Consider the following 72089-nt stretch of genomic DNA (forward strand, 5'->3'; position numbering starts at 1 on the left):
TTGATTTGCTGGTAAGTTACATGGAGGTGGGGAAAGAAGGGAAGTTAACTAGGATGACACCTAAAGAATTTGTAGAGTTAGGTTAATTACTAAGGAAACTGCTTCTTGTATCAAAAAGGAGATAAAATAATTTGGGAAAAAGGGAAAAATTGCTAAGTTTTATGGTTAACTCAGTGTCATATAGGATAGCATTTATTTAATGGAGACTGGAATTGGAAATTGTAGTTGAGAAAATAGTTCAATGGCCCAAATGCGCCTTCTTGCTATTTGACACAGCTGCCAGCCGATTCCTCTCTGATTTCCAGTTGTTTTCCAGAAGTTGTGCATCTCAGACCTGAAAATAGGATTCAGTTTAAGTGTGAGCTTGATCAATCAGTAGTGGTTGGGAAGATTTCAGTCCAGGCACAAGGGGGAAAGATGTAGCATTTGTGAATGAAAGGGAAAGGCAGATGTCACATACTGGCCATCCCCAGTTTCAATCACACCAGATAGACTATTGGTCTGCTTCAGGTAAGCATTTCCCTTTTTTGGAACTCATGAGAAATTCTGAGAATAAACTCCCACATCTTAGGGCTGATCTTCCTAAAGCACAGACCATTGTCCTAGTGAAGTGCTCATCTTGGTTGGCCCAGAGTCTGACCAGGCCACTGCCTTGAGTGTGGGTATGAGGATGGATGAACTGTACCTTTATGCTCATCAGGAAGTGTTCTAAATCAAGACCTTAGGGGCAAATTCCCTCAATATCTGGCTAACTATGAAGCGGCATCCTCTGGGGATCCTGGAAAGGGCATGGAAACCTTGCTATAGCAAGGGTGCACGGAGGCTCCGCTGGATCCTACACAGAGAGTCTGGGCTCCCTTGACTTGCTCCCAGAACACAATCACAGCTCAGGGCATTTCACTCTTGAATCATGAAACACCTTTTATATCCATCCTCATAGCTTTGCCTGTCAGTCAGGTTGATTGTGATGAACACATAAATACTTGCTTTAGAAACTTGGCCAGGCCTGAACTGAACTTCACCCAGCTGTGGCTTCAGTGGGCTTCAAATTCATTCCCCACAGGTAAAACACATTGCACTTATCATATTGGTTGAATCTGTTAATCACAAGAGTTTAAAATGAATCTAAAGACCCGAATAAATTGTTGAAGTTTTCTCATTTCTCCTCTAAGCCCTGATTTGCCATTTGTTCTGGACTTGGTTGGTTTCTCAAAGAATAAATAGATACGTAAGTCAATAAATAAAGCACCTAATTAATTCTAAGAGGATGGCAGTGGAGCCATATTATTGTCAACTTTTAGGTCTCCTTCATTCTTGTAAATATTAGACATAAATAAGAAGTGGCAAAGAAGGCTCGGGTTCTCATAAGCTATTCCAGCGCTGTTTCTTGTCACTGATGAGACCGAGTCCTTGAGTGAGGGACTGCCTCAGTATGTCCTCAGTGACAGGGCTGTGTCCTTTATATAGCATATCTTGTTATTATTTTCCCCTACTTTGTGGGTAGAGAAGCCAAGGCTCACAGAGGTTAAGTAACCTTCCCTAAGATACTAGCCAAGATTTGGTTTCCAGCTTGCTCACTCCAAAGTCCTTCCACCTTCCTGCACAGCATCCACGTCAACTACCCAAGACCCAGCAGTATTTCCATAGTGCATTTCTAACCCTATCTGAGCCTACTGTCAACATCTTATACATGTAGCTAGGTTCACATTCCCCTGCATTTTCCAAGCGTCTCTTTGGAAGTTACTGCTGTATAGTTTTTATTCAAGCTTCTATATTTCTCAGCCAGAGTGCACACTGCACTTTGTAATTCTGTAAAGAATGCCAGACCTATTTGTGTAAGCACAGAACCTCTCCTTACATGACTGACCTTCAAGAGACCCGGCAGTTTGCAGTAGCCTAAAGGGATGATAGCAATTTTAATTACCTTCTTGGCACTTCCCCCACAGAACATTATGAGAAATTCCCATGTCAGTAGGGCTGCTCAAAGATTTATATATAAGTGGGTATGTCCTCCTTGCTTTGTCCTGTGACAGCATCCCTGATGGCAATTTTTAAATTATTAGATGAAAGTAATTAAAAAAAAAAAAGAGGCTATCTAGCCTTACGGTTAGAGGTAGGATAGCAACTCAAAGACTCATGAATTTCCATCCTTGCTCCCTGACTGTCTTGATGTGTGGCCCTGCAAGTCAATCATTTCTCTCAATCTCTCTGGAGACATCCATGAACTAATGTGATTTCCAAGAATGGTGGTAATAACCACACATTTAAGAAGCCTGAAAAATACTTTGAACACCTCTACAAACTTTTATTTCCTTTATCCAAGTTGAATGTGAACTAATTTAAAAGACGTAACATATTAAGTTACACTAACAATAAAATAAAGCCATCTGATGTTGAATCAAAACAAGGAAACCTTCCAAGTTTTTTATTATATCTCAAGGAAAGTACAGTACTTCATTTCGTATTTTCCCTTTGAGACACTGGTCACCGTGCAGTGACTTAGAAAACATCCCATAACCAAACCAAAACAAACCTCAAGACAGCCTTGGAGGCATATGGAAACTATGATGGTCATCCCTCTTTGACAGCAGAGGAACGGAGACTCGGAGCACTAACCCGAGATCTCTCAGCCAGTCTCTGGCAGAAGGTTCACCTCCCCAGCAAAAAAGTCAGGTAGATTTTGAGGTCAGCCTGTCCAAGTAAGTATCTGTATTTCTACAAACACGTCGAGGAGCCTCTACTTTACAGGCCTCTGTGGTGACGATGGTAAATCGCTATCATGCCAACATGTTTCTCAAATAAAATGGACTTGGGAATTGAAACTGAACCAACTGTGAAAGGTAATCTGGGGGAGATAATGCATGTGATTAGTGCAGTATTGACTCAAGAGATGAACCAGTTCTTAAAGAATTCTCCAAATAAAGTAACGGTTTAAAGAGTGTTCACAGGAGTAAGGGAATGGTTTTCAAGAGAAGTGAAATGAAGATGAGGAAAGACCGAGGGTGAGCTAGAGGGAGAGCCTTGCTGGAGCCATGCGGGGTGGGATGGGTGAGTGGCCCTCAGAACCCTATCCAACCCCGCCGCCCCGCCAAAACCAGTTCCTTTGAGGAGCCAGATGAGTAAGAATACAATGAGTTAAGAGGAAATTCAGTACAATTTCATTATTTTTTAAAGCAATCAGCCTGTGGGTCTGTAGGCCCTGTGATATGCCTACATAATCAAGAAAGGTGTCAGAATATGTCAATCTTTTCCTAGTAACGATTGAGGAGCTGCTTCTGTGTTGCACGATTCCATACATTCCAATATCACACAGGAAAAAGAAAATCTTCCCTCAGGGAAAGACAATTTGTTCTTGTTTCCTTTGTGACACTGGAATGCATGGATTTGGCCAATGCGAGGGAAACTTGGTTCAGCATTCTGAACCTTTCTGGCTCTGTTCACTTGGTTGGCAGATGACCACGAAAAGTAACTTGTTTGGGATGTCAGTGGGTGTGGAGGAAATGCCAGTAAATGTGTGCTGAAGGAATGAGGGAATAAATGAATGACACATCACCAAGACGGTGATCCCTGGTCCGTGAAGCCGACTTGCTGCCTCACAGCCTCTATTTCTCAATGTCACTTTTCTTTTGTTGTTCTCAGGCTTTGCTTACTATTGTAGACTCAAACTCTTTGTGGTCTCTTTAGGAGCAGGTCCACAGTGGCAAAATGGTTCTGGGGCCTCAGCGAAAACAGGGACATCTCAATACTGTGGAACAAAGACACATGTGGTCAAATGAATGACCAGTTGTGTTCACTTGCTCATTCACATGTTCTTTCATTTGTCACATCTCTATAGAGGCCCAGTATGTGCCAGAGACTGATTCAAGGGCAGGGAATACATAGTGAATAAATCAAAGCTGCTGCCTTCAAGAAGCTGCCATTGTAAGGTGACAAAGGAAAAAAGAAAAAAACTTCCTTCCAGGAAAGACCATTTGTTCTTTTTTCCTTTGTGTCTGTCTCAGAGAGACAGACAGTAATAAAACATGGCTTGCGCAGTAGGTGGTGGTGATAGGTGCTATGAATGAAAAATGAGGTGGCTAGGAGAATAGAGTGCTAAGGGTGAGGGGATGGCCAGTTTAGGGAAGCCAGCTTCTCTGATAAGAAAACACTTGTGCAGAGAGCCTGAGCAATGCAGGTGACTTGAGGAATGTCCAGGAAGAGTAGACAGCAGGTACAGAGGCCTGGGATGGGAACAAGCTTTGCATGTGGCAGGGTCAGTGAAAGGTAGAATGAAAGGGAGAGTTGAGATGAAGTAAGAGGGAGACAAGGCTACCCGGCACCCTTTGAACACCTTTCCAATAAAACCCAAGACTTCGGGTTTCATTCTGAGTAAAATGAAAAGTCATTGGAGGATTCCAAACATAAGAGTGGTATAATCTGACGTACAGAAAAACAGACAAAAAACCTTTGGCCCAGTGAACAAATTGTCCCATGTTAATTGGTTTGCATGTTAATACCCACAGGCCAGTACTGGGCATTTTGGTCTCTCTGGCAAAATACACGGTTAATGTGTCCACTCGTCCAAGGTGAAGTCAATCTTACATAGTGTAGAGATACCAAGGGCAAGAGTCACAAAAAGGCAGCTAGCAGGGTGACCAAAAAATGGTAGAAATAATGTGTAAGGGTTGGGGGTGGGTACGGAAGGGCCCTGGAGTAATTGCTGTCATTTGTTTCATCTTGAGCAGGCAGTAACTCACTGAAGAAACTTAATGAAAACTGACAATATTAAATGATTGTGGCATTCAGATGGCAAAATTACACTTCAAATCTCCTTTCTGGAACATAATAAATTCATGGAATTTAAGATAAAAAGCTGAGCTCTTCAAGCACGTTTTAAGTTGTTTCTTTACATTTCCAACAATCCATAAATTTCTCTCAAATGTTTTCCTGGACTCAGCTCATTTTTCTCTCTCTGCCGAGGTGTTCCAGAGAGGGGCTTCATCCCTCCATTTCCAAAGGTCAAGGATATTCCTGTATCTCATAAGCCTGGACTTCCGGCTGGCATCCTCTCGCTCCTGCTCACATCCCTTTCAGAGAGCTGTCACAGCAGCCATTCAGGCAGGGCCAGTTTACCAAGGAGCATTTCTAGAACCTGACATGTAGCGAGTACTCACTGCCTGGTAGCTAAGTAAAGAAAGAAGCAAATGAATAAATGAATAAATAAAAGATTTGAGAAGGCTACAAACACTATGGGAAAATATGAGCATGCATTAAAAAAAACTCACCTGGATTTCTTAATTAACAAGATTTTGCTAAGACTGCATCTCACTAATTTTAGTCCAAGGGCTTTCTTGCAAAGCTCTCTGAACAGACATATTTACTTAATATCTAAGTGAGCATTTCTTCTCAAACTTCAGTATATTTTGAATCCCTAATGAGACTTAGCTTTTTGATTTTTTAATGATACTTTAAGTTCAGAGTACATGTGTACAACGTGCAGGTTTGATACATAGGTATACATGTGCCATGTTGGTGTGCTGCACCCATCAACTCATCATTTACATTAGGTATTTCTCCTAATGCTACCCCTCCCCCAGCCCCCTACCCCTCGACAGGCCCCGGTGTGTGATGTTCCCCGCCCTGTGTCCAAGTGATCTAATTGTTCATTTCCCACCTATGAGTGAGAACATGCGGTGTTTGGTTTTCTGGCCTTGTGATAGTTTGCTGAGAAAGATGGTTTTCAGCTTCCTCCATGTCCCTGCAAAGGACATTAACTCATCCTTTTTTATAGCTGCATAGTATTCCATGGTATATATATGCCACATTTTCTTAATCCAGTCTATCATTGATGGACATGTGGGTTGGTTCTAAGTATTTGCTATTGTGAACAGTGCCGCAATAAACATACATGTGCATGTGCTTTCATACTAGCATGATTTGTAATCTTTGGGTATACACCCAGTAATGGAATTGCTGGGTAAAATCGTAATTCTAGTTCTAGATCTTCGAGGAATCGCCACACTGTCTTCCACAGTGGTTGAACCAATTTACACTCCCACCAACAGTGTAAAAGCATTCTTATTTCTCCACATCTTCTCCAGCATCTGTCGTTTCCTGACTTTAATGATCGCCATTCTAACTGGCGTGAGATGGTATCTCATTGTGGTTTTGATTTGCATTTCTCTGAGACTTAGCTTTCTAGGTTATATAGGAAGTTGGTGTCTCCCTGGAGAGCTGTCTGCCTCTTGGATGGTTTCCAAGTGTTCCTTTGATTCACTGTTCTCAGATCTACAGGCATTTATTTATTTCCTCCTACCAGGAGCTAGTTCAATTTAGTTCAAAAAATATTAATTGTTCTTGTCTGGGCCACACCCTGTACCCTATTCTGGAGGAGGAAAAAATGCTATAAAATAGTACTGCATTTATTTGATTTCCTCAAATTTTCATAAATTTTCAAAAAGCTTTATAGTTGTGTGCATTTATTAAAGATATTTTAGCAGAAACTAAAATCATGATTTAATTCTGCAGAGTACACCGAGATCATTAATACCACTACCCCTTATGATCTACATCACTGTCACTCCAAATCAAGAAATGAATTTTTTTTAATCCATCATTTGTTGCATTTCAGTCACACAGTCCACGCCTACATGTTTCTTCTTTTCTCCTAAAGATGTATGTAAGGCTTAGGCAGACGATGACAAAGACTGTATTATTCAAAATCTTTGGGAGGCCAAAACATTAAAAATGATTTTGGGGAGGGAGTGCCAAATACTGATAAAATAGACACCTAGAAAATACGGCAAAAGAAAAAATGCAAAACATTTGGAGGGACTCCACTGAGAATGAGATGTGCAGAGCCTGCAGGGCAGGAGAGTGCTTCAGTAACCTTGGTGTGTGGCACAGGGCCCCCAGTTGCAATCAACAGAATAACTCTAGGTTGTTCAGCAGAAAAGGAATTCATTAAAAAAAAAAATTAGAATGCTCAAGGGGGCCAGAAAATTAATCTAGGGGACTACACAACCAGGAACACCATCCAAACCATACAACAAGATGGTAGTTTCAAAGATCCACTGCCACCCCTGCCGGGGAGCCACACGATAGCTTGCACCATGGATACTGAACCCTGAATGCTGTCCTCTACCCCAGCTAGCCCCTGAGGCCATATGCTTCTGCTGCCTGTCCCCCAGAAAGTGGACTCCATGGTGCCTGGTTCCTCCGCATAGCTCACATCTGAATCCAATGATCATATGTCAGTGTCTGGCCTCCATCCTACCTATAACATAGGTTGGAAAAGCTGTTCTGGTTCCTGCCCTGGAAAGGTGGGACTCAAACATTGGAAAATATCAATAATTTATCACTTTGATGCACCCTTTGGATGCCCAACATCAATATCTGTTCTTAATTTGATATTTAAACTTCCTCCAAATAACGAATATTTGCATGTAAAATATGCAGTTATACTTGACACAAAAATCTGCTCATCTTCTCGCCTTCTGACAAGGGTAACACATCCATGTCAAGAACATGATTTCTGGGTGGCTTCCATTCCTCCTCTAGTTCCATCTGACATTCTGTAAGTTAGGGTTTACACTGTGGGATGGAACTCTTAAATTGGGAGGGAGTTGAAAGTCATCCTACTCTTGACCAGTGGGAGACAGGAGCTGGTGGATATTCTCTCCTTTTGCTCCTTAAGCAGACGATTCTGGGTTGCATCCTACGCAGCTCTTCAGAGGGGTCCTACAGGATCAGATCCCAGCTTCTCACAGTGGTGATCTGCTCAACAGTGCATCCTTGGATTACCTTTTTCCTTATTTCTCTTTTACTCCTTCCAGTCGCCAGCTCCCAGAATAAATTATCTCCAAGAAAACCTTTGTCTCATCTCCGGTCTTGGTAAGAACCTAGGTTAACATTGGGCTCTAGACATACCTCTCTCTGATTACTAGGAGCAAACACTTCAGCCCACATAGTTCAACCTGTTTGTGTGTTTCTGTCCAGTGGAATCAATAACCCAAAATAATTGGGTGGCAGTCTTACCTCTTAATTCAATGGCTTCTTGTTGTGTTTGCTGACAGAAGAAATCCTCTCTTGGGAACGATTTTGAAAGGAGTAGGGTTTCCACGAATGACCCTGGGTGCTCAGAGTGGATTAAATGGACAACGAGCAGCTGGGAATTTGGGGGCACCTCTTTTCTCAGAAAAAGGGGCTGACTACATTCAAGCTCAGATTCCCATACAACTGGTGGTTTTCCCCTCACCTCTCCCTGGCAGGGAGATTATAACATCTCATGTGTCCCTAAGATCACTAGGTCCTTCAAGTTTCCCAGGTGCAGGGCAGCTGTCTTTCTAGACAATTCCTGTAAAGAGCTGATAGATCAAATCCAGACTGCCTGGCATCAAGCAGCTTATGCATTCCCCTAGTGAAAGCTCCTTTCTCATGGTTGCCCTGTAAGAAAGGAGACCCACAGGCTGGTGGCAGTAGCGGTGGTGGTGGTGTGGTCATTTGTTCTAATGTAACTGATCTTTCCAAGAGATGGAGAGACCAGTGGATGGTATGGAGTATGTCTTGACTTTTCATGCAATAGGAGACAGCACTGAAGGTTCCCACCTGGAACAAGAGGCATTGAGACCTCTAAGCCAGGGAGCCCAGATGCTCTAGTGATAAGATGCAAACATTTTAATAGGGTAATTAGGAGTGATATAGTAACAGGTACCACTCTCACTTCCAGCTCTTGGGCTCTTTATTCTGACTACGGGAGAAATAGCACCATCTATTGGCTGTTGGTTCATAGCACACAGAGTATCCTGTATGGAGGCACCTCAGCTTCTTAAGGAGTTATCTTCCTGCTGGCACAATAACTGGGTGTTCAGTAAGCCATTCCATCATGCCATAAGGCCTTGTGCTTCAGGTTATGGAACACATGGTAAGACAAGAAATCCCATGTGCCTCAGTCTCTTGTCTCACTGTCATCCCTGTAAAATGAGCTCTTTAGTGAGAAGCACTGTTACATGGAAATGAATGATAGTGAATAAGGTAATTTGTTAAGTTCATGGGAGGTGTTGTTGGTATTCAAATACAGAGTAAATAGTAAATATTAAATAGTAAATATTCCAGTGAGGACTAATTATTGCCCTCTTCACAAGGGGAGGGTCTTCAATATAATTCCCCTCCTGTTTGTAGTTGTTTTAGTTCATTTAGTGTTGCTATAATAGAATACTTGAGACTGAGTAGCTGATAAAGAAAAGTTGTTTATTGAGCCCATGATTCTGCAGGCTGAAAAATTCAAAAGCATAGTGCCACATCTGGTCAGTTTCTGGTGAGGGCCATGTGCTGGCTCAAAATATGGCAGAGAAGCAGAAAAGTCAGTGGGTAGGTGCAAAGAGAGCAAGAGAATGTCTAGGAAGCAGAACTTGCTTTTAACAAGTCAATCTCTGGTAACTAATCTAGTCCTGGGAGAGTGAGAATGAACTAGCTCCTTCAAGAGGGCATTGATCCATTTGTGAGGGAATCTATTGACATGACCCAAATACCCCTACTAGGTCCAACCTCCCAAAACCATCATGTTGGGGATCAAATTTCAATGTGAGCTTCCAGGAGGACAAACTCAAACCACAGCAGTAGTGTTACATTAAGTCTCAGGGCTGGTCACTGCTGCTGGAAATTAATCAGCAGTGGCAGTAGCCACATCTTGGCGAGAAGTCCTTGTTGGGCCAGTGCATTGTTTCTGTCTGTCTCTGCAACCATTGTCTATGGGGCCACTGAGCAAGCACCAGGATGGCTGTGGAAAAGGTAGGGCACTGGGCAGGCAATCTTCCACCTACATACTTAGAACCTCCTACACATTATGGCCTCTTGAGACCATTCCAATAGGACACATATATTCACCTATATTGGGGTTTAGTATAAGATGTCCATCCACATTCCTCTTCCCAAGACCTTCTTTCATGTCCCTGACCATCCATCTAAACTGACACTCATGAGGATGACATGGTGAGGATCTGCCTCTGAGGCCATCTCTCCTTCCAGGAAAAGTACATAATGTGGACCACTCCAAGTCCTGCTCCCTGGGAGGATCTCCTTTCCCCACTGTCTTTCACTGAGTGGGGCTGCAATTAAATTCCCACAGGTGCCAGCAAAACTTGCAGAGTCATCTGTAAGCCATATTTGACTTTTTTCTCCTTGGTGAACTGCGCACTGGAGATTCCCCATGAGACCATGGCTATGAGGGAAGGGTGAGTGGGGCAGGAGGCACACTGAGAGGAAAAAGCACTGACTGCCCCTGCAGCTCATGAGTGTAGTCAGCCATGTGGAACTCAGTGCTGATATATACCACTCCCATCTGATGAGGATGTGCTGCTGGGTAGGGTCCATGCGACTTTTGGCTTGGTGTGTCATTACTTCAAGATGGGCAGCTTAGGTCACATGGTCACCTAGTGTCCCATCGTCAAGCCCTCAGAAGCAAGTCCCAATAGCAAGTCAAGAGTTATTTCCAAAAGGAGAATAATTACTTGCATAAAAGAGCTTGGCTTTGCTCCAAAAGCTAAGAGGCTGCAGCTGTGCTTCCTCTACTGGGATTTGCTGCAGGCTCCACATACCCTCCAGGTCGGCCCCAGTTGCTCTGAGCACCATCAGATCTCCTGGGTCTCTAAGGGCATTAGGGAGCTGCTTATAGTAGGGCTGGACCAACTGGAGAGCCGTCTCTAGCCCGCGCCACAATTAATAGTAAAAGAGTCAGAGCAGCAAATCCAAAGCTTATGTAGGCTGCCTTCAGATGCCAGAGAGTTCCATCAACATCTGTGCCTTTCTCAGTGGTGGCACTAACATCTGCAGCTCCTACAAATATATGGTATTGCCTTTGCCTATTTTGGTTGGAAGGGGAACCTAAGGAGTGTGAAGCAGCCCTTCCAAAAATCTATACCCTTACTCCATGGCTCAGAAAGCCATTATGGGTATTCCGCAACTGCTGAGGGTAGCTATTCCAGCTACAGACTCAGACACTGGGTAAGTTACTGGATGGTTTTTCACTGAGAAAGTTGAAGCAGTTGAAAGAGAACTTCCACAGTCTACCACCACCACATCCGCCCACCTTCCAGCATCTGCTCCCACTTATAATCTGTTCTCTTACAACACGTGTTTCTGTAATGGGCATTAAATCGACTATTGCTAAGTAAGGAGATGATGTCACTCTGATGTGGAAACTGGGTTGGTTCATATATGATTTTTTCTCTTTAGCATGTTAAAGCTTTGTGTCACCAGACAGGAGCAGCTGAATGCGAAGGATGCCAGTGGAATCAGCTGAACGAACACGGTGCGGAATAAGGCACTTGTTCTGGTTCACAGGCTTTTTCTGGTTCATCTTGGCCGCAGGTTCTGCCTTGGCCAGGCAGACAGTGCCGGTTGTGTAACTCAGCATCTCCTTACCCTTCTTTATGCCTAAGTCTATCAAGGTGACACTGCCCTTTTCTTGAAAAGGTGAAGTTCTTATTTACTTACATATTTCTTAGAAATAAAACGTCTTAACTGTGCCAATATTTTTACTAAGATTGGTGTTTCTGTTAGTGTTCAGGTTGCAAAACTGGATGTTTGCAGTGGTTTGCCCTAACCAGAATTTATGTTTTTTTTCATAAATTCTGTTATTTTTAGTGCATAAATTTGAGAATGAAAAAATTTTTAGGAGCATATTTATACTATAGCTGAAATGTCTGCATGCTGTCTTCCTACCTGTAATCGTGAACAAATTATCATGTTCCTGTCTAAAGTTAACTCCTCCAATTGTGGTCTGCATTTTATCCTCTTATTCAAGAACACTGCTCAGCACTTATCCCTTTTTTCCTATTTCATCATCTTTCCATCTTTTCTGGAATTCTCTGTAACATAAAAAAAAGGTACTTCTCCCAACAAATCTTTCTCTTGCTTCCACAATCCTTACCAATCTACTACTCCTATTTCTTTGCCTACCTGTTCTACAAAACTAGTTGTAAGAACTGTCTATGCTCGCTATCTACAGCTCTTTTCCTATTTTCTCTTAGTATAAGATGTCCATCCACATTCCTCTTCCCAAGGCGTTCTTTCATGTCCCTGACCATCCAACTAAACTGACACTCATGAGGATGACATGGTGAGGACCTGCCTGGTTTTGCAGTCTGGTTTTGCTCCCCTTCCATTCCACTGAAAGCCCCATAGTCAAGGTCATGAAGGACCCCCTCACTGCTAAAGCCAACGGTCAATTTTCAGTTATCTTACTTGGTCAGTCAGCAGCATTTATAGGGTTAAATACTCCTCCTCTATACCCTTTGTTCATGTTTTCCAGGCAACCACACTAGGTTTTCTATTTCACTGGTTGTTCCATCTCAGTTTTCTTTGGAGATTCCTCTTCTCCTCCCAACCTCTCAGTATTGGAGGAATTCAGGGCTCAGCCCTGGTCTTTTTCTCCTATTTCCAATCCTTTGGTGATCCCATCCAGTTTCATGCCACCTAAATACTGGAAATTCCCATAATGTATCTCCAGAGCAGACCTTTTTTCTTAAACTGCAGACTCACATATTCAATTGCCTAATCAACATCTCTACTTTGTTTAATGCATATTTCAAAATTAGCAAGTCTAAAACTGTCTAGCAAGCAAGTCTAAACAAGATCTGCTAGTTTAGACTGTCTAGACTAGTCTAAATTAGGCTGTCTAGCCTAACAAGTCCAAAACAGAACTCTGATATTTCTCACCAAACCTGCACCCTCTGCAGCCTTTCCTCTCTTAGCCGATGAAAACGCTATTGTTCCAAGTTCTTGGCCAAAAGTCTTCTGTCATTCCTGTCTCCTCTCCACTTATCATACCTCACATCTAACACATCAGCAGATCCTTCTGGTTCTACTTTCAAAATACATCCAGAATCCATGTGCCTCCTACCAACACTACTGTTACCATCCTGGGGCAAGCTACCATTTTCTTTTGCCTGAATTATTGCAAAAAACTCCCAACTGATCTCTTTACTTTCACCCTCCTCTTCCTACAATCAATTCGTAATATGGCAGCTACAGTATCATTTAAACATAGTTAGGTGACATCACCTATTCAAAACTCTTTCAGTGGTTTTGAGTAAAAGCTAAAGCCCTTAAAATAGTCTTCAAGGCCCCATCTGATCTAATACACCACTTCTACTTGCCATCCATTACCTTGTTAACCTAATCTCTCATCCTCTATCTGCTGTATCCACTAGATGCCAGGAGTATCTCTCTTCTCTCTCAAGTTGTGGTAATCAAAAATGTCTGCAGACGTTACCGTATGTGACCAAAAGTCGCCCCTGACTGAGACCCTTGCTTTAACCCAAGGAGTAAGGACTGCAGGAATCTTGCTTTTTCTTTGAGTTGTGAAGTTCTACCAAAAGCAGACAGCCCGCCCCATAGTGCTTGTATTCCTCAGGTTTTTGATGTTTCCCAGAGCGTCAGGTAAGCACAGGCATTATGAACTGTTTCACCATCACATGCCATTCACTTTCTGTAACACTAGCTGTATCCTTACTGCCTTTAACCCAACCAAGCCAGATAACGATAACGAATTCACATTGGGGGCCTCTTGCTTGAAACCCCTCAGAGTATCAGTTGCCATTATCAGAATCCCAGCTGTTAACAACACAACCAAATTTACTTAGTTTGAGCACAAATGAAATGCATTCAAGATTAGTAGGTGGCTCTCAGTACTTCCTAGGAAGGCAAGAGAGAGAAGCTGAGTGGTGGCTACCTAGCCAAGGGCAGTGCTGAAACCTCAGGAGAGGAATGTCCTGGTGAAGACCGCTTTGTGCTGCCACTGGGTACAAACACCATAGCTTGTACATGGGCGCACCTGATACCAGGGGCCCAGGTTGCCACACCCTAGCTGGAAAACGGCTTTTATGACTTCTGCTTTGGCGAGGTGATTCACGGGGTGGAAAATTTCCCAAACATAGGAGAGTTGTTCATATACCACTAAAGCTGCCTATAAGCAGAACAATTGTATCAGACTATTGAAAAAAATTAAACCAGAGCATATATTCTCCTCAACTTACTGTTTCCTTTTCTCAGGTAGTGAACATAAGAAACAAACTGAATTTCTACAAATAAGGGTGAGGTGACAATCTATGAATGCTTTTAGAAAAAAAGCAAACTTCATTTTCCATCATGTTTTGAAGGATACTGGCTTAATTCAGTTATTATTCTCACTGTTGGTTTACAGAATAAACATATAAAATGTATTGCAAATACAAATTATTTTCATTCCAATGGAGAAGAAAATTACAGGCTCAAAAATCAAGTTTAATATCAAAAGAAGTTACATATAAAGGTTTTTACATTTCCAAAAATCTGATAGTTAAATATCCCCAGTCTGGTATTGATTGTGATACACTTAGGTGAACCCCTGAAAACTTTTATTTTGAAATTGAAGTTTTTGCTCAGAAACTGGGCAGAACTTTTCACATTCTGACAGAATATAAAACTTAAGTCTAAAAAATATTCGGTAACTTTTTTGTCAAAAACATTAGGCACTTTAGAATATAAAGCAGAAACTCTTACCAAGCACGTGTACCCAACAGCCACACCTCCCGTCTTTGGGGGAATTTGGTTACCTGGAGCTCTGTGGGTACTATATGAATCCTAGAGACAGCAAACTTCTGCTGTACAGCTAACTTACAAGGGCCTGAACCCGGCTGATGGCAGCAAGCCTGCTATAGTCCAGAAGAGTGCGACTTCTCATATTTACATATGAACGCATCTGTCTTTCCAAGGCTAACTTTGTAGCATTCCACTGGTACCAAGGAGCCAAATGGTGACATTCTGTCTAAGAACTCGTGGTTCCTGGCTTCGAATGAAGTTGACACTATCTTGGATGCACCAGTTTTTTCTTCAGGATTCAAGCACTTTTTAATTCCAGGTTCATCTGTGTGACTGTCCTTGGAATTCAAAGGGATGCTGCTCTCTTTACAATCTGTAAGGCGCCTGTGGTGATCTTCACTAAGCAACAATACAATGGTTCCGCCAACATGAAGCACTCTGACAAAAAAAAAAAATGGTAATTGCTATCTTTCTCCCTTTCTAGACAACAAACAATCCCACTGCATTTAAAATATTTCGTGTTTTTAATTTGAAATTTAATTTTATCCATTTAAATACAAGGATTTTTGATAATTAGGTAGTATCTTCTATAATGTATATTCATTATAGTAATTATGAAATCCCTAGTACAAATCTGCTTTAATTATCTATTTTTACTCCACTTAAAAGGCAAGCCTCAAAGTAATTTGTAGTCACAGTCTAATAAATGATTGTACAAAGGAAAAGGCGAATGACAGAATCCTAAAGACTGCATGTATTAAAAGCAGTAGGCTGACAGCAGAAGAAAGTTAACAGGAAAGAGTTAGGACACGAACAAAGAAATGGCAAAGCAGAAATCAGAAAAAGAAGGGCAGATCTTGAAATGTCAGCTTTTTGAGGAGAATGCATTTACTCCATTATCAAAGTCTGTGTAGCACTTATGTGGAAAAAGTGATGACAACACTTGCCTGTGTCCCGCACACAGCCCTGGAAGTTGCTAAGAGATCACTGAACATCTCTTTGGAAGAGAGAGGCAAGTAAAGGGAGTGAAATGCTACAATCAAGGCAGGCATGAGGGGCTTGGGAACATGAGGTGGGTCCCAAACCCGGGCATGGGAGAAAGGGGAGCATTTCCCAGAGGAAGATACCTGTGCTGTGAGTTAAAAGATAAGCAGGAATGAGCCAGGCAAAGCGACGGCAAGCGGCTGCAGCAAGGGAGGATGCTGGAAGCAGAAAAAGCAGCAAAGATGGGAGGAAGTAGAGGGGAGGCAGCTCTGAAAGCAGCTCAGTGGGTGGGTGAGTCAGAGCGGGTGGGAGGTGGAGGGAGGAGGGGAGTAAGGAGTTCAGCTTGGAATTTGCTGATGTACCTAAGGAACACGTAAGTGTGGATTCCACCAGACTGCTGGATACACAGCCTGGAGTAATGGAAAAGACCAGGCCTTGAGGTAAAGATATAGTAAATGGTAGCTAAAGCCATAATGGTGGATGGGATCATCTGGGGTGGCAGTACAGGTTGAGAAGAGAAAATGGGACAAGGAGCCAGAGATTTCACGTTTTAAAAGTGACAGAGGAGAAGACCCATGAAATAGACATCCTCAGAGAAAATCTGGACAACAGTGATGTCAAGGAAGCCAAAGAAGTACAGTTTCAAGAAGGAAACAGTTTCAACAGTGTTAAATGCTATAGGGCCAGCATGGTGGCTCATGCCTGTAATCCCAACATTTTGGGAGGCTGAGGCAGGAGGATCACTTGAGCCCAGGAGTTTGAGACCAGTCTGGGCAACATGGCAAAACATGTCTCTACTAAAAAAACACAAAAATCAGCCAGGTGTGGCAGCGTGTGCCTGTAGTCCCAGCTACTTGGGAGGCTGGGATGGGAGGACTGCTTGAGCCCAGGGGGCAGAGGTTGCAGTGAGCTGAGATTGCACCAGTGCACTCTAGTCTGGGCAACAGAGAGAAACTCTGTCTTTAAAATAAAATAAAAAATATATAAATACAATAAAATAACAAATGCTATAGGACTAATAGGTGATCAGGATTATGAGAAATCATCAGTGACCCCAGGGACAGCAATCCTAGCTGAAGGCAGGAGCAGATGCTCGTCTGCCAGGGTGGAGTGGGACTGGAAAGTGAGGAAGCAGAGGTGTCAAGTGTAGACTATTATTTCAAGAAGTTCAGCTGTACAGGCGAAGAAACAGAGTGGCAGCTAAAGGACCAAGAGTTAAGTGGAATCTGCCTCATGCCCAGCAAAAATCTGAGAAGCTTAGGTAGCATTCCCTAGTCTAATCCATCAGCAAAGCTACACAATTCTGTCTCTAAATTGTATCACATATTTGTCTACTTCATTCATAGTTTGCCGGGACCACAGCAACAATCTGGTAGACAGGTCTTGTTTCCATTCTTGTCACCCCTCCCACTCTGTCTTCCATTTCCACACAGAAGACAAATGTAAATTCTCTGCTAACTCCTCAGTTGCTCGCACTGTACTTCAAATACATTCTAACTCCCTTACTCTGGCAACCAAGGTTCCTACACAATCTGACCCTCACCTACCTTTCTGATGTCACAGCCTGCTTTCTTTGCTTACTGACCTCCTTCAGCTGCTCAAACTCACCAAGCTGCTTCTCACCGTAGGACATTTGGACTTGCTGTTCACCCCGCATTTATCACTCACGCTCATCATTCACGTCCCACAGTCAAATACCACTTTCCCAGAGAGGCCTTTCCTGACTACCTAGCTAGGGTAACCACTACTTTTCTCTCACTCTAAAGCAAAACATTTTGTTTTATGTCCATCACAGTACCAGTCATGATCTGATATTATCCAGTTTGTTTACTGATTAACCATCTGTCTTCTCACAATGAATGGGCAGAGACCTTGCCTGTCCTATTCACTGCAGTAATCCCCAGGGCCAAGTACATGGAAGTGCATAGGAGATGCAAAGACTTCCAAACGTGTCTGGGGAAGGGATAAATGAATCTCCTGGAAAGAACCAGCAGATGAGTAGGCAGAAGATAAAAATGAGAAGTGGGCAGAGTGTGATCCTTGAGGAGGAAGGAACTGAGAGGATAAACCCTCACAGGAAGAGGGAAACCTCTTCTACTGAGCGAGGAGGAAGTGGATGGGAAAATGAGTACTCCTGCAGACATCAACTGAAATAACTTTTTGGGGCAACTTTTTGGGGCAAAAATATGAAATGTGCATAACCTTTGACCCAGCAATATCACTTCTAGGAAATTATCCTAAGAAAACGTAATAGTAGAAGTGGTAGTAGAATAATAGCGATAATAATGGTGATATAGCTAATATTTATTGAGGATTTAATATGTGCCAGTCAGTTGGAAATGCTCTGTATTATATATCATTTAACCTTCAGAATTATCTTTCTAAGTATGTTCTATAGCATTGTCATTTTGCAGATGAAGAAACTGGTACTGTGGTGCTTGGTCGTACAGTTAAGTTTGAAAAACCATGCAAGGATGTTCAAAGAATAGTTTTTTATTAAAATAAAAAATTGAGGATTATCTAAATATTAATCCATAAGCACTAGTTGCATAATGGTACATACATATAATGTGGCAACCCCTGAAAATTATAATGTATATTATAACAACTGATCAGAAAGGAGATTCATGACACTGCTGAGTAGAAAAAAAGCAATGTTACAGTATAGTAAGTTAAGGATAATCCCATTTATGTAGAGTAGAAAACATGTATCTTTTTGTACATATATACATGGCAAGATGCCTAGAATTTTCTCTATCTAAAACACACGGCTCATATTTTAAATTGGTGACCCATTATTTACACAGCAGGCTCTTGACATTTATGTTATCAAATGCCCACCTAAACAATTTAATATCAACTGAACTCTTATATTCATGTCCATTCATAACTATATGCATTCTAGGTTCTCTTCTTTACCAATTTAGACGATCAGAAAAATGCATATCCATGCCTCATTGTTTCAACCTCTCAAAGAAATGCTTCCATTGAATTATATTCCCTTACGTCATTAGAAACCATAAGATGAATACTTTCACATTTTCATTTCACAGCTGCTATAGTTTGGATGTTTGTCCCACTATACCTCATGTTGAAATATGATCTCCAGTGTTGGAGATGGGGCCTAATGGGAAGTGTTTGGGTTACGTCGGCAGATATCTCATGAATAGATTAATGCCGTCCCTGTGAGGGGCGATGAGTGAGTTCTCACTCTATTAGTTCTAGGGAAAGCTGGTTGTTAAAAAGAGCCTGGCACCTCCCCCTTCTCCCTCTTGCTTCCTCTCTTGCCATGTGATCTCTGCACACTGGGTTTGCCTTCTGACATGAGTGGAAGCACCCTCGGGCCCTCATCACAAACTGAGCAGATGCTGGCACTGTGCTTCTTTTACAGACTGCGGAATCACAAGCCAAGTAAACCTGTTTTCTTTACAAGCTGTCCAGCCTCCAGTACTCCTTCATAGCAACAGAAAATGGACAAAGACAACAACAAATAATAAAGGTGTTGCTCATTCTATGTTATGGAAGGTTCTTTATGTAACAGAATTTTGTTCTGTTGTTTAGCAGCTGAGTGATCATAAGAAAGTTAATCTTTCCGTGCCCCGGATTCTCATCTGTTACGTGTGGTGGATTAACACACAGAAGGCAGGTTTTTTTTTTTTTTGTGAGGGATAGAAGCAAATATGTAAAATTTTGCTTCAGACCACTGAAATATAGGTCCCTATTTCATACATTCAAATCTCAGTACATAATAGAAAATTAGTATTTTTTCTGAATAAAATTTATAAGATAATATGGATAACATTTATTTCAATTATAAACTTCTGACTTAAAAACCTTAGAAAATTAAGCTACAAAAACTCTGGGAAATTACTATAAGGCAATCAGACCTTAACTGAAGAGCTATGATGTATTTCGGTTAAATGCCCAGTAGCTAAAAAAATTATGAAAATAAATTCAGCAACTTACCTTTCCATTTCTTGTAGAATGCTTTTGATGTCTTTTCCTAACTTAAACTTTTTCCCAAATGGAATGTCAGAAATAATAATATCAACACTTTCTGAAGGCAATGGCAATTCTGAAATACAGAAATCAGAGAATCCTATTACAGTAAGGTCAAATATTTACAACCTAAATAATGAGAAAACTGAAGTACACAGGATTATTTTTGCATAATAGATAAAATTTAGGGTTGCTAATATTGTTTTAAAGTAATTACAAGATCCCAAAATGCTTTCACAATCACTAATGATAAATGATATAGCTATTGTAGTCTGTTCGTCGAAAATTGGTTTTTCAGATACAATAAAATGTAAGTTAAGCAGAATTTTAAATTAACCAGAAAACTCAATTCTCTAAATATACAGCTTGTATAGAAAGCTGCTAGCTCCACTAAGTTGCCTAGAAAAATCTTCTACAAAATTATATTCTACAACTTTCATTTCCTATTTTAAAACTGTACATTTAGATCTACTTGTTTTTGAGGGAGACGATCCATAGCTATGATTGTATTTTTAAAGGAGAACCTGGAAGGTTAAGAATATCTATTAAGTCCTAAGACTAGAGAAAAGGCTATATAATCAATAATCAACACAATGATTATCACTAAAAATTATAGTGTCTGATTATTCTAAATTGCTTTATTATCTTAATGTTTTCTTCTCAGAAGTTACATTATCAGAAGGTAACAAAGACTCTACCCTAACATCCACATCTTCCGGATGTACTTTCCACTTTTTACCTACTTTACTTCTCATCCATCTCCTAAATTAAGTTAAATACTCATAAGACGGATGTCCCAGTTTTCATTTTGAATAGTACCTAATTTTGCAGAAATGTAATGAAATTTAAATAATCTTCACTAAATATCAAAAGTTTCTGTTGGTAGGAAATTTAATAAAAAATGCTTTGTAATCTGGGAAAGTCTAATGACTACTTGGCTAGATCTCTCCTAGTTCTAACCCTTATGTGGGGTTAACAGAAGAAGAGATTGTTCAAAAAAAAAAAAAAAAAAAAGAGGATAATATTCTTTTAAGCTGAGACAGGAATTCCTTTTTTCCAAGTTATGTTTTAACCTCATGGTTTTAGGGTGTTGATATAGTACACATCCATTTACAAAATGACTAAAGACAATATATGAACAATGAAGGCAACCATAGTTCTCAAATGTTTTATTTATGAGGAAGCATGTAGTAATTTACTTTTGAATTTAATCCCAAGTCTGTCTTTTGCCTTACACTACACAGAAATACAGTACCTACATATGAGTTAGCTGCCCATTATGTCCAGGTTTAGTAACACTAATTTTTTTCTTCTGGGTCTCCATTTTTATTGGGAACTTTGCTGCTCTATATTATATAATATGCTAAACTGCTTTAAATAATTTTAGAAGTTGAATACATAAACTTCATATAGATAGAAGAGAATAATTTTTAAAAAAAAATCTCCAGAACTAAGTTGTGTCATCTTCCAATAGAGCATAAAATAAAGCTTTTGTTGATGTGGCTGAGAGCATAAGCTCTGGTGTAAGACAGCTTGCATTTGGCTCTGCTGCTCACGAGCTGTGGGACTTTGGGAAATTACTGCTTCAATTTCTTCATCTGTAAAATGGAATAAGAATATGTACCTCAGAAGTCAATAAAAGAGGTAATATATGGAAGACATGTAACAGGGCCTGGCACAAAGTGAGCACTCAGTAACTGTTAGCTGCTTTGTGGTCATTATTTATAATGTCCCTCTCTGATGTCAATGGGAGATGACAGCCAGGTGGAAACCAGTGTGCCATCCTTCAAAAAAGCTTTGCAGAACACAGTATCCCCTTCTCTCTCATTCTTGGACATCCAAGGTTGAGGTAAGGCAACTACTTCCAGGTGGGCCTCTCTCCTACTCTCCTTTCCTCTATCAGTGGTTCTCAAAGTGTGGTCCCCACAGCAGCAGCATCAGTATCATCTGGAAAGTACAACTTAGTGCGTATTAGAATCAACTGAAAGGTCTTTATAAAAACAGATTGTTGTCCCCACCTCCATAGGTTTAGATGCAGATACTCCTAGAACCGTGAGCACCTGACCCATACAACTCAACATACAGTAAAATCTTTTAAATTATTAGATGCTCTGAATACTGCTCGTGAACAAAAAATTTGCTTGTAACTAATGAGCTAAGATTCTGAAATAGAAACATAGCTCAAAACAAGTAAAAATCATCTCTTTTTTATATCTCTGCAGGATGATTCAAGAACATGAAAAAAATTTAGTTTTAAAATACCAGTTGTTTTGAAGAAAGAAAAACTGCCCTATTTTTCCTACTTCCAGGAGAAAAACGGGTAAAAATTTCCTAAACCTCAGGATTATGGCCCCAAGATACTTTCTTCCAAAGGGATTTATGGGCCTTCAAGATGTCTTTTCATGCATATATTTAAACTAAAGACCAGGTTCATTGCGCACTTTTATAAAATTGAGCATATCCTTCTTCCTATTTTTGTTCCTTGTTCTTTCTGCTGTTTATTCTTTCTATTGTCCAGGTTTATAATATTCAGATTCTGTCTCCTAACAGTAATTCCCATAATTATTCAAACTTACTTCTATAGTTAATTTCATCCTTATCACTAATCATTTTGCTTTTATTTTCTCCATTTCTCAGCTGATTAATCTCTCAATCCCTGGAATTAAATAGTTTTCCCCATAAGGGCTTAGTTGTGAAATGTTGTCTGAACTTTTTCATATTTCAAAATGTTTGGCTTTAAGATGATGTTTTGGTTAGGCATAATATTTTTGGGTCACACTTTGCTTCGGTAACTTTGTAAATAACCACTCTTCTATTGTCAAATGCTCTGTAACATTTTCTTTCCATTGTGGCCAAAATATATTTTGAGGTTTATTGCATTAGATTATGACCTTCTCTTGTTTGGTTGCTGAATTTGTTTTTTTGATGATTACTATTCTTTTTCTCATTTCAGTAAATACAAGAAGGGGGTAAAGCTTTCAATGAAATTTCAATCTGCCGTCTTAATCAAGAAGTCCATAAACATTAGTCTTAAACATGCAAAATGTAGTCTGGCATCTGGATTGGGTCACCATACAATTTACAGACCAAATGAACATTTCTGAGAAGCGAATGCTAGAAATAACTATGCTAGTTATTTTATATGAAAATCATATGCTTGAAATATTTGAAATATTTATTATCCAATAAACTGGCTTATTATGGTGGCCCTAAAAACATCTGTGCAAAATGAAATTTTTAAGTTTAACAAAAGACCATTTTTTTTTTGAGAAAAAATAATTTGCCTACAGTGCTAATATCTGAACAAGTTCTGGTAAATGAAGTATACTTTCAGTTCAATTTTTTCATATGGGAAGGGTAAATATTTCAGCCCTCCAGTTCAGTCCCTCCACTGACAGTGCCTTTGACAAATATGTTCACAATACAAAACGCAAATTACCTCTATCATTCTTTTAATTGTTTTACCAAATTTAGATGATACAAAGTTAAGGCCTTCACAAATTCATTCCATTCCATTCCATTCTAGACTACAAATTTACCCAATTACAATAAGGAAAGTCATCAGGAGATTCTTTCCATACCATATCCAAAGTAAATTTACAGAATTTCATAATTAAGTCTTGTGCATTGTTGAGCTTTCAATAATTTGTTCATTTCTTCCTTCGGGTTTTTAGGAAAAGATGATCAATGTCTTCCTGCTGCCAGCTTTGTTTTTAACAACTGTAATTCACCAAAAAATTCAAACCTCATGTATTTTGACACTTCATGTGTTGAATCCTTTGATTACAGATTTCTAGTATATTCTGAATAAAATGCCATCAAAATTAGGCAACTTTTTTTGGTAAAGTTTACAGCACTATCCTAGGACACTTTGGCTGATTTACAGAGCAATTCTTTGAAGGCTTACACTTTAAAATCCAACTGATGGACAAGCAGAGAAAGTGTACTGCTATGTGGAAGTATTTTTTTGCATTCAGTCATCTTCATCACAAATAGTTTGCAGTTCAGCTATTCTGTGTATATTTTAAAAAGAAGGACAGGTGCAGTGGTTCACGCCTGTAATCCCAGCACTTTGGGAGGCCAAGGCAGGTGGATCATGAGGTCAAGAGATCAAGACCATCCTGGCCAACATGGTGAAACCCTGTCTCTACTAAAAATACAAAAATTAGTTGGGCGTGATGGCATGCACCTGTAGTCTCAGCTACTCGGGTGGCTGAGGTGGGAGAACTGCTTGAAGCCAGGAGGCGGAGGTTGCAGTGATCTGAGATCGCACCACTGTACTCCAGTCTGGCGATAGTGAGAGTCCGTTCTCAATGAAAAAAAAAAAAAAAAAGTGGCCAGGTATGGGGTGGCTCACACCTGTAATCCCAGCACTCTGGGAGGCTGAGCTGGGAGGATCAATTAAGACCAACCTGGGCAATACAGTGAGACCCCACCTCTATTTTTTTTAAAAAAGAACATTAGCCAGGCATGGTGGTGAGCGCCTCCTACAATCCCAGCTACTTGGGAAGCTGAGATGGGAGGACTGCCTGAGCCCAAGAGTTCGTTCAAGGCTGCAGTAAGCTATAATCAGACCACTGCACTCTAGTGGGTGACAGAGCAAGTCCCTGTCTTAAAAAAAAACAAAATTCAATTATTTTGACAAATGTCTATTTCAATGGACACTGCAGCCTGTTGGGAGATAATTATGATTTATACAGGTGTAACAATGAATTTCAAGTGCCTTTCTGCTCCATAGGTTTTAGTAAGAATATTAATTTTTAGCATGATGTTGTGGCCCACCACAGTAATGCATAAGCACACAGATGGGCAATGCCGAACTGAATTTACAGTAGCATTCACAAAGAAGTTACATCTTTGACCAAAAAAAAAACCCGACGAAATTTCTAAGAATTAGGGTAAAAAGGAAACAAAGCTACTACTGGAATTGACTTAACTGATTATCTTTCTAAATCATGTAATGATAATGATACAAAACTGGCAACACTTAACTGTCTGCAAAGGTCTGCTAATGAAGCGAGCACACTAACAGTACCAGCTTCATTTTGCTTAGGTACGTAACAAAACTCACAATTGAATGTGAGCAAAATAAGTTTAGAAGAATAGCCATTTGATCTAAAAGGAAAGTCATACTTCACAGAGTGATATTTTAAATGTATTTTCTTCAGTTGCATGTGATAAATAGTTGGCTTTGGGCCTAGCATTCTTAGAATTACTAAGTTTTTATTTTTTTCCTTCAACTTTTAAGTTCCAAGGTATATGTGCAGGATGCATGGGTTTGCTACAGATCAACCCATCACCTTGGTAATAAGTCCAGCATCCATTAGCTATTCTTCCTAATGCTCTCCCCTCCCCTCTGGCCTCCCTCGACAGACCCTTGTGTGTGTTGTCCCCCACCCATGTGTCCATGTGTTCTCATCGTTTAGCTCCCACTTATAAGTGAGAATATGCAGTGTTTGGTTTTCTGTTCCTTTTTATGTTTACATAGTATTTTATGGTATATATGTACTACATTTTCTTTATCCAGTCTATCATTGATGGGCATTTGGGTTGATTCCATGTCTTTGCTATCGTGAATAGTGCTCAAGTGAACATACGTGTGCATGTATCTTTATAACAGAATGATTTATATTCCTTTGGATATATACACTGTAATGGAACTGCTGGGTCAAATGGTATTTCTGCCTCCGGATCTTTGAGGAATCACCACACTGTCTTCCCAACAGTTGAACTCATTTATACTCCCACCAACAGTGTAAAGGCATTCCCTTTTATCCACAACCTCACCACCATCTGTTGTTTCTGGACTTTTTAATAACTGCCATTCTGATTGGCATGAGATGGTATCTCATTGTGGTTTTGATTCGCATTTCTCTAATGATCAGTGATGTTGAGCTTTTCTTTGTATGTTAGTTGGCGGCATGAATGTCTTCTTTTGAGAAGTGTCTGCTCATGTCTTTTGCTCACTTTTTAATGGGGTTGCTTTTTTCTTGTAAATTTGTTAGGCCAAGGTGGGTGGATTGCCTGAGCTCAGGAGTTTGAGACCAGCCTGGGTAACAAGGTGAAACCCTGTCTTTACTAAAAATACAAAAATTAGCTGGGGGTGATGGCGTGTGCCTGTAATCCCAGCTACCTGGGAGGCTGAGGCAGGAGAATTGCTTGAACCTGGGAGGTGGAGGTTACAGTGAGCCAAGATTGCACACTGCACTCCAGCCTGGGCAACAGGGCAAGACTGTCTCAAAAAACAACAAAAAAAAATTTGTTTAAGAGCTACTGAGTTTTAAGGTAAATGCTTGATGCCTCTATAAACAGACTTGTTTCATTTGGTCAGTGATATCGCCATGGTCTTCACAGTAGGACTGTAAATATCAACAAATATTGACTCAATTATATGTTCATCAGCTGTCTTAAGAAATAGAAACTCAACACTTACTTTTTCATTAAAAATGCATTTTTAAAACCTTATTGCTTCTGAGTTTGTTACAAAATAGAAGTGTTACCAAACAATAAAAAAGGACTTATACCATATAATAAATGATAAAGCTTTTGCAGCAAGAACATGTGAACTACTCTCTATGTTGAACTTATCCCCTATTTTCTACGCAAATTTCATATACACCTACCCCATCACTTTCCACATTTCCCTCTGATTTCCCAAATGGGCAGCCTGGCAGCTTCATGAATCTTGCAGTATACGGCATGGGCCATAAGACACCTGCCCAGAACACCAAGGCCAAGCCAGCAGAGGCAGGACAGGCAGCAGAGGAGAAAACACACCAGTATGAGAGAAAATGCAAACACCACATTATGGGGTGCTTATGGGTGTCCTGAAAAAAGCACGCCATCTTATACAAGAATGGAAACACTTGAGAACAAAGCACAACTGTTGCCAATAATCTTGTTATAAATCTACACTTAAGTGATGTGTGATAGGCTACAGAATGCCTAACTGGAAGGAAAGAAAATATTTCCTTTTAGCTATAATTTTGCCATTTTAATTAAACCATAAATGTGTTTCTTTTGCTCAAATATGTTTATGTTATAGTTTCCATCTTATACTGAGAATGTATACATATCTGCAGATTTAAAAAAGCCTAATGACTAATTGCTATTTCCTAAGATAACTTGTAACATAATATTCATTTGATTCCAAATTTTCATAATGATTAAAACTTAGGAATAAATACATATGATTTCTTCATGTTGAAAGATTGTCTCAAAAAAAAAAAAAAAAAACAGAGTCTCACCATGTCACCTAGGCTGAAGTGCAGTGGCACAATCTAGGGTCACTGCAACCTTCACCTCTTGGGTTCAAGCGATTCTTCTGCCTCACCCTCCCGAGTAGGTGGGACTACAGCCACCAAGCCTGGCTAATTTTTTTTGTTTCTGTATTTTTAGTAGAGACAGGGTTTCACCATGTTGGCCAGGCTGGTCTCAAACTCCTGAGCTCAACTGATCCACCTGCCTCAGTCTTCCAAAGTGTTGGGATTACAGGCATAAAGCCACTGCACCCGGCTAAGATCATTTCTTTTTATATTAGTTGAGGGTTATAAAACAAAGTGAATGCTTATTAAAAAGGTAGAAAAAATAAAAGTCATTAAAGCACACAGAAGCTGAAGATTGTGATTTTGCAGAAATGTAAGTCATAATGGGAATGAATATTACTAACTTCCTAGATATACCAACATACCAATGCTTACAGATGTCTTACTAATTCATGCTGTGCGTTAGACACTGTACTCTGTGTGTTTATGTAATAAATCCTCATCACAGCTTTATGCAGTGGCATTATAATCTTCACATTATAGATGAGAAAATAAAGAGAGGTCCAGTTTTTCTGCTGAAGGCCACACAGTGGAAAAATGATGGTGGAGCTAGGATTTATACTTGGTGTGACTCTTAAAGTCACTAAGTGTTCTTAATTCCTACAGTAAAAAGGCATGAGATCCCTTAAGGGATTCGTAGATCTCAACATTCTAAATTGTATTTATAATTAGAGCTCTTAAAAACCAAATTAATGAAGAAAATAAATGCTTTTATCTAGCCTGAATGTCTACCTCTAAAGTAGGTGCCATAAAGGGCTAATTATTAGTTAAAATTGGCCCCTGTATTAGCAAGACATATAGTTCCTCCTAGACCGAAACTTAAAGAGGTTGTGATGCTGAAATAACCTGAAACAGATGTTTTATTCTTTCCTTCAGAAAGTTATCCTAAAAACAATTCACAGAAGAATCATCTACAAATGACATAACATGAAAAAGTTTCTCTCAGTAGTAAAGAAAGGTAAATTTAAGCAAACCTATCAAATGCGTAGAGTTGAAAAAACTGTAATAAACATTATAACATGTGACCTGTTTTAAGGTCCATTCTCCTCCCTCTGCCTTCCCCTGCTCCTAGAAGTGCATGCTCAGCCGCTCAGGCACTGGATCCCATCCTTTCTTAGGGCCTGGATACAGCAGACAAGCGGTTCTCCTCTCTCCTCCGTCATGCCAAATTCCTCCTTTTCATTTGATTTTTCTTGTTAGTGAGATCAAACATTCTAGATACAAAAAAATTCTAATTTCTATCTTAAAAAAATTCCTTGCTTGATCCCCGATATCCTTTCTTTCAGTTACCGCCCCATTTCTATGCTCTCCTTATTAGCCAAACTGCTCGACAGAATGCTCTCAACTAGTTGTTTTCAAGTTATCTCCTCCCATTCTCTCAAGAGCCCCTCCAGGGAAGCTGCTGTTGACTTCTGCAGTCACCAGGCCTCATCGTACTTCACCAATGAGAAGCAGCTGACACAGCTGATCTATCTATCTTCCCTGGATTCTTACACTCTTACATCACTGGCTGTTCCTTTACCAGATGCTCACCTTCCCGAAGTCCAAGCATCTGAGTATTCTAAAGTTCAGTCCCCTTTCCCCTCTCTACTTAAACTCACTCCCTAGGAGATTTCATGAAACTAAATGTTCTCTATACCAGTGATGCTCAACCTCTCCCCTAAACTCCAGATTTGGATACTGAGGTACTAACTTGATATCTTCACTTAGAGTCTAATAATCGTGTGAAATTTAACAGGTCCTAAACTCTAACTTGATCCACCATCCATCTTCCCCACCTCAGTAATGACAACTCCATCCTCTAGCTGCTTAAGCCAGAAAGCCTAGAATGTTCTCTCTCATACTCCACATCCAATCCGACAACAAATCCTGTTGGCTCTGTCTGCCAAATATATATCTGACCTTCTCTCAACACCTCCTTGAATACCACCTTGGACCAGGCCACTGTCATTTCTTACCTGGATTATAACTGGAGTTGCCACAGTATCCTAATTAGTCTCTTTGTTTCCATCCTGCCCTCACTAAAGTCTAAGAGGAATCCTTTCAAAAACGAAGATTTATGCAGTTACCTGGTGCCACAGAGAACCTTTAAAACACACACACACACAGTGGAGCACTTCCATTTTTTAAATGAAATCTTATAGAAAATGCCCTCTAAAGTGAAATACATAAAAGTGGAGCTGGGAGTGCAACAGCGGTCCAATGGCCAACTCAGTACTCCCTCCCTCATGCCTACAAGGTGCTTTGGAGAATGTAAAGGGATTGAAAACTCACTGCTCTGGAACAACTTACGAAGCAATTTCAGTTTTCTTAAAGGTTTCAGAGAAATAGCATTCTCAAAGAAATTAGGGATTATGAAAGCCTGCAGTCTAGTCATCCCTTAGTTTGCTCTAGAAACTTGTGTCTCCCGCACAGAGTCCTATTAAAAACCTTGGCAGAACAGCAAACAACTATGAGATCTCAATCAACAAAACAATTTCTTCTTTGGGGATGCTTTACTATGCTTTTATGCAAGTTATCCTAGTATTTTCTTCTGTTGATACTCATCTTTACTACTTTTCCACTACAACAAAATTTTTAAAATAATACTACGTTCCTCCTGATTATAGGTTTGATATTGGGAACTATCTACTACCTATCACTGTCAACAGAATACAATGTTCTTAACTGGGAATTAAATGCACTCATGATTTAAGGGAGAGATATATATTTGGGGAACAGGGAATAAAACAAGGAATAGTTTTTAAAAATAGTCTAAATACCATGGACCTCAGGAAGACATTATTATTATTATTATTTTTTGAGATGGAGTCTTGCTCTGTTGCCCAGGCTGGAATATGGTGGCACGATCTCAGCTCACTGCAAGCTCTGCCTCCCGGGTTCACGTCATTCTCCTGCCTCAGCCTCCCGAGTAGCTGGGACTACAGGCGCCCGCCACCACGCCCAGCTAATTTTTTGTATTTTTAGTACAGACAGGGTTTCACCATGTTAGCCAGGATGGTCTAGATTTCCTGACCTTGTGATTCGCCCGCCTTGGCCTCCCAAAGTGCTGGGATTCCAGGTGTGAGCCACTGCACCTGGCTGAAAATACTATTTTGATTGGTCTCAGTAGACTTGATTCCTAGTCACGTGTGTCACTGCTGACTCCCCTTCATTAAACAGGGGTTAATACTTTCCCTCTACCTCACAGGGTGACCAACTGTCCTGGTTTACTCCAGATTTGCTGATTTTAGCACTGCAAGTCCTGGTTTAGCAAATTGGGATGGATAGTTAGCTTACTCCTATGTATCTCAGGGATACTATCTAATGTGAGGCCATAATATTTCATATAGTTTATTAAAAAGAAATTCAAAGAATTATTACACTGCTTATTTTATGGCTATATTAATTGATCACTGGTTCTGATATGAGAAATGGTTCAGATGCAACAAATACTTTTTTTTTCTCTTTTTAACACACACATTTTAAGTCATACTTTACATGCTTATTGTTTCACTTCCCAATTATGAACCCTTTGAAAATAAAACGGTTACACTATCAGAAGTAAACTCAGTATTAGTCCCACAGATATATTACAGTGTAAAACCAACCTTTACATACTGAGTCTTGTTTTGTATGATTCTAAATATATTTACATTGTTCATTTCCTCAATTGTTTTGCATTTTTAGTAGCTTACCTATAACAGAGACTTTAAGTAATTCGATTTTATCCTCAAGGCCTGCAGCTTTCAGATTGTCCCAAGTACCTAGTAACTGTGAGTCGCTGACATCAGCACCTACATAATACACATCCTATGGGGAAAGAAAGAATATTTTAAGCATAAATAAAATTATTACACATTTTATGTAGTTAAGAAAATCAACTTGCATTTTCTCAAATGATGGAAGTGAAATTAGTAGATTTTAAATTAAGGCCAAAACACATTTAGGGTATTCTTTTAAAATGATAGTATCAAAAAATGTAAAGTTTATGTTAAAATTTTAAAAATCTGTGAATATTTTACAATGACAAATGTGTAAAGAATTTGAGGATTAGTATAATCTAGGTCATGACTAATGATTAGAATTCTGTCATATTTTCCTAAATTCATAGTATTTAAATAAATAACATAGCAATTTAATCCTTCACAATCTATTTTGAGTATAGTGAATAACTCACATAATTAAAAAGAATAATCCCAAAATAGACACTCTACTTGTAAATAATTGGTGATTATACTATATATACTGATTAAAGTAGATAAATTGCTTGCTTTACCAAACTTCAGAACTTACTGGCCATTCTTTAGCAGCTTCCAAAAGTATTGTTCCAAGTCCGCACATTGGATCTAAAACAAATGCACCAGCCTGCAGACAGAAATATTAATTTGGTATTATTAAGACTACTATAGTAGGTATTATAAAAGAAACCTAAACTTGAGGAATCAATATTTCAAGAGAAAAGGTTACTTTTTACACTTTATTAAGAATTTCAGGTACTTAAAGCCCTAATGCAGGAGTGTGTTCGGCAGGTTTATAAATTAGGAAGAAGGCCATTCTGGCCAAAGCCCAGGAAAAGGTAGTGAAAGCCCCAGAGAGGGAACAAGGGGATTCTGTGAAGATGGGTTGGGTTATGCTGCATGTTGTAACAACCCCCAAATCCTAGAGGTTTAAAACAAGTAGCTCACACTGTATGCCCACATTAGGGCACCTGGGGCCTGTGCTCCTCACTCTGGAACCGACGAGCAATCATCATCTTGAGTGCTGCCATCACTGTGGCAGAGGGAAAGAGAGCATGACAAATTGTCCACTGGCTCAGAAAGGTGCCACCTGAAAGCGATGCATATCACTTCCACCAGTATTAACTGTTAGTCACATGGCACACAGTGTCAAGGGGCCAGGAAAGTATAATCCTATCTGTACCTGGGAGAAAAACAGGAAATTGGGAGAAAAAATGACTTACTCCCACTCTGAAAATCACAGCATGCCAGATCTCATAGGTGGTGTAAGGATTCTGGTTCTATTCTGAAGGATGGGAAACTATTGGAGGGTTTGAGGACAGGAGTCCTATGACATTACATTTCAAAGGGATCATTTTGGCTATTCTGCAGAGGACAGACCATAGAAGGGTAAGAGCGCTAGAGAGTCCAGTCAAGAGATGATGGTGGCTTGAGTTAAGAGTGGAATTGGTGGATGTGCTAAGAAATGGTTGGATTCTAGACATATTTTAAAAGGTGGAGCCAAAAATGGATGGGATGTGGAATGTTAATGAAAGACAACAGTCTGGAATGCCTAAAATTTTTGAGCTGAGCAACTGGAAGAACAGAGTTGCCTGTTACTGACATGGGAAGAGTTGGGGAGAAGACACTTTGGGGGAGACAAGAGTATAGTTCTGGCCTTGTTAATTTTGAGATACCTCTTAGACCTCTAAGTGTGAATGTCAAGTGAGTCACTGGACATGAGTCTACAGTTCAAGGGAGAGGTTCAGGCTACAGATAGGAATTTGGGAACAGTCAGTGCCAGTCAGCTTATAAATGATATTTAAAGCATCAGAACTGGATGTGATCATCTAGAAAGCAAGAGAAGTTTAACAAGAGAAGTCTATGAATTGGCCCCTGGTGATCTCTCAAGTTCAGATGTTTGGAAGAGGAAGATCAGCCACACACACTGAGAAGCAGCTCATTCTGATAATAGGAGCAGAACCTAGAGTAGTGGTCCTGAAACAAAGTGAAGAAACTGCTTCAAGAAGGAGAGTGATCAGTGTCGAAGTGACAGGCGGGTAAGTGAGACGAGCAGTTTCAGTGGAGTGTTGGTGATGAATGCCCCATGGAGGCTGCTATATGAGAGAATGGGAAGAAAGGAGGTAGAGACAGCCAATGTAGATAATTATTTTAAAGACTTTTTCTGTAAAGGGAAGCAGAAAAGGGGGTGGTGGCTGAAGGGATGTATGGCTTCAGCGGGGGGGTTTTCATTTTTTTAAGTTGAAAGATATTTCGGCAGGTGTACATGCTGATGGGGATGACCCAGTAGAAGGAAAAATTCCTAAGTCTATAAGAGGGAATGGAATCCGGCACACAAGCATCAGCATGGAACAAGGACAGTTCCCTTATTGTAACAACAATAAGGCAGAGTATGTAGGCATAGATTCTGGTATGTTGGTAGACTTGGTGAGGAGAACATGTAGAAGTTCTCTTCTGATTCTATTATTTAAGTTACTTAAGAAGGAAGGGAGCTTGAGACTGGCATGAACCTGGGAGGCGGAGCTTGCAGTGAGCAGAGATCGCACCACTGCAGTCCAGCTTGGGCGATAGAGCAAGACTCCGTCTGAAAAAAAAAAAAAAAGGGGAAAAAAAGGGATAAAAAGAAGGAAGAGAGTTAAAAGTATGGGCAAGGAAATGACTATTTTTAAAATCCAAGCTGTGAAGGAGGGATGAGCACAGGTGGTAAGAACAGGGGTTGGGTCAAATGACTAGAGGGCCCTGTGGGGTTAAAGATTTGTGTTCGGGTAGCAGAGGAAGTAAATAGGAAAGAGGAGGTGGTTAAGAACAAGATTCCTGAAACTGAGATTTCTGGAAGAGATCTAGGTCTAGGATGTGACTATAACAGATGAATAGGGAAGCCAAGAAATGAAGAGTAAGATTACTGAATGGTTACAGAGACCAAAGAATCATGATGCAATAATGGCCTGTACTCTTACAGGAATGAGAGGGAGAGAGCTCTGATTGGGGTGATCTGATGGCATGTGCTTCAAAGGCACTGTGAGGTTCTGGGCAGAAGGAAGAAAATAATTCTCTAGAAGGGGCAAGAAGGAGCAAGCAGGAACGTACCCCACTGTCAGGCCCAGTGGTGCTTGAGATAGGGGAGAAAAAACATCCACCACTTGATATGTCTACAGAGGAAGCAGAGTCCTCAGGGGACAGCCAGGTTTCAGCCACAGCCATATGGTACCTAATGGAAAGAAACAAAATGTTCTTCAGGAGACAGAAGCCTTCCCTGGTACTAAATTTTAAAGAGAGTATCATATAAATCCCCCATGAAGGGGCAGTAAGGAGCAGAAGGAAAAATTTAAATGGAAATTTTGTTGTTAAATTGTTAACAGTATGAGAACCCATTTTTATTAGGATCTCAAATGTGCCATACACTGTGCTCCTTCTCTCCCATGATCTGTGTTCAATGATATAATCTGACCTAAAGTATTTTTAAACGGCTTTATTTTACCTTAGGACCTTTTCTTGCCATGACACTTGTAGACACAGACTGAGGTAGAGAAGTATTTCTGCATACTTATAACAACATTTAAGATTTATAGAACTTGATTTCCCTTGTTATGATATGCAGGAAGGAGAACAGTTATAGTACACATGATAAATAATGAACATCCCATTTTTAAATTTCATTTTTAGTGGCACTGGCCTACCCAAGACTGAGCTGTCTGTGTACTGCTCTGGGTACTAAGCTCCAAAGAGGGAAATGGATCAGGTTGGATACTGGGGTCACTTAGACTGTGGGTCACTACCACATTCCCTCCAAAAGAACTCTACCATGCCATTTCCCAGGTTCTTTAACAGACCTCCTTGGCCTGTGGTCACATTGAGAGACACATTTCTTACTTTTTGTAGTCTCAGGGAAAATTCACAGTAAGGAAAAGTTTTATCAAGCACTATCTTTGGATATTTTTGATCATTTACTTTTGACTTTTCTGAAAAACATGTTTATATTAAAACAAAGGTAACATTTCAAATGTGTAGGTGATTATGTAAATTTATACTTAAATACAAACTGGTGAAACCACTGGCAGTTTGGGAAAAAATTAACCATACCTCTTTCTTTATACTAAAAAAATCTGAACTAAAGATTTAAACCAAACAAACAAATAAAATCATGGGTTCTGGGTACCTGGTAATCTGAAAGAGGCTCCCTCCTCCACTCTCAACTCTAAGCTTTCTGCTTCTGCTGAGCCAAGTGATGCTCAGACCTAGAGGCAACTGGTGCTAAGAGAAGCCCAAGGCTCCGTCACAGTCCCAGAAAAAGGAACGTGTGTGATGGGACCTCCCTGCTGTGGGTTGGGTAGTGATTAGAGAACAGCAGTGGAACCCAGAGGGGAGAATCAATGGAACTAGGGAAGAGCTTGGTCTTCAGAGATCTATGGACCCAAAGAGAGGTCAGTGACTAGAGAAGTTTCCTCCAGGTATCTCAGCAGGACTGACAGATTCTCCTTACACTGCTGAGCCTGGGGTGCCAGAGATCCATTTGCCTTTTACCATTTATAGGATTCTGGCCGTTTAAAATACTTAACAGTCACATTTTAGCCCCAGCAAGCTAAAACAAAACACACGAACAAACAAAAACCAACGGCACATCTGAAAAAAAAGGAAGAGGTCCCTCAGTAGTTTTAGAGTAAATACGCAGAATAATCAGAAGACACACCTAGTAAAATAGAATTACTAATTACTGGAGGACACGGATCAATATTTGAATAAAAGAAGAGCTTTCAGAGATATTCAAATGTGACACACATACCTCTATGAAGCTAAAAAGCCGTATTTTTAATCTAAAAATATAAATAAAATACAGCATGTCTCTGTGACTCTTGTTGTAATTTGGAAGATAATGTTCAAGAATAACTCAAAATGCAAATATAAAGAGATGGAAATCATGTCAAAAGGGTAGGAGACTTGGAGGATAGAACCAGGAAGCTTAACACGTTCCTAATAGGAATTTCAGAAGTAGGAAAGAGAGACTAGTTTAAAGTTAAATTCGTTAAATAGTCGAGGCAATAATTAAATAATGGAAGAAAAAGTGCTCAGGCCGGAGAAGTAAAAATAAATAATAATTTTTATAATTATTATATATTCCAAATAGTAATTATAGTTCTAGTTATTAACTATAATTTTGGTATTAATAATTATAGTTATATTTATTATTATTACCAAAATGGCAGCTAATACTTAGAAACTTTCTGAATGTTAGGCACTGTTCTAATCACTTTATTAATGCTAATTCATTTAATCTTATCATGATCCCATGAGATATTACTACTCTTTTCATCTTGCAAATGAGAAACTGAGGCACAAAGATGTTAAGTATCCTGCCCAAAGCTTCCCAGCCAGTAAGTGGTGGCCAGAATCTAAGACTCACCAAGGTCTGGGCTAAATAGAAAAGACATATACATAAGCATGTTCTGGTGACATTCCTGGGCTTTAAGATTAAAGACAAACACCTTACAAGTTTCCAAAAACAAGGAATCACGTAGTTATAAATGAAAATAAAAGAAAAATCCAACTGGCATGGCCTGCTCATCTGTGCCACCAGAAGCTAAATGACAATGGAATAGCATCTACAGACCTTTGAGAGAAAAGAACTGCAATTCAGGAATCCTATACCCAGCCAAGATAGGTATACCCAGATAACAGGAAGAAATTTGAAGATACAAAGAAATTCTGACAGTATATCATTAAATACCACATTTGAGAAAAATACCTAAGATAAGACTTTACCCAAGCAACAAGTAAACCAGAGCAGAAGCCTCAAACAGGGCAAGACAAATGATTAGCAAGTAACTTGATCAAACTAGCAAAAATAAGAGAAGGAAACAAAGTGTGAGAAGTTAGGAATAGAATAAAAATAGGAAGAATATAATCAAGTCTATCTGTCACAACATTTACTGAATTCTCTCACTGAAAGACCATCAGAGTGGGGTAAAAATAGCTGTGTGTTTGTAAGAAAATATGTAAAGTTGAAAAAAAAAAGCAGTGGCAAAGAAATATTAGGCTGATGCAAACAAAAAGGAGTGAAAATATTAGTAAGACAGTGAGACTTAAATTTAAACTTAACCAAGATAAACAGGACTTAAGTAACAAAAGGCACACTTCACAATGATGTATTGACAGTCACGAACATGTATATACCAAGTCACATGGCAGCTGAATAATTCAACAACTCATAAAAACGCAAAAACTTAAAAAAATACAATATAATGAGATTTCAAAAACTTCTTTGAAAATGGAGCAGAGAAACACACGGTAAGTAAAAATAATGGAGAACATTTCTTCACTAGAAGATAAAATCATCTTACGTCCATAGAACATTTACAAAAATTGACCAAGATCTTGGTCACAGAAAAAAACTTAAAATTTAAGAATCAGAGGTTTTACAGGCCACATTTTCTAACTGTGACACAAAACATTAGAAATAATGAAATGTAGCTAACTTCTGACTCAGCCTTTTCATAGCCAAAATACTCTCAGAAGTTCAACAACATATAAAAGCATTACTGCAGCAGTTTGTAAGTATAATGGCAAAAAGAAAAGAAGTTAAATAAAAAGCGTTAAGAAAAGAAAAAGCAAGTAATACAAATATCCATCAGTAAGAGACCGTATAAGTTAATTATGAAAATAACTTTGCTATTAACAGGAAGGAAAACCTTTTTCTTACCTTAATGTCAGCGAGAGATGCCATTGCCCACGCTATGGTAGATCGCAGTCCAGCTGTCTTGATGTAAGCTCTGCTGGCTAAAGGAACCCTACAAAGAAAAGAATCTGATTATATATTATTACACATTGAACAACAAGATATAAAAATGATTTATCTGTCCAAATCTGAGAATCATTTAAACATATTCATCCAACATACACTAAAGTATTCCCTAAGTTAGAGAATGTTTCAATCTTATTACAAAAATTCCTTCTCTAATGGGCACCTTGTCTACCCAGCCAGTGTGGAATTTCAGAAAGTTAAATTTTTAGACAACTGAAATTTACACTCTCATGTATTTAATGTATAAAAATGTAATTACACATGAGGAAAATCTTTCTTATACTTCCCTGTCTTCCCAGAGTAGACCTTTTTTTGCTGTCTGAAGTCATGAAGGGGAATATACTATTTTGTGATATAAATGTAGTATGGGAAGTAGAACTGAAGGGATGCTAACACTTAAAATCTATTTTCTATAAAAAAGTCCCTTTTGTAGGTCTGTTTTTTGGTTATTTGCATCTTCCCCAAAAGATGAAATGAAACATGACATTGCACTGTCTAAAATAATTTACTGGATGATGGGCCAAACCAGACATCTCCCAAATCAGTTCACTGGTCTCCAACAAGCATCGCTTCACACTTTATCCTCCACCTCATCAATGCCACCATCACATCAATGTTTCCAGATTTGATAGAAATTTTCAAAATGTCATCTATCATTTATATCTTTCCAATGCAATGAACAAGCAGAATCTCCTTGGAAATTTCAACTTTCCAGGCTTTTCTAGTTCACTTCTACAATTTGTTGGTAAGGTATGAAGACGTGATGTCAAGAACGTGTGCTGGTTTGTTTTGAGGTAGGCTTGTTCCAAAACCACCAAGAGGTCTTCTACAAACTTTACGGAAAGCCACGATGTTCTTCAAACCCTCCTTCAAGTTGTTCAACAGAATTCTAGGTATATGAATGTTAAACATTTATTTCTTTCAGAATTTTGTCTCTCATTTTTCTTTGACTTTAACTTATCCTGTTTTTGTATTTGTTGCAAGCCTCTTAAAATCTGAGAACTAAATGACACATCCCTTTAAAATAAAAGTGTAATTGTATACCTACTATTATAATGAGGAAATTCTACATGGCAAACCCATGGGAGTTTGGCTTTTTAATAAGGTTTTTTCAAGAAATAATTCACATTGTAAACAGTACTGTATACATACATTTGGAATCAGGGATGTAAACTGGCAGGTAGAAACACTATAAAATATTTTGGCCAGTGAATTTTGCTTCTGCAGGGTAAGCTTAGCAATTATCTTGCTATAAAACACAGTTTGCATTCTAGATACCAAAGCTATAATACACAGTTTACATTCTAGATGCCAAAACTATAAAACAGAGTTGCATTCTAGATACCAAAAAGGGAGATGCAGTATGGAAAACCAGCTTTGTCCATATATATGAAAAAAATGCTCTTCTAAGCAGCAGGAATTTATATGGAACCTTTCAAAGTTTCAACAACTATGTATATATTTTTGCTAATAGAAGTTTTTATGGGACATAATTCTGTCAATATTTGACAAAAGTGAATGTTCACATTTTGCTTAAACCTGGGCAAAATTATCTCATTACTTCAACAAAAGGGCCCCATTATATCAGCATAATACAATTATTCAGAAGAAGGCATGTTCAGAAATAAACTCCTAGAAAATAAAAATAATGCTCTACTTTCACAGAATCTAGCTAACGTACACGGTTCAAAAATAAATGTGGTTTTTGATCTTCTTCTCTGCATGTGTGCATTTCTTTTTTATTCTCTTGTACACCTTGTACCACCAAGACAAAGATGTCCTAATCTATATCTATAGCCTAGACTTGTTACCTGAACCCCCCCAGATCTTTATCTTCAAATATGTACTTCAACATTTTTATGTGGAAGATAAGTAGTACAAAGTCAACAGGTATAAACTGAATACACTCTCCTGGATTTCACATATTGATATGTTTCTTCATTTTCTTGTGCCACCTTACTACCCATATATTGGGTACCATAATCTAACTCTTCAGTCTAGACTTGTCACCTGAACTCTAGATCTGTAACTTCAAATATCTACTGGGACATTTTTCACTGAATACACTGTTTTCTTTTGCTACATTTTGTATCTCAGTGACTAATACCAGTATTTACTAATTGTTCAAATCAGAAATCTGAAATTATTCTAGACCCCTTAACTACTTTTTGATTTCATGGCCTTTTTGCTACCTCCAAGAGTTTAAATCCTCTCATTCTCTCTTTTTATTTCTCTTTCATTTAAAAATATTTTTTTCTTGGTAATTTTTTTGAAATCAGAAATCTGATCACTTCACTCTTCTGCTTCAAATTCTTATTGCTTTTAGGATAAAATCCAAGCTGTTTAACATACTTACAAGGCACTTCATGGCTTATTTCTAATTTTCTACCACTTTATGTCCCATCTACACTGAAACTACCTGCCATGCCCCATGTAAATCCAGCTTCCTTATACCTTGTGCCTTTGCACAGATTCCTTGCCGTAATATCCTTTCCTTCTCTTGTCCGCATGACATACCCTTTCTTATTGCTGTCAAGTCTCCTCTTAGGGACAATCTTTTATCTTTTTGCTCACAGGTCCTCAATTAGAGTTAGGTTCTCTTTCCTAACTCTAGTCAAGCATTTATCACAGATCTGTGCTACCACTGGATTGAATTCCTTGAAATTAATACTCATCTTTTTTGTCTTTGAACTTTGGGCGTCTAGCACAATTTTTTTGCATACAGTAAGTGTACAACTGATGCTTCAACTAAAATTAATTGAACTCATCTTACTCCAGTAAATGTCTCTGCCCTCCCCTCCTACTTGCTGAACTGTTTCAAAAATAAAGTTGAAATTTATTCAATGATTACTGTATTCTAGAAACAGTAGCAAAGATTTTCATGTGGGTTATCTCATTTAATTCCAAGGATGAAGCTATAAAGTAGGTACTATTATTTTCTTGATTTTATAGCAGAGAAATATGATAATTTGTCTAAACTTGCAGAGTTATAAGAATTTGTGAAGACAGAATTCAAGTCCACAGTTCTTATCTGCTATGCTATACTGTAGTAGGTGATGCGTATAGTGTGGCGCCAGCTATAAAACAGTTAATGCTTCATGGGGCTATTGATATCCAAATGGTTTTTTTCTTTAAAGAAAGTAAAGCTCAAAATATGAACAATGTCTTTAGGAACTTGGGACAAATTTTTATGTGATCCTCTAACTTCATGGCTGCTCTCTACTTTGTTTCATCATTTCTGACTTTCTTCTGTTGTTAGGTCACCAGGTTGCAGTTTCTGATATCCACTGTCACTTCTCTTGTCCAGTGCTATGTGTTGTGCAAGTCTTCATGTCTCCCCTTTTCATGTCCCAGCAAATTGTTCTTTTTAGTCAACTCATCACTGAGACTGCTTCCTTCTTACACTGAGGTAGTCAAACTGACTAAACACAGAGCATCTATTGTAACCTCATTTTCAACCAGTGCTCACTCAAGGTCTGAGTCTGAATTTTCAGATACATTATCTTTTATTTGTAAACTTTAAGGTACATTATCAATTATTATTTGAAATGCCATGGCATGACATCTTGAATGTTTCTAGCAAGCATTAAAATAATTTTAAATAATCAAATACCTTTTAAAAACATTAAGGTTATACTAGTTAAAGAGCACAAAATTTAGCATTTTTATATATAATGATTTAAAAATGAGTTATTTTATTTGGTGGTAAGAATCTAATTAATACCACCTCAGCACTGCTAGGGGTAAGATACTCTTCCTAAATTTTTTTGTTTTCTGGAGATGGAGTCTTGCTGTCACCTAGGCTGGAGTACAGTGGTGCAATTTTGGCTCACGGCCACCTCTGCCTCCCAGGTTCAAGTGATTCTCCTGCCTCAGCATCCTGAGTAACTGGGATTATAGGCACCCACCACCACACCCAGCTAATTTTTGTATTTTTAGTAGAGACAGGATTTCACCATGTTGGTCAGGCTGGTCTCAAACTTCTGACCTCGTGATCTGCTTGCCTCAGCCTCCCAAAGAGCTGGGATTACAGGCATGAGCCACTGCGCCTGGTATCTAAGTAAATTTTTTAGATGCTTAGGCTCACTTTTTGGGGGTCAAAATATTTTTAAAAATTAACTACTTTATAAATTTAAAAATGCATATATTTTATATTTTGCTTGTTTTGCTAGTGTTTCCTACTTTTGTCTTGGTGACCATCAATAATTATACTTATTATTATAATTGCTGAAATATGTCCATCTTTTAGTTTTCCCCACCCTGTCTGTCTTTAAAATTGTCATAGAATTTTAAAAAGCCAGATAGGCAAAATTGTTCAATTAAAGGCACTGGAGTAGGGCAGCCTAGAAGCATTTTAGGTGTAGTTATAGGGCTGTGAAAATCATTTAATAATAGAACTAGATATAATTTTCAGTATTAATCATGTAATCAGTAGATTACCATGACCAAATATTTCCCAGCTCTAACTGGTCAGTTCAAATTACATCCACTAAGTTCCATGAAAATATTTTATTGTCTTAAGCAAAGAATTCAAATGCTTTGCCTTTAGCCTTCTCTGTTATATCAATGCTTCATTCATGCTATAAATAAAAAACATAAATTCTGAATTTAACAATCCGTCCTATGGGACAAACTTGAAGCTTAGAATATATACCTGAACACAGGAATCCCCACCACAGAGTAAACGTCATTTAGATGTATAAAGATCTGAAAGAATAAACACAGAAGTTAGAATGGAACAAGAAACATCATTACCAAAGTACCGACAATTTGAAATTTCCATTTTAAACTTACATGACCTATGTTTTAAAAAGAAACTCCAAGGCCTTATTCATCATATCTAGAAAAAAAATGTTCTATAATCTTTTTTTTTCTTAAGCAGAAGGAAACTAAATTTTAAGTACATTTCATAGAAAAATGCTGAGGTCAATTTGTTATACAGGAGAGTCATGTTACAAAGAACTCAAAACCAACTTTCTTCCTAGAGATTCTCAGAATTATCACAACTGGACCAGACTTCAGTATTTTGCGTTAGAGAAGATTTTCTAAATCCACCCTAATTCTAACCTCAAATAGGATGCGAGGCCACACAGGGCTATCAGAGGCTGCAAATACTTTCAGGGTAACAGAAAACTTTGTTTAGGTCAAATATATGGCAGCAAGGGTCCTCTTTTCTCTATAGGTAAGTTTCTGTCTCTCTTTTTCTTTCTTCTGTTATGTCAAGAAGAGTATTTAGGTGCCCCACATTATAATTAGTAGCCAACACAAATTTTAAAAGCTAGAATCTTTCTTTTGTAGCCTGATAAGGTTTACAGAATATTTTAAATGCTGTTTTGAATCTCAAGAATATCTGGTCCCTGACAATTTCATTCCAAGATAACTTTAAATATTAGCAGCTTAATCAGAATTATTCCAAAATTGATTACTTTCATCAAGAAAAGACTTACCTGGAGTGATTCCATTTGGTCAATTTAATTACTTAACTGATACATCACAGCTAAACTTCCCAATTTTATACATTATGCATTTTAGCAAAATTATTAGAATTATTTTCTATTGACAATTTATTCTAAAGATATGACATGTTTACATATTGAATGTTATTAAGAAGAGCCTCTCCCACTATAAATGTTTTCTTATCAATTTTGCAGAAGGAAATTTGTTGAGATTTCATTCTTCTGTCAATTTTTTAGTCAAAAATTTTACTACGTGTGATTTTTGTGTTTCCAATTTTGTGTTAATTATTTCTATCCATAATAGCTATTAATTGCATTAAATGGCTGATAGGAATTGAATTTGCTATATTTATTCATGAGATAATCTATGAGAAAAACAATTCTGAGACAACGAGAGACTCAGGGAGATGGGGACGAGAAAGCCACAGAGAAGAGATGATTAAGAATTGGAAAGGGGCAGGTAAGAGAAAGATACTTGTATGTCAAAACATTCTTGGGATCAAAATATTTAGTATGACAAACAATAAAAAATATATACCAGGCATTTTTTTTAAAGTGAAAAATGTCAGACAAAAGCAAATCTAAAAATAAAACAACACACAATGTTCTGATTTGTCCAGTTATTACTCCATTTAAACCTACATAATAAGTGATAAATAAATTTATGAATTAATCATGAAAATTATTGGTTATATGTCAACTTTATAAGATGGCTTTCAAAAAATAGCAAAGAATATTTTTTGTTTCCCCATACAAATAGTTGTTCCAATTAAAAATAGTGTAACCTTATTAAATTAATTTTGGAAAATAAAAACATAATCCCATATCCATAACAAAGCCACTATTAACACATACTATTGAATTTTGTGCAGGATTTTTGTTGTTATCCATTTTTTAACATTAGCTAAAGTTTTTTAAATCATAGATTGTGTGTATTATAGAGACTAGAGAGAACATCGCTGTAACCTCATAATAATAAATGTTTTTTCTTCAATTGTGACCAGATAACTTCATTCCAAAAAATCTTTTCTTGGAGTTGGGTAAGATATTTTCACAGTGAAAACTGCTGGCAAAACTATCTGTACTATTGTAATACTAAAGATAAAATGGACTGCTGGATCCCTGTCGATATACTTTTTACAACTGTAAAATAAAACGGAAAGGTATGATAAGAATACAGAACACGGTCTTTAAAGAATTAGGTTACAAGTATATAAAATAAAATAAATACTCATTACCTCTAATTTTGGATTCCTCAAATCTGCTTTCCATCCAAAGTGTTTAATAATAGCAATTCCAATTACTCTTCCTACCTCCTGGAAAAGTAGCAAGTTAAAGAAAAGAATACTAAAAATGAAAATTTTAAGTTTAAATGTAAGCAAAACTAACAGAGAAGCCTATAAGAAAATCAAGTCAGGCTATCCGACAGTAATTTAGAGTTCTGATATTAAAATCGTACATGAAAGCATTTTCTATTTCAGGCAGTAAGGCTGTATTTTATCTGCCCTAGCCCCCAATACACTCCATGGCATTAACGTCTACTCATGCATAATCTCTATTCTTGTAATTTTAGGCATATGAAATAACTAGATTATGACCTGATAAATATGATCATTCTGGGTTTCAGGAAACAGATGCAAGCTGAAAGATAACTATTTCAGCTACTATAAGCCTATGTGTTTAAAAATTACCAGATTAGTATCATTAGACTCACCCTTTAGGGTCTGACTGATTTTAAGGTTGATAAAGTATTCAGACCAATGGCCTTTAACATCACTGAACTTTGTAAGGGCCAACTGATGAGGTTTGGTGATGGCCAATTTGTGGTGTTCACTCTTCTCTATATTGCTGAGACTTCACATGCATTTGCAGTCTAGGTCCTGGTGACAATCCCATGTACAGGACCTGTGCAGAGTAGCCACTGAATAAGCACAAAGCTGAACTGAAGAGAAACCCCAAAAGCTGAGGACTATGGTATCAGGATTTCCAAATACAAAGGACATCTGTAGATTTAAGGAAATTTTTAGGCACAAAGTATAAGAAAGGAATTACTTGGAATGGCATACCATTCCTCTTAAACATCTGAGGGAAAATTAAAAGGAAAATGTAGTTTTAAAGATATTTAATTCCATAAGAACTAATTGTCTGGGCCTAGTTATTCGTTCTGTGAGAGGTTTGCATCTCATTTTCAATCTAAAGAGTAAGTAATTCTTTTAAAAAAAATGGGACCCACAGGCCAGGTGCAGTGGCTCCTGCCTGTAATCCCAGCACTTTGGGAGGCTGAGGTGGGTGGATCACTTGAGGTCAGGAGTTCAAGACCAGCCTGACCAATGTGAAACCCTGTCTCTACTAAAAATACAAAAATTAGCTGGGTGTGGTGGCGCACACCTGTGATCCCAGCTACTCAGGAGGCTGAGGCAAGGGAATCACCTGAACCTGGGAGGCGGAGGTTGCAGTGAGCCAGATCGTGCCACTGTATTCCAGCCTGGGCGACAGACTCCACTTTGGGATGCAAGCATACCTGTGCAGTGAAGGCCTTTCCAATAGTTCCACTGCAGCGACAAGATACTCTGAAAGTCAAGTCCTTCTGATTATGAGTATCAATTGCTTTCTCTATGTCATTCCGAAATTCTTCTTCTTGAAAGTTTTCACTTTTAGTGGTAAAATCTCTTTGCTCCAGAGTTTCTTCTTCTATTTGTTTTTCCAGCTGGCAGTCCCTATTCTCTTCTATCTTTTGCATTTGTTCTATTTTTAATTTCTTTGCAATGATGATTTCATTTTCTCCCACTTTTCTTTTTAGTTGGTTATCATCTCTCTGAGAAAGTTTTTCCTTTTTTGCATCAAGTTCAAGAAGATTTTTCCAGATTGAAATGGCATTCAACCAACTTCCTGGATCTTCATTTATAAGTCTTTGCATTTCGTTAAGTAGTTTTCCTAAATAAGAAAAATCTTGTTGATCCTATATTGAAGCTTTAAAGACTATCTATTACAATCATCACCCCCAAATTCCATTACCTTTATTTCTTTGAATTTTTATTAAATTGCTACATGAATAACTTCACTTCCATTTGGAGTTTATATTCCATTTACCGTAAGAATATTGTGCAGAATAAAGTTCATTCTTATATTGCATATACAGCATCCACACTGTGTTAAAATTTCTATAGAATTACCATATAATAACCTAGAAAGATTATTTGTGCTATGGTAATATATGTATCTCTTCAACATATACATAGACCTAGAGTGTATATCAACCCTTAAATAATGGTGATCTTGCCTATAAAAATTAAGTTTTTATAAGAAAAGAATAAATTGAAAAACTCAGCTCAGAAACAGAGGAGCTGAATCTTGGGCCTGTTACATTTTAGCCCACACCATATTAATAAGTATATTATAGTGCGTTTCCATAAAGTAACTCACAAGCCATTCATAGCTTAGCATACTGCCAGTATGCTCAGCAAAGTTTAATCTTCTCTTGATGAACCAGGGTCATCAAGATGATCCAAAAATTACTGTAGTTCCTTAAAGATGAATGTGTGTAGAGTACTGGGAGGAATTATATTTACCCCACAGTATAATACTTTGGGATTTGCTTTAAAACAATTTTTTCTGCTTGGTCTTGATTTCTTGCCATTTGCATCTTTCTTAAAATAGTTTATTATAGGCTATAAATACATGATCTCTTATGTAATTCAAATTGAAGTTTAAGGCAGCGTTTAAACCTGCAGTGTCTGACCATGTTTTGTTGTTTTTATCAAGATCCATATGTTGTTTTAGTAGCATATTTATAAAATTTAGAGAGTGGACAAGAAATCTCTTATGCCCCCTTTACCTCTAATGCTTGATAAGCGGGCATAAGTTTATCAAAAACATTTAAGGTCCCAGAAATAAAAATATTTACTATGCAGTATTTTTCCAATTATATCACACAGTTAAAATGTACAATATGACGATTTTCACTGATTTACTATTAAAATAACGCATTTTGGATTACTGCATGTTTCTAAATCCAAATGCAACTGACCATATATATCTCTAAAGAAGGTACCTGATCAGGCCGGGCGCGGTGGCTCAAGCCTGTAATCCCAGCACTTTGGGAGGCCGAGATGGGCGGATCACGACGTCAGGAGATCGAGACCATCCTGGCTAACACGGTGAAACCCCGTCTCTACTAAAAAATACAAAAAACTAGCCGGGCGCAGTGGCGCCTGTAGTCCCAGCTACTCAGGAGGCTGAGGCAGGAGAATGGCGTGAACCCGGGAGGCGGAGCTTGCAGTGAGCTGAGATCCGGCCACTGCACTCCAGCCTGGGCGGCAGAGCGAGACTCCGTCTCAAAAAAAAAAAAAAAAAAAAAAAAAAAAGAAGGTACCTGATCATAATTCTCGAAGAAATGTGGCTTAAGACATTAAACTCTCATAAAAAAGGCAGCACACAGTTTGCAAAGAGAAGAAATATTCTACTACAATCAGGTGATAATATTCAGGAAATACAGAAAAATACACAATTAATGATCCCACACATGTCAATGAATATTAAAGTGTAAAATGGCTACATATTAATTATCAAGCAGAAAATGTTGGAGTACAATGTGTCATGTGGGTAAAAGCAACACACATATGGATATGCCATACCTTTACTTACAGAAGAAATAAGTGGAAACTGCTTTTTAATCAGCAAAAATAATCTTTCGGCAGATTTTAATTTCTTCAACATATTCAAATCAGAACAGGTGGTGAAAAAAACCTTTCCTGAAATATATTCAACCTAGAAATAAAAAAAACAGCTTTCAATGTAGTCCAGTGTCAGTGTAAAAATGGTATTTTTTCCCTCTTAAGGTACAGCATTTAAATTAAAAATAAAAATAACCATTTCTGAAGTATCTACTATTTGTCAGGCTCTGTACTAGGAACTCTGAATAAGTACTTTCCTCCTCACCCTTATAACAACCCTCTAAGGTAGATCCTATCACCACCAAAAGTAGACAAAGGTATAATGTACTAGACAATTAGGTGTCTAGCCCAAGGTGGATATTTATTGAAGACTTACCTGTAGGCTACCAGGAAGCATAAAACATATATTCTGAATAATAGACACACACTGACATACACATTAAAACATAAGATTTCTAAGACAATAACTTGAATTAAACCCAGAAGAAAACTAAAAGTTTTAACATTATAATGCATTGACAAGCTGTAAGTACACTAAGTAGAAATGAATATGAAAGCCGACATTACAAAGAGTCTTCGGAAGGAATCCTGTAAGGTTTGGGAAGAAGGATTCTAATAAAAGAACAAGGGGCAGATGCAGAAGTGGGAATGAAAACCTGGCTGAAGTAAACTGTAAGCAACATTTGCTGTATTATGCTGATTGATAGTGTCAGGTGGATGGATGATGTAGTTTAGGCCAGCCTGACAAATGGTCATGAAATTTTGAGTACCACGAATGGTAATGGTCAACCATTATAGACTTTTGATGAAAACTGTGACAGCACTGAATTAGCTGACAGAAAAAATTACTTCACAAGAGGCATAAAGGACTGAGTGTAGAATATGATGCTAGAGGGAGAAGGAGGTTACTGAGGTAGAAATGACGAGATACTTGGCTGCAGAAACTGGATAACGAGTAGAAGCAAGACATATGCATCAAACAGAAACAGGTTTTGGAGAAAGGATGGATACGTGGCAAGAGAAGGAAAATGAAAAGAGCACTGACTCACAGGAAGCCTAATATGCTGTGACAAAGGGTGCTCAATACCAACGGAATCTTAACTCTTTTAGGGTCAACCCAACCCTTTTAAGTCCAGGATGGATGTGGGCTCTCTTTTTAGCAGTGGCCAACAATTGAACAGGATGGTTCTAAATAATCTCCTAGAACTCGGACACCAGGGACTGTGGGGTTTCTTGTGTTATGGCAGCTACCATCCATGGGTACTTGAACTCCAAGGGTTTTTGCTTGTTTTGGATCTGACAAGATCTAATTAAACTCTTGGAATGGTAATTTCTGGGGTTGCTACTCCAGGCTGATGAAAGAGAATCTCTCCTGAAGAAGCCCTAGATTGGCACCAATTAAAACTCAAATAGCTTACAGCAATGCAGCTGACCAAAATAGATGGAGGAACAGACAATGACACTATGGGAGGAAGCAGGGAATGAAAAGAACATTTAGGAATCAATATATAAGGGGATAGTGAAGTAACCAAAACCAGAACTTCTGGTTTCTAGAATTTACTTCTTTCTTATTACATAGGTGACATTTCCCCAAAACTAAAGTATATACTTCAAAATGCTAAGAAACTTGAAAACAAAGTTTTAAAAAGTAAATTATCAAAAATTCATAAGTTAGCTGACGTAAGAATACAGTTGATACTAAAGCCATCGCAGAACAATTTAACTGACGAAATACTTTGCCAAGATTCTGGGGGAACAGGACTAAATACTTTACTGAAAATGTTTGGTTTTAAGTTTCAAATTCTGTAAACAAGTAAAATGATGCGCAAAGATCTAGACCAGTGACTTTAACCTAGGCAGTCAGTGATCTAGATATTATAGTTACTTAATTGTACGAAGATCTTCTTTTCTTATTCAAATATCAAGGGAAGCATTTTATCTGATCAGCTTTCTCTAACATATATATACATAAAATATATTTATATTTTAAAAATGTATATTTACATTTAAATATATATATATTTCCCCCCGGGGCCAGTGGTTTCCAAAAAGAATATGACTATCAAGTTAATTAAGAGGACCCAAAAAGTTTATTTAGAACATCAGATCATAAGAATAGTATGTTAGTGCAGTAAAATGCCAAATACATTCTCGAAACCCAAAACTGCAACATTATTCTAAGAATTATACATTCTCAAAACCAAAAGCAGCAACATTATTCTATGAATTATCATAAGGCCTACATTTCTTTTAGAATAAGCATGTTATCAGAAGTAGAGCAGGTCCTTGAATAACACTGTTTTGTTCAACATTGTTTCATCATGATATTGATAAGAAAAAATACCAATTCCCAGCCAGGGCTACTGTCCAGGTGAACCATGTCTGCATGGGTTTTCCCTGAGTGCCCCAGTTTCCTCTGACATCTCAGAGTGTGCCTGTTATGTCACTGGTATGTTTACATGGTCCCAGTGCAAGTAAATGTGTGGGCGTGTGAGTGCGCTGGGGAATGGGATGGCATCCTATGCAGGGCTGGTTCCCACCTTGTCCCCTGAGCTGCCAGGATAGGCCCTGGCCAGTGACAACCATGGAATAACTGAACTGGAATAGATGGATAAACAATTATCCTACTTGTTTTTATCAATCTTTCTTAAATGTATGTATAGCTTACATTTATTTCAATGTTTAATATTAGAAGAGTTATTTCAGCATTTACTATTAGAAGTGTTCTAAATAACCTCTTTATTTAGAAGTCTGTGAAATTTTTGCGACTAGAAATATACTGTAGGAACTCTTGTTTATTTCAATTAGCCTATGGTAAAAATGATTTAATTATACATCCTTTTGCTTGAAGTCAAAGTTTCCAGGAACCTACTGATGACATTAAATGAAGACTTACTGTAGTTTAATAAATTGTAAAATAGTACTAACTGTGAGAATCAAATAATCCTATCTGTGAATGCACTTAAACAGTTCACTCTTTGTGAAGATAGGTATTATATCTTAAAACAGTAGGGAGAATTAATTTTAGTGCTTATGATTTCAAGAACTGCTGAAGCTACTAATTCTCTTTTTCTTTAGTTTATTTCTTGTAACTATTCATATTTAATTACAACACTCAGGGAGAAATAAGGCATTTGGAATATTTTGTTCTCAAGTTTCTCACCTGAAAATTTATTTATATATACAATCTAGTTTTTTCTATCTAGAATTAAATCATAACCAAGTGTCTAAAAACACCTGGTTTTATGTATAACACTTCCGAAGATGAAATAACAGCCTTTATTAAGTAATAACAGCTCTTTTTCTACTAGATTATCTAAACATTATTTTTCCTTTCTTTTAAAATTCATGGATTCAAATTTAACACCAAGATTAAAAGTTTAAATCTAGGGTGAAAGTGGTAGCTCACGCCTATAATTCCAGTGCTTTGGGAGGCCCAAGTGGGAGGACTGCTTGAGCCCAGGAGTTTGAGACCAGCCTGGACAACACAGTGAGACCCTGTCTGTACAAAAAGTAAATGAGTTGGGCATGGTGGCATGTGCTTGTAGTCCAAGAGGCTACTTGGAAGGGTAAGGTGGGAGGATTGCTTGAGCTGGGGAAATAAGGTTGCAGTGATCTGTGATCACGCCACTGTTCTTTAGCCTGAGTGATAGAGCCTGATCCTGTGATAATTTTTTTAAAAAAGTCTAAATCTACGCAAAAACATATCATGATATAGGGAGGTACCAAAGGTCTCCTAATTCTAAAGAGGCCAGTTTCAGAACTAATTTGAAAGTGCTAAGTGATGGGTTAATGTGGTGTTTGAGTTTGTTTTGGTTTATTTTAGAAGAAGGAATTCAAAAATATGTTTCACTTAATTTGTAAAAAGGACATTCAGCTGGGCATGGTAGCTAATGCCTGTAATCCCAGCACTTTGGGAGGCCAAGGTGGGCGGATCACTTGAAGTCCAGAGTTCAAGACCAGCCTGGCCAATATGTTTAGTAGAAACCCTGTCTCTACTAAAGATACAAAAATTAGCTAGGCACCTGTAATCCCAGCTACTTGGGAGGCTGAGGCAGGAGAATTGCTTGAATCTGGGAGGTGGAGGTTGCAGTGAGCCAAGATCACGCCACTGCACTCCAGCCTGGGTGACAGAGTAAGACTCTGTCAAAAAAAAAAAAAAAAAAAAAAGGCATTCAATTTAAAGTGAATGCAGAGAATCTTTAAGGCAACCTTATGCAATTATTCCATTAAATGAAAATAACTATGAAATAATCTGACTTTCTGCTTAACTCAACCCCACTACCCTCGACTGTGATGACACCATTAAAAAAACAAAAATTTACGTGGCCTATTCAGGACCTGTGTTAATAGTGTTTGATATGTGAGTTTACAAAGACCAATGAATCAACTGACAGGACTTTTCTGGTGAACTGACATTAGAGACATCTCTACAACATTCAATTTTATCTTAAAATAACTGTTCCTACTATTAGTCTTACACTAAATAGCAGTACTTAATACATTAAACATCATTATAAAGCTTAATTTTTCTCAATATATTAATTTCTTCAAAGTAGTCTAAGTGATCCGTGTTTGTAGATACGTAAATTAAATATTTAACATCATTCCAGGGACTTATGAAGAAATTTGCCATACAACCAGAAGGGAGAAAAAACATCAAACTTGAATCTGACCAAGTTCTAGATACAACTTACAGGATTTCAACTTGTAGGAAATACAGAGGATAGAGGAACATGTTAAACTACACCATGCAGACTCAGCATACTATTTTTTTTCTTTTTTTTTTTTTTGAGATGGAGTCTTGCTCTGTTGCCCAGGCTGGACTGCAGTGGCGTGATCTTGGCTCACTGCAACCTCCGCCTCCAGGGTTCAAGCAATTCTCCTGCCTCAGCCTCTTGAATAGCCGGGACTACAGGTGTGCACCACCACACCTGGCTAACTTTTTGTATTTTTAGTAGAGACGGGGTTTCACCATGTTGGCCAGGCTGGTCTTGAACTCCTGACCTCAGGTAATCCGCCCACCTTGGCCTCCCAAAGTGCTGGGATTACAGGCGTGAGTCACCGCACCAGGCTAGATTCAGCATACTATTTTGTTTACTTTTGTGTATTTCTGAAATTCTCCATGATAGAAAGCTAAAAAGAATACACAGGAAATTTTCCACTGCAAGCTGTGTGTTGGAGTTACCTGGGAGGGCAGCATGTTTTCATGTTAAAATGGTATCACCTGGGCTTACCAGCCGCCCTGTTAAAAGAAAACCTTTTGGGGCTGGCACCCAGAAATACTCATTTTCAACTAGCTTCCCCAGTGATTCTTATGTTCATCAAAATTGGAAAAACACTGATTAAAATGAGGTGATTACTTTCTTAAACAATCATTCTTGAATTAATCTGTTTTGTAAATTTAGATTTTAGAATATTAACTTCCTTGATGTGATCCAAAGTTTCTAACATTCTCTTGTCACTAAAAGAATGTTTTAAGTATTACTATACAACTCATGTATGGGAACTAAAATTTATTGAGCACCAACTATTTGCTAGGCATCATGCTACCTGTGCTATCTTTGTTTCAGTGATTACATTAATCCTTTAAAGTAGCTATCATCTCTATTTTACATTCAAGACAATTGAGGCTCAGAAATTTGAGTAATTTGCCCAAAGTTACATATCTACTACAGAAATATATAAGATCTGCACACAGGTCTTTTGATTCTAAAGCCCATACATACTCTACCACGGTGTTACAGAAATAAACTACATCCAACGTTCCAGGGCAGATTCCCACAGTAACTTAGCCTAGTGGTAAAGCACACAGGCTTTAAAACTAGAAAGGCTCCAGATACAAGTCCCAATCTTCTCTTTTTTTGTAAAATATGGAGGTAAAAGTCTATTACATAGGAGTCTTTTGAGGATTAAATCATAACATGCACATAACTTGTCTAACATTTTAAGTGCTTAATAAATGTTAGTTGTCATCACTGTTATTTCAGGATTGCCTTAACTTTGAGAGTTCACTTTGTATCAGAGCAACTGAGGTGGAATTTCAGAGATTATTTGTTCAGATCCCATTTCCGGACCTATCTGTCCTTCAAACATACAAGAGCAGAATATGGAAATTCCCAAATCTACTGGCATTTAATTACTCTCACTGTCACAAAGTTTTCCCTATAGGTAATTGAATTTTCTTCCTGGTAATAAAGTTTTCCCAATTTCATTTGTCTTTAGAGAAGATGGAGAACAAGCAGAGAGTCTTTCTTTTTTCTAATAAACCTACATATTCAACTGGGCCAAGCCATCTCTCTTTCACACCAAGCACTCTAAGTCAGCGTTTGAAAAAACAAACCAGCGCAGCCCTATGTCATGGGCCTGGTTTGAACGTGATTATATACTCATGCTTGATTTCCCAGCTCAGGTTTGAATCCCATCTTTGCGATTTTCTAGTTGCATGATTTGAATAAATTATTGGACTTACCTGTGCTTCATTTTTCTCATCTGTTAAATGTGGAACACCTACCTTATAGGGCTGTTGTGAAAAGTATGCAAATAAATGTAGGGTAAAGATCTAAGAACACATGCCTGACACATATTAAATGTTCAATAAATGTCAGTAGTTACTATATATTGTTGCTTTTTTAGATTAGCTACATTCAATACTCTATTAAATTCTGTGACCCAAAACACCGGTGGCAGGCAGTCTAATAAAACTGACATAATTCTTCATGACTCCAACTCTTCACTGCAGAAACTCCTTTTGTGGGCTTCCCACACTGTAGAAGCTGCCAGGGTGGAGGGGTTAATTTCATTTAGCAAGCTCTCCTTTTCTAAGAGCACACCACTCACACTGTCCCATGTACCCCCCCCATCAAGATACCTTTTCTATTATACCTTCATCCTCTACTTTCAAGAAACCAGTTTTCAACGTTCTAAAACCTAAACCAATGCTTAAAAACTTTGTTCATTTCACGGAAATCAACAACAGATAACCATGAGGCCCGCAAGAGTATATTGTTTTTCTGGCTGCTATTTACTGCGCGTTTAAAGTGTACTTTGCATACGCTATGTCATTTAATCCTCACAACAATCCTATGAAGTAAAATACTATCACTGTCAAGAAACTAACAAAAAGTCAGGTAACTGAACTTGGAGATCATCTTTGCATTTAAAGAACGAAGGGTTCTAACTCTGACAAGCCAGATTCTAATTACAGGCACTACTAAGTACTTTAAAGAATGCAGGAAATAACTTGCCTCAACACCTCTCTTAAAAACTTGAGCCCTGAGAAATGAGGAACTGGATTTGCTATGCAAGGAAAGAAAGGAATGGTGGCTTCCCTCGGCCATAGCGGAAGCGCCTGCCAGTCAACCTCGGGGGGCGGCGACCGTCGGGTGGAACAGAGAGGGGCGCCGGCGTCGCTTTCCCGCATGCACGACTGGCCTCGGGTGGGCAACGGGGCAGGGGCAGGGCCGCCCACCTTCCCAGGCGCGCAGCGAGGCCCACTCACCTCCGTGGCCGCCAGCCGCGCCCGCACCTCGCGCATCAGGAACGGCTCCAGGCCGCGACCCGCGGTGCAGAAGAATCGGGCGCCGGCCTCAGTTCCGGACCCCGGCTCTCCACGCACCTCCGACATGGCGGCTGGGGCGCGCCCCCGCGGCTTCAGGTCACGTGGCCTCGGGCGCGCGCGGCTCGCTCCCGGAGGCGGCGCGCAGGGGCGGGTGGTGCCAAAGGCGGGGTGGGGAGGGAGAGCCCGGGAGGGTCGTATCAGCCCGCCGTGGCCCCTATGGGTCTTCTTGGTTGACCATATGTCCCCTCCTTCATTAGGCGCACCGAAATGGGTTAGAATCATAGGTGGAAGGGCTAGAATGGATAATTCAGTCCTGTTGCCTTATTTTGTAGATTGAGGAAATTAATGCCCAGAGAGGTCAAGAGACAGCGAGTTAGCAGCACAGCTGAGGCTGGAGCCTAGATTTCTCCCTATGTAACATAATGCCTTTTCTGTTCCTCCCAACTCCGTCCTCTTCCTGTCCTTCATTCCTCTCTTCCACTCTTCTCATAGAAGGAGCCCTGGTCTGTTTTCACAAAGAATTGGGCCAAACCTGTGAATCTCCAGGACGGAGAGCAGAAGTTCCTGTTCTCTAACAAATGTCTGCGTTCTGAAACAGCTCATTTCTTGCACTGCTTATTAACCATCCAACCATAGATGAATGAATGTGCCATCTAGTTTTGGGCACCTGATTTGAATGGTTCTCCTAACAGTATTTGAGGGCCTTTTTCTAAACTCTGAATTTTAAAATGGAAATGAAAATATTACTTGGGAAGCATAGATAAAATCCATGTTACAAGATAAACAGCGTGAAATTAGCTCCATAGCTGTGCATTGAGTCAGTTATACAGAAATGATAAATGCGTGTCTGTCTCTGACAAGGGGCTCTCCTGTGCTTCAGAATGGGATGCTAAGGTGAAGAACTGATACTCCCTCACCTCCCCCGACACTCCCACCCCCCGCACCCACCCCCAACTCATGCTCTACTGGGCCCTACAGTACAAATTCTTCATGGAGTCACATCACATGAGCTTTTCCAAGGTTCAATCTTAGGACTTCTCAGATGCTTCTTTTTAGTTTTTATTTTTTGAGACAGGTCTCCCTCTGTCGCCCAGGCTGGAGTGCAGTGACGTGATCTTGGCTCATTGCAACCTCCACCTCCTGAGCTCAAGCGATCCTCCCACCTCAGCCTCTCCAGTAGGTGGGACCACAGGCGAGCCCCATCACACCGGGCTAATTTTTGTGTTTTTTGTAGAGACGGGGTTTCACCATGTTGGCCAGGCTGGTCTCGAACTCCTGAGCTTAAGCGATCCACCTGCCTCGGCCTCCCAAAGTGCTGGGATTACAAGCACCTGGCCCTCACACACTACCGTTTTGATGAATTCTTTTCTTGCCTTCAGACGTATGTTCTCCTTTTCTGGGCTACTGCCGTAGCTCATTCCAACTTCTGTATACTTTGGGGTTCTGTCAAGTCTGTCTGGGGAGGACAGGAACCCTCTTTAGTTCTCTCTACATTCTGTGCCCAAGATGTTAAGTATGCAGATAGGATGCATTCCATTCAGTTCAACAAATACTGAACACCTACTCTCTGCCAGTTACCACCCTGTCTTGAGGATTCAAAGATGGGTAAGCAAGGGTTTGGACTTCAAAGGCTTAGAGGATGGTGAAGTTGAATGACTTACTGAGGACATACCCAGGAAGATATGACGGCACTAACAAAGAGGAGGCAGAGAGGGCTTCCTGGACAAAATCGTTCTTGAGTCCAGCATTGAACGATATGTAAGAGGGAGAAGCAGCAGATGAAAATGTCTGAGACAGTGTGTGGGGGGTGGGGAACAGGAAGGCCACGATAGCGGTTAGGTGTTATTAGAGCATAAAGTATATGAGTAGAGTTGATAGAGATGTGGTAGAGCCGTGGGTGGGGGCCCAGTTATGTCAGTACAACCAAAGGCAGTTGAAAAAATAAAATGACCTATTTAGCCCGGCTCCAACCAGCAGTGTGCTCACCTGGGTGAAACCACAGCTGAGCTGAGGCTGCAGTCTTGCAGAGCCAATCAATCTTCCCCTTACATTCCGCTCTTTCTTCTGATGACTTTTCCCCTCCAGGAGCCTTTGGTTAGCAAGGTCAGGGGCTACTCTTGTTTCAGATGTGGGGGTCATGTGCATTTGTTCCTTTTGAACTGTGCTGCAGCACGTCAGCTGTACCAATGCCCTTCACAAAATGCTTGCGATGTGATGGAATAGGGGGAGTTCTGCCTCTTTAGTAAGAAATTAATTCACTTTCTGCTAAGAGAGTTGCCTGGAATTCTCTCCCCCATTACTCAGATACTCTTTTCTCCATCATCTCTTATCATTTAAAAAAGTATCTTCTGAAAACTATGGATCCCTGTAGACAAATTTAGCATATCCAGCTGCAATTTGCTGTTTGAATATTACATATTTCAACATGTAGGAAATTGGAAGTCGGCAGGAACAATTTTAGAATGGACAGACTTTTAAGTGGAGGTGTTTTAAGAATTTAGGACAAGACTATTTGCTTCGAGATAGCTCCCTATTTTGGTGCCATTGACAATTCTTTTATTCTTAAAGGTGTATGATATATATTCTTATATATTAAAATGAAAGTGCTATAGATTGTGAAATCGTTGAGGGTGGGGTGACTTTATCTGGGCATCTGTAGCGAGAACACTGGCTTGCCAGTGGTGGCCTCTCAAATGTATGCCAATAAAAAGTAACTACATGGAAGGGCAACTAAGGAGTTCCCTCTCAGGAGAATTGCAGTAACTGCCCTATCAGCAGGGGCCTTTGCAAGCAGGATACTGGAATAAAGGCAAGGTAGTGAGGCCAATGAAGTAGAGAAGTGAGGGCATGAAGGGGATAGGAGGACCCGCAAAATAAACTTCTTCACAACTTTGCTTGCTACTTCCTCTCTTCCTCATTATCTCCTCTTCCTCCCTCTACACTTTATAAATAATGTTTCTTATCCAGGAATACTCCTCAGAATTACCTGAGAAGTCATCAGTGTCAAGCTTGCCACCTCGCTCTCCTGTATTCTGGTACAGTTGAGTAGGGTTGGTGACAAGCCTTGGCCTCTTCTCTCCATGAGATAAAGAACTGTTGCTAGATGCCAAGCAATTCAAGTGCTGACTTCTTCAAAATGCCCACTACTTCCCTTCTCCCAGGCCATTGCTTACACAGTTCCCTTTGGCTAGAGCGCTCTTCTCTTCCTTTCTTTATTTTTCTTTAAGGATAGGCTAGAATGCCACATCTTCTATGGTGCGCTTTCCTGCCTTTCTTGTACGCTTTCACTTATGCAATATTTTATACTTTTATCATTTGTTTATCCATTCATAAATACTTGTTGAGTTTGTGACAAATGTGCTAGTTAAATGTTCCAGCCTTTGAGAAACTTTCAAATCAATGGGAGGTAATGGTGACAGGGCTGAATTGCTGAGAGGGGCACAAAAAGGATGACAACACGGTGTCATATATAGGAATAAAAGGAAAGCAACTGGCCTCAGCAATGGTAGCCACTTAGTGAGGTTGAATAAATGAGCTTATTCTGAAACTGAGTAAGCCTTTGTCATGTATTTGGGTTCTTATCTCCCTTTGAACACCATATTAGTCCATTCTTGTACTGCTATAAAGAAACGCCTGAGACTGGGTACTTTATAAAGAAAAGAGGTTTAATTGGCCCACTGTTCTGCAGGCTCAACAGGAAGCATGGCTGGGGAGGCCTCAGGAAACTTACATTCATGGGGGCAGAGGAAGCAGGATTCTCTTAGATGGCTGGAGCAGGAGGAAGAGAGAGGATAGGGAAGTGCTCCACACTTTTAAATAACCAGATCTCGTGGGAGCAGGAGGAAGAGAGAGGATAGGGAAGTGCTCCACACTTTTAAATAACCAGATCTCGTGAGATCTCACTCACTGTCATGACAACAGCAAGGGGTAACTCCACCCCCATGATCCAGTCACCTCCCACCAGGCCCCTCCTCCAACATTGGGGATTACAATTCGACATGAGATTTGGGTGGGGACACAAATCCAAACCATATCTCTGCCAAGTCTGGGGCATCATCCTTCTGATGAGCCCCACCCAATTCCTGCTGGTGGAGCCTCTTTGCTAACCAGGGCATAGTCATGTGATCTAGATATTACCGATCAACCTCACATGACTCAGAAATGAGCCATGTAGGGGAAAAGGCTCTTTCCACAATTCCTTTTACTTTCCTGGGGATACTGTTGGGGTGTCTGACCTTCAGCAACAGCCTCATGAATAGGATTGAGTTCCCGAGGCAGAAGAGGAACTGCTGGGGTGGTGGTAGTAGTGGCAGCAGTTAGTTTTCTGGTTAGGCCAGTTTCTGAAAGCTTAGCTTCCAGATTGGTTTTCCAGACTGCCCAGCAAATGAGTCACAGACACACACACACGTACGCATGCACACACGCACGCACGCACGCACACACGCTTTACTTTGCTTAATCAGTTAAAGTTAGCATCCATTTCTTGCAACAAGGAATCTTGATTGATACGGGCACCCACTCTTCCTAGGTAGGAGCAGCTAACTTGGTTTGCTTCTCTCCCTGTGATTTGTATTAGCCTAGTCTCTTCCCCCATTCATTTGTGAGCATTGCACTGTGACGGTATGATGAACTTCTGCCACACAGCCTCATAGAGTAATTTGGAAAGAGTAGGATTTTATACATTTTATGGAATTCAATTGTATTATGGCATTGTGGTAAAACCACAGATACAGACACACGAATCTGTCAGACAGACACATTCCAACCGAGTCAGTATAAGTTGTGAAAAAGAGAATCTACATATTTTTATGGCAAATGCAAACCATTTAGGAAAAAACTATTGGTCACATACTGATCCTTTAAACCACTTAAGTACACAAAATAATCATCTTGAATGGTGCTTCTTTGAACATACAATCAAAAAGGAGAAAATTCAGCAGAACATTGCATGGTATATGTAAATACTGTCCTTAAAACAGTATTTGCTAATTAGTGTTTACAGCACTAGTTTTAATGTAGAATCAAAATTCAAAAGATACAATCTTTACACTCTGATCTAGAGAGATAATTCTTTTTTTATATGTTATCTTTGCTTTAGATCTATAGTGCATGAAATTACTTTGATATACAAATACAGTTGACTATTTCCAATGTCTTTTCTGAAAAGTGTGGCATGTATTTAATGCATATTTCAAGACATGAGGCTGTTTGATGTGATTTTGTTTAAACATATTTTGAGCTCATAAAATTCAAAATATAGACCTTATGATACCCCAGTTGGAAGAGAGTATAGACATTATTTCTTGGATATATATGTTGAATGAATGAATGACTAAATCTGCAATTTTCTTCAATTTACTTGAATCAGCTCTAGTGACTAAATAAAGCCATTTTCTTTTTGCAGTTATGTTCACCTCCCTCAGACTATTGTTTTAATATTCCTTTTCTCTTGCTGCATTTATGACAATATTGACTATGAATTATTTTCCTTAGAGGTTTGCTATTACCTAACTTTTTCTTAGTGCAAAGAAAGCCCCAGAAATGTCCAACACTAGCTAGGATACCTATGTTTTGATATTTATCCTTTTCATTTTCCTCTGTGTCTTATTCCATTTTAGTAGATGGTCATTTATTTTGTGTGTTTTCTTAGTGGTAATGGAAAAAAATAATTACCTCAAAACTCAAGCAGATGTGATCTGCAAATAAAAATAACCGAGGGTTAGCTTTTATTTTCTCAAAAACACAAATAGAGAACCTTACTTTATTATGACCATTATTTGGCAGAATAGAATCTGAAGAGTTTATTAGAACATTAGCTTTATTCAGTCAACATTGCTACTGTCATTGGCATGAAGGGAAAGTAGACTATGGAACAAGCAGACTTACTTATTACGTATTTGTTTGTTTTTTTATCTTTTTGTTGAAGAGTGATAATTACTTGCTGCCCATGGATATCTTGCACTATTTTGAAAAATGGATTTTAGCACCATTGAAAAAGTGTTCTCTTTCGTATCCACACATAATCAGGCTTATCCTCTAATGATTTTCTTTTAAAAAGTCTGAAATCTAGTAATTAAAAATTACTATTTATATTCATATTTAATGTTACAATTTTTGTATTAGGTATGAACTACTTGGCTAAACAGAAAAATAATATAGATACAAAAAAAGCATACAACCTGAAGCACTGACTTAGGCAATCATTTCATTCTCTCGTAAAACATCTTTGAAATAAGACATAATGCCTGAAATTATTTGTTGCCAGTTGAGCTTTCAGATCACAGACAGGTAACAATATTTGCACCTTCAATCACTATGTATGGCTTTGGGGCTGCTCTGTCTCTCTGATAGATTTAGATGATATGGAACTTCTGTCTCATAAACTTCAAAATCAAAATGTAGCCAGGTTAAGAAAAATAATTTTAAAATCTGGTCCTGGAATTCATCTTAGGTACACAATAGTCTGTTTAAGAAATTTTTTTGATGGAGTTTAGTGAGGCTCTGAAGTCATAAACAGAGAAATGTAGAGATAATTAAACTGTTCTGCATAAGAAGTCAAAAAGAGGTAGGAAATACCCTACCTGGGAGAAAGATCAGATAATGGGGAACGTGTGGAACAGCACTGTGCAAAGCTGAGACCAGTGAGGATAAGCTGGCAGTAGGAGATTCCCTGTGGGGTGTTGGCTGAGAACTTCTAAGAAGGATGTTCAATGCTCACATTTGTTTCTGGCACTGCCAGGTTAAACCATCTTTAGTGGTCCAAACTTTCAGTAAAATAAACAAAACAAAGCCATTTGCCTCAAATAGTAGGAGTGAAAGTACCAGGGTGATGCACTCAAAGTAAGGTGCTGTGATGAGGAAAAGGAGTTGCATCCTCCACATGGGTTGTGGAGGTCTTTCAATGCAGTACATTCAGCAGAAGCAGGAAGTCAGTGTACAGGCTGGTAAGGGGCACCTAAGCATGTGGTCTGTCATCAGGGAATGCACAGAGAGGGGTGCTGGGTCATCATTGCCATAGGATGGGGGTGCAAGCCAATTTCAAATCAAGAGAATCCAGCTGACATCCGAGTTTGGCTGAATTTATTCCTCACGGACAATAGATTTTCTATAAATCAAACGTCTAATGCTTAAGTGCTTACTACTTATTGTTGATAGGTGTGGACAATGCAGTCTTGGGCCAACTCGGGGCAGGTTAATTAATGGGGATTATGATCAGCGGTTGGGCCTTATATTCTCAATTTTATATTTTATAATTTCCCATAGGTTTTCCAGCACTTTGGGAGGCCAAGGCAGGTGGATCATGTGAGGTCAGGAGTTTGAGACTAGCCTGGCCAACATGGTGAAACCCCATCTCTACTAAAAATATAAAAATTAGTGGGGCGTGGTAGTGCATGCCTGTAATCCCAGCTACTAGGGAGGCTGAGACAGGAGAATTGCTTGAACCCGGGAGGTGGAGGTTGCAGTGAGCCGAGATCTCTCCATGCACTCCAGCCTGGGCAACAGACCAAGACTTCGTCTAAAAACAAACAAACAAACAAACAAAAAGTACTAACTTTGTACCAGCACATTGATTCATCATGTTAATCAGAATTGATTGAATCTGTTTTCTGGACATTGTAAGTAGATTGCATCGAATGATGTATTGGCTGTCTACATTAGATGCCGATTATAGTGTAGATTTTCCAGAGTTTTGGGGCTGGGCACACACACTCCAAGTTGGCAGCTTTCTTTTTAACAGTGGTGGTGAGCTTCTTTAAATAACGACTTCCTAAAGTTGTGAAAGAGTGTGTGGACGGGGAGGAGAGAAGTGCTGTTACAAAACCGCAAGGCTTCTTGTCTGTGGGCTGAGCACACCCGCTACAGTTTTGGAAAGATGGATTTCCTGGAAGACGACTTTGGTACTGAGCATTATCTAGTAAATAGAGTCCTAAGACATACAAGTCTATAACAAATATTGGAAATTATTGTTAATCCAAACAATCTCAGATATATTTGACATCCGTGTGTTTTAAATGTATAGCCCAGTTATGTCGAGTCATGTACTGCATAAAGACATTTTGGTCAACGATCAACTGCATATATGATGGTGGTACTGTGAGATCATTATGGAGCTGAAAAATCCCTATTGCCTAATGCCATCATAGCTGTCATAACTTCATAGCACAACACATTACTCATATGTTTGCAGCATGTTGTAACAAACCTATGAGTAACATGTTGTGCTATGATATTATGATGCAGGTATAAACAAATCTACACAGACTGCATTGTCAGTCATAAAGAAGTATAGCCCATACAATTATGTACAGTGCATAATATTTGATAATGATAATAAATGACTATGTTACTGGTTTATGTCTTTATTAGGCTGTATTTTTAAATCATTATTTTAGACTATACTGCTTCTACTTATAAAGAAAAAGTTAACTGTAAAATAGCCTCAGATGGGTCCTTTAGCAGGTATTCTAGAAGAAGAGATTATCATAGAAGATGACGGCTCCGTGTGTGTTATTGCCCCTGAAGACCTCCCCGTAGGATGAGGTAAGGAGATGAAAGACAGTGACGTTGATGATCCTGACTCTCTGTAGGTCTAGGCTGATGTGTGTGATTGTGTCTTAGATTTTAACAAAAAAGTTTAAAAACTAAAATAAATAATTTTTAAAATGGAAAAAACTTACAGATTATAGGATCCAATGATATAAATAAAATATTTTTGTAGAGCTGTATAATGTGTTTGTGTTCAAGCTCAGTGTTATCACAAAAGGGTTGAAAAGTAAGACAAATTTAAAAAGTTGATAAAGTAAAAAAGTTATGCTAAGATTACTTTATTACTGAAAACATTTTTTATATAAATTTAGGGTATCCTAAGTGTACAATGTTTATAAAATCTATAGCAGTGTACAGTAATATCCTAGGCCTTCACACTTACTCACCACTCACTCACTGACTCACCCAGAACAACTTCCAGTTTTGCAAGCACCATTCATGATAAGTACCCTATACAGGTACCATTTTTCATTTTTAATACAGTACTTTTACTGTACTTTTTTCATGTTCAGATACATAAATAGTCACTATCGTGTTACAACTGCTTAAAGGATTCAGCATAATAACACGCCACACAGGTTTGTAGCCTAGAAGCAATAGGATATACCATATAGCCTAAGTCTGTAGTAGGTTATACTATTTAGGTTTGTGTTAGTATACTCTATGATGTTTGCACAACTATGAAATAGCCTAATGACACATTTATCAGAGCATATTCTCTTCATTAAGTGACGCATGAATGTATTTGCTATTTCAAGCTGGGAATACATCTTATTTTAAAATTTTATGTACATTATTGAAAATTGTGCTAGATGATCACTTGATTTGGAAATCTCTTACTCTTCTTCAAGTTATAGTTGGCCTTCTACCCAAATACCATCAAAGTGATATTCAAAAACTTGAGAAAAAAAAGATCAATAATAAGATAAATCTGATGGGGCGAGTGCAAGGGAAAGACTGGTTAGGTGCAAGATTAATCCCAATTTAGCTGTTATAACCCTAAACACTAAGAGTGGACCATGAGCTGATCACAAATTGCACATTCGTTAGCTGTTATTTAACATAATATTTTTTTCTGACATGTATTATAATGATTTTATTTATTTATTTATTTATTTATTTATTTTTTGAGATGGAGTTTTTCTCTTGTTGCCTAGGCTGGAGTGCAATGGCACAATCTCTGCTCACCGCAATCTCCCCCTCCTGGGTTCAAGTGATTCTCCTGCCTCAGCCTCCTGAGTAGCTGGGATTACAGTCATGCACCACTACATCCAGCTAATTTTATATTTTTAGTAGAGACAGGGTTTCTCCATGTTGGTCAGGCTGGTCTTGAACCCCTGACCTCAGGTGATCCGCCTGCCTTGGCCTCCCAAAGTGCTGGGATTACAGGCATGAGCCACCGCACCCAGCCAATAATTTCATTTTTAACATGAATATGAAATTAGAGAAGTTCAAGGAAAAAAATAACTAAAGAAAATAAATCTTACATGAAAGGTTAAAGGAGGTGAGATTGTTTAGCTTGCTGAAATGAAGGCTAAGAAAAGCCTTAAATATATTCAATTTTAAGAATAGGTTTGTTAGCCTGTTTACAAAGAGGATGGGAAGAAAGGCTCGGGTTCAAACCCTCAAAGCTTTTTTAAACCTTCTAAGTTCCAAGGTCTCTTTCTGGCTGTCTGGTCTACTGATTTCATTCCCATGAAGGTGTCATCTGGGTGTTCCAGAGTGAAGCAACTGCTTGTTTACCATTTGTTTATCACAGTCTAAGCAAGGTAAGTGTCCCCAGATTAGGTCATAAAGGGTTAAATTAAAGAACAAAGACAGATAGTTACTGATAAGCTGGGCAATTATCTGCTTCCAAAATTTCAATAAATGAAAACTATCCTCTGTTCTCCCATAGGCTCTTTAGTCTTAGTCCTTGATTAGGACCTAGCATATTAGTTTTTTGTTTTGTTTTATAAATTAGGTAAAAAATACATTACATGAAATTTATCTTAATTTTTTTTTTGTTTTGTTTTGTTTTTTTTTAGAGATAGAGTCTTGCTCTTTGCCCAGGCTGAAGTGCGGTGGCGTGATATTGGCTTGTGCAACCTCTCCCTCCTGGGTTCAAGCGATTCTCCTGCCTCAGCCTCCTGAGTAGCTGGCATTACAGGCGCCCACCACCACACCAGGCTAATTTTTGAATTTTTTTTAGTAGAGGTGGGGTTTCACCATGCTGGCTAGACTGGTTTCAAACTCCTGACCTCAGGTGATCCGCCCGCCTTGGCCTCCCAAAGTGCTGGGATTATGGGCATGAGCCACCATGCCTGGCCTGTCTTAACTGTTTTTAAGTGTACAGTTCTGTAGTATCAGCCAGTCTGAGAAATAAAGAGAAAGAGTACAAAGAAATTTTACAGCTAGGCCTCTGTGGGTGACATCACATGTCAGCAGGTTCCGTGATGCCGCTTGAGCCGGAAAACCAGCAAGTTTTTATTAGGGGTTTCAAAAGGGGATACAAGGGGGATACAAACAGGGAGTAAGTCACAAAGATCATATGCTTGAAAGGGTAATAAAAGATCACAAGGGCAGAGAGGCAGAGCAAGATCACAAGGCCAGGGCGAAATTAGAATTACTGATGAGGTTCCATGTTCCGCTGGGCATGCATTTTCATTGATAAACATCTTAACAGGAAACAGGTTTCGAGAGCAGACAACTGGTCTGACTAGAGTTTGCCAGGCTGGAATTTCCTAATCTTAGCAAGCCTGAGGGTGCTGCAGGAGACCAGGGAGTATTTCATCCCTTATCTTCAACCACATAAGACAGACACTCCCAGAGTGGCCATTTTAGAGAACTCCCCCTGGGAATGCATTCCTTTCCCACTGTTATTCCTTGCTGGGAAAAGAATTCAGTGATATTTCTCCTATTCGCTTTCTGCAAGTAGAGAAATATGGCTGTATTCTGCCCGGCCCTGCAGGCAGTCAGACCTCATGGTCACCTCCCTTGTTCCCTGAAAATCGCTGTTATCCCGTTCTTTTTTTAGGATGCCCAGATTTCATATTGTTCAAACACACGTGTTTTACAAACAATTTGTACAGATAGCGCAATCATCACAGGGTCCTGAGGCGATATACATCCTCAGCTTATGAAGATGATGAGATTAAAGACAGCCATAGGAAATTATAAGAATATTAATTGGAAAAGTGATAAATGTCCATGAAATCTTCACAATTTATGTTCAGGGATTGCAGTAAAGACAGGCATAAGAAATTATAAAAGTATTAATTTGGGGAACTAATAAATGTCCATGAAATCTCTACAATTTATGCTCTTCTGCCATGGCTTCAGCTGGTCCCTCCATTCAGGGTCCCGGACTTACCGCAACATAGAACGTTTTCATCTTGCAAAAATGAAACTCTATGCCCATTGAAAAATAACTCTCCATTCATCCCTTCTCCAAGCCCCTGTTATGTTGGGTTTTGATGGATTTTCTTTACATATTTGTCTCCCCACATTAGATTCCAACTTATGGAATTTGCCCCTTTTTTTCCCCCACGTTCCTATGACTTAGTAGGTTTGTAATAAGTGTCTACTGAAAAAATGTGAGCATGAACAACTGAATGAGTCTTTTCAAGTAGAGGTGTGGTAATGTATCCGGAGTTGGCTCCTGTTGGTGGGTTCGTGGTCTTGCTGCCTTCAAGAATGGAGCCATGGACCTTTGCAGTGAGTGTTACAGCTCTTAAAGATGGCACAGACCCAATGAGTGAGCAGCAGCAAGGTTTATTGTGAAGAGCAAAAGGACAAAGCTTCCACAGTGTGGAAGGGGACCCACGCAGATTGCCACTGTTGACTGGGGTGGCCAGCTTTTATTCCCTTATTGTCCCCTCCCATGTTCCATTTCTGTCCTATCAGAGTGCCCTTTTTTCAATACTCCCCACGATTGGCTACTTTTAGAATCCTGCTAATTGGTGCATTTTACAGAGTGCTGATTGGTGCATTTTACAGAGCTCTGATTGGTACATTTTACAGAGCATTGATTGGTGTGTTTTACAATCCTCTTGTAAAACAGGAAAGATCCCCAAGTCCCCACTCGACCCAGGAAGTCCAACTGGCCTCACCTCTCAGTAATAATAACAAATTGAAGGTGTGACTGGCACTGTTTTTTGCTTTCTTAACCCTTCCCCTTTACTTCGGTTTTTAACAAAACCCAGATTTCACTCATGATGACAATGTGCCTATCCCTCGCAATGATTCTTGGGTGGTCTGGCCTGCCTGCATGATATAATCATCCAGATAGCTTTTAAAAATACAGATTCCTGCTTTCCTTCCATGAATCTAATTTAATTGGTCAGAGGTGGGGCCTAGGCATTAAGAATTTAAAAATATCCCACAAGGGTAGACAATCATTATCAGGCAATTGTGTTCTCTACCAGATATTTGCTTCCCAGGGTTTTTAATCCCCATGGATGGTCATGTTACCTGGTTCTGGTCAATGAAACTTTGCTGGATTTTCTGGAAAACTTTTTGCTTTTCTTCTAAAAGGAACAGATGTCAGGAAACCCAATGTTGCATCACCTGCTTCTTTTCTGTCTTGAGTGCAGTTATGAAGCCTTATGCAGTGGTAGCCATCTTGTAATCATGAGGCACTTTACTAAGCAAAAAGAGAAAAAAAGAAAACAAAACAAAGCAAAACAAGGTAAGAATGGGAAGCAGAAAGTTGGACAGAGCCTGGACCCTAAATAACATGGTCGAACCCTGGGCATGTCTACCTTTTCTTGTTAAGTAAACAATCAATGTCGTTATAGTTTAATCACCTCAAACCTTCTATCATTACTTGCTTACAAAAGCATTCTGATCTGAAACAAAGAATATTCTGCACCAAGCTCATAGACTGAATGCAGATACATCCCTGGGATGAAATGGTTTTGAGAAAACCTGGCCAGCGCTCTACAGCTATTTGCCCAAAGGTATAACAGTTATTACAAAAGTCCGTGCTATTTCTCATGAGACATTCCCTGAGGCCATTATCAAAAACAGACCAAGGTTGGATATATTATAATTCTTACTCAGTTTTGCATTTATAGTTTTATATTTGTAGTTATTAATATAAGTATGGTAGAAGGGCATATCTAATTTTAAAAAAAATAACATTCATGCATTGAACAATTAGTGAGCATCCACTCTGTGACAGGTACTGTTTTAGCTAAGCATACAGAAAACATCAGTAAACAAAACAAATATTTCTGTCCTTAAAAAATCCCTGTGGCATTTATATTCTAATTGGGGGTAAAGGGAGGTAAGAAAATAAAGACATGTGGTGTGTTAGAAGGTGAAAATGCAACAAACAAACAAATAAAAAACTAAAATAAAATCTGAGGAGGCTAAGGGTTATCAGAAATGTAGGAAAGAGAACGGTTTACAATTTTAAGTCAGGTGGAGAGGGTAGCCCTTACTCACAAGATTTTACTTTTGACACATCTTTAAATACTCAGATAAAAACATAAATATAAAGAATCAAATGATATAATCTTAAGTACTAGTTTCATTTTCTGAATACATAATATAATATAGCTATATGTTCTGCAAAGGGCAAATAAAGTTTAAATCTGTTAAACACAGATAAGGGAAAAAACTATGATCCTTGATTGTGCTAAGGTAATAAGTCCGCCTATCTACCTCATATTCTCATTAGACATTTCATGGTGCATAATTTTCGAAAACTAAACATTGGTATGATCCTCTGCAGTTTGCATTTACAGAATTAAAAACAATGGTTTTTTGTTTTTTTTTTTTTTGCAAATAATAATTTGTTTGTTCTAGGTACTGGCAATATGGTGGTGAACAAGCCTAAAGAGGCCCACGCTCATGGAGTTAAAAGGGCATTGCAATGGCAACATGTTGCTCTTTGGGAATAGGAAAACGATACAACCAGTAGTGGGCATTCCTGCGACCTCTGACAGGTGCCACTCTTGTTACTCTTGGCTTTCTGTTTTCCTTTGGTAGATTTAAAAGTAGTTTTGTGAATTCTCAGGAAAACCCCACAACCAGGAATGCCAACAGTTGGGAAAGAAGCAGATGTAAGAGTTAGTTTCTCCATAGAGTTTTCCTAATATTTTACCTCGATTAATTGCTTGCGATATTTATAAAAATCATATACATAAGTTATCAATTTCTGTGTAAAATATTTTAAGAGGTTTTTAATAATTACCCTGAGACAATGGTAAAAGGCTAATTGTTTAAAGAAATGCCAAGGCCTCCATAGTCCTGGGCTTGAATATTATTGATATTTAATTATTGTCATCTTAATATAAAGGTTCTTATGAGGAGCCCACTGGGGTAAATGCTTTACTAGCTCCCCTTTGGCTTCTTTTTATAAAAAAGTCTTTTCAAAATGTACTTGGGGGATGGGGAATAGAACAAACACCAAAAACCAGAAAGAAGGTTATTCTTTTCCCAAAATAACCATGACAGCGGACACAGATTCACCTTCAGCCAAATCACAGCAGTATATGGGGGTCCCCACGTCTTCTTTAGGGCACCTGGTAATCATATGATATTACTTACTTAAAAAACTTATGCAGAACAAACAGTCTCTAGAGGTGAGGGCCTTCAGGGGAAATTGTCTAAGGACAGTTGGTGGTTCATGGCTATGTGTTTTCAGCCCAGTTTGTTGTTATGAAGAGAGAAGAGAATAAAAAATGTTCTGTTTAACCTTCTCTGTGTTCTGTTTTCATCCCTGAGTTTTTATGATGGTCTTGTGGTCTGAAGTTTTATGATACAAAATGAAAACTGTTTATTTTACTCAGGCTTCAACATCTGACAGAGGCAAATCATCCAATCTCATATCCTAGATAAGGTGTAAACAGAACTTTGATAAGATACAATCTGAGGAACAAGTTTCAAAAATAGTAATTGCCACTGGAAACAGTTTTTTATAAGCGTCTTCCTGTTTATTCCATTTGATTGCATTAGTGCTAGCATTGCCTACAGAAATTAAATTTTATAATGTATTTTTTTTTTTACTGTTCACACAGTTCAGTAAATAAATGTCAGAAGGAAATCTTCATCAAATTTCAAGTTGCTTGGTGCTGCTTCTGTGATTTTGAAAATGAACACAGCTATATGTTTTTTGTGTTAGGCCCAATTCAATAATAATATTTAGAATTCAAAGAATATCTTTTTCCTATACATCTTTGGAAAATGTGAATTAGTAGATGGAGTGTTAAAATGTAGGGGTTCTAATTACTTTTGTTGGAATTGGTAGTATAATTTATTAAAATACAGGATTTAATATAACTAGTGTAACATTTCACAGAAAAATGATATAAGTCAAGCTATTAATTTTTCTCAGTTTACTTTGGGAATACTTCTAAATCATTGTGTGAATTGAAATGACTAGTTGTAGTAATTATTGAGTAGGCTTGATGAGTTAATAGAACAAGTTGTTCTATGAGGACTTACAAGCATAAGAGAGAAAAAAAAGCCTTAAGTAAAATAACAGATTAAAGGCTTAGGATGAACACATCTAACATATACATAGAGTTCCATATGCCATGAAGACCATGAGGCACAATGTCAGCCTTGAGTCAAACAGTCCTATTTATAGAAATGACTCCTAATTAGAAATTCCTCACAATAAAGATTCAGAACCTTTTAAGAAACTTCACCTAAGATGAGTGTATTAGGCCATTTTTGCATTGCTGTAAAGAAATACCTGAGACTGGACAATTTATAAAGAAAAGGGGTTTAATGTGCTTGTGGTTCTGCAGGCTGTACAGGAAGCTTGGTGCTGGCATCTGCTCAGCTTCTGGGGAGGCCTCAGGGAACTTACAATCATGGTGGAAGGCAAAGGGGAAGCAGGCATGTCACATGGCCAGAGCAGAAGCAAGAGAGTGATGGAGTTGTGGGGGAGAGGGGGTTGCACACACTTTTAAATGACCAGATCTTGCATGAACTGAGTGAGAACTCACTTGCACACACTCTAAACCTTCATGAGAAACCGCCCCCATGATCCAATCAGCTTCCACCAGGCCCCACCTCCAACATTGGGGATTACGTTTCAACATGAGATTTGGGCGAGGACACATATCCAAACTATATTAATGAGGAATGTATTTTATTCTTCCCCTCTAGGCTTCCTTTGTTACAGAGCTTATGGTTCTTGGAGTTTGAATGTTCAAATTAAAAAGTGTGTCCAGAGACCTGTAAAGTAAACTTTCCCCACTGACATCATTAATTACATATTCTGGACCCAAGTTCTGCTCTTGAACCAGATCTTTGAGTCACGAGCTTTGCCAATTTTTCTTCCCCTGCTTTTATTTCTGATGCCGGTATGATTTTTTAAAAAAGGAGTCTCCTAAATTTTGGTGAAACTTTGCTACTTACGCTAAACAAAATTTAGAGGAGGCCTTTGGTTTGGACTGAGATCCTGCATTAGGTCTGACAGGCCAAACCCAAATAGAGTCACTCACGCTGAAGCTCCACACCACCAAGCCGA

The 72089-nt window shown here is 38.8% G+C and overlaps 1 protein-coding gene and 1 long non-coding RNA gene across 11 annotated transcripts; one reads left to right on the plus strand and one right to left on the minus strand.

Annotated features, from left to right (window-relative positions):
- Positions 1-315: 315 nt before the first annotated feature.
- LOC105464894 (THUMP domain 2 tRNA and snRNA guanosine methyltransferase) lies at positions 316-55175 on the minus strand. 9 transcript variants are annotated; one of them, XM_071076589.1, is made up of 11 exons: positions 55013-55152; positions 47473-47605; positions 45360-45772; positions 44077-44154; positions 42037-42089; positions 37281-37368; positions 31143-31214; positions 30545-30659; positions 19510-19618; positions 14639-14997; positions 316-334 (listed from the first exon to the last, which is right to left on the minus strand). In XM_071076589.1, exons 1-10 carry the CDS (start codon positions 55136-55138, stop codon positions 14673-14675), a joined length of 1512 nt encoding a protein of 503 aa, XP_070932690.1. In that variant the 5' UTR covers positions 55139-55152; the 3' UTR covers positions 316-334; positions 14639-14672. The 9 variants fall into 9 exon arrangements, 6 of the variants coding, with proteins under 6 accessions (XP_070932690.1, XP_070932689.1, XP_024643490.2 ...); XR_011611632.1 differs by having other exon boundaries at positions 317-334; positions 14574-14997; XR_011611631.1 differs by lacking the exon at positions 316-334 and adding an exon at positions 4750-5163 and having other exon boundaries at positions 14574-14997.
- Positions 14877-23514, plus strand: LOC105464893 (uncharacterized). 2 transcript variants are annotated; one of them, XR_011611634.1, is made up of 4 exons: positions 14877-15016; positions 18935-19042; positions 21765-21862; positions 22496-23512. It is a non-coding gene; the product is annotated as an uncharacterized lncRNA (long non-coding RNA). The 2 variants fall into 2 exon arrangements; XR_011611633.1 differs by lacking the exon at positions 14877-15016 and having other exon boundaries at positions 17932-19042; positions 22496-23514.
- Positions 55176-72089: the final 16914 nt, after the last annotated feature.

This window comes from Macaca nemestrina, chromosome 13, assembly GCF_043159975.1.
Source record: "Macaca nemestrina isolate mMacNem1 chromosome 13, mMacNem.hap1, whole genome shotgun sequence".
In the NCBI taxonomy this organism is placed as follows: domain Eukaryota; kingdom Metazoa; phylum Chordata; class Mammalia; order Primates; family Cercopithecidae; genus Macaca; species Macaca nemestrina.

What these genes read in the sequence shown, in the direction of transcription:
- LOC105464894 (XM_071076589.1), bottom strand. Translation starts at nt 55,138, where the DNA reads ATGTCGGAGGTGCGTGGAGAGCCGGGGTCCGGAACTGAGGCCGGCGCC. An exon ending in TGAGGAATCCAAAATTAGAG is followed by an intron (nt 42,090 to 44,076) that starts GTAATGAGTATT and finishes TTATTCTTTCAG; the next exon opens with ATCTTTATACATCTAAATGA. An exon ending in GTGGGGATTCCTGTGTTCAG is followed by an intron (nt 37,369 to 42,036) that starts GTATATATTCTA and finishes TTTTCTTTGTAG; the next exon opens with GGTTCCTTTAGCCAGCAGAG.